We start from the raw sequence: 64,642 nt of genomic DNA, 5'->3' as shown, positions 1-64,642 counted from the left end.
AGGCTGCTTGGAGCTGCGTCTCATGCTCAACCCAGCTGGGAGTTAATCCATAGCCACTCCCACTTTAAAAAATGTTTTTTATTGATTTCAGAGAGAGGGAGAGATAGAATCATTGATTGGCTACCTCCTGTATGCCCCACACTGGGGATCAAGCCAGCAACCTCTGGCATGTGCCCTGACTGGGAACTGAACTGTGACCTCATGGTTCATAGGTCGATGCTCAATCACAGACCCTCAGTGGTCAGGCCACCCCACACCCACTGACCAGAAAAGCCTGACCAGAAAAGCTGGAAGGGGAAATAGAAAAGTGTCTTGCGACAAACAAAAATGGAAGTACAATATACCAAAACTCATGGGTGGCAGCAAAAGCATTTCTAAAAGGGAAGGCCATATTGATAAATGCCTATATTAAGAAGCAAGAAAGATAGCAAATAAACAATCTAACTTTATGCCTCAAGAAACTAGAAAAGAAAGAACCAACTGAGCTCAAAGTTAACAGAAATAAATGAAATAGAGAACAGAAAAACAATAGAAAAGATTAACAAAACTAAGAGTTAGTTCTTTGAAATGATAAAAAGTTTGACAAACCTTTAGCTAGACTACCCAAGGAAAAGAAAGAAGACCCCAATCAACAAAATTATAAATGAAAAAGGAGACATTACTACTGATACCACAGAAATAAAAAGGAATCATAAGAGGCTACTATGAACAATTAACTGCATGTGATCGAACTGGACAACCCAGAAGACATGGAAAAATTATAAAAAATGTGCAACCTACCAAGACTGAATCAGGCAGACAATCTGAACTGACCAATTACTAGTAAGGAAATTTAATCAATAATCGAAAATCTCCCAAAGAAGAAAAGCCTGGGACCATATGACTTCATAGTAAATACTACCAAACATTTAAGAATAATTAATACCAATTCTTCTCAAACTCTTCCAAAAAATCAAAGAGGAGGGAAATCTCCCAAACTAACTTTCCAAGACTAGCATTATCCTGATATCAAAGCCAGAAAAGGACAATACAAGAAAAGAAAACTACAGACCAATATAGCTGATGAATATAGATGCAAAATTCTCAATAAAATACCAGCAAATCAAATTTAGCATTAAATTAAAAGGATCATTCACCACGACCAAGTGGGACTTGTCCTTGTATGCAAGGATGGTTCAGTATGTTAATCTATAAATGTGATACATTACATGAATAGAATGAAAGAAATATGATCAGCTCAACAGATGAAGAAAAAGAATTTGAAAAATTAATCACCTGTTCATGACAAAAAGTTTTAAGAAATTAGGCATAGAAGTAATGTTCTTCAACATAGTAAAGCTCATATATGACAAGCTAACATTATACTCAATAGTGAAAGTTTGAGATTAGGAACAAAACAAGGGTACCTACTCTTACCACTCCTATTTAACATAGCATTGGAAGTCCTAGCCTGAACAACCAGGCAAGTAACAAATAAAAGATACCAGAATTGAAAAGGAAGAAGTAAAATTGTCTCTAAAATCCTAAAGTCTCTATCAAACAAACTGTTAGAACTAATAGAAAAATTGAATGAAGTTACTACATACAAAATTAACACACAAAAATCAGTAGTATTTCTATACATTAACAATAAATTATGTGAAAAATAAAGAAAGAGAATAATCTCATTTACAGTAGCATCCTAAATTTATAGTTAGGAATAAGTTTAGCCAAGGAAATAAAAGATCTCTACACTGAAAACTATGACATTAATAAAAGAATTAAGACACAAATAAATAGAAAGTCACCCAGTGTTCCTGAATTGGAAGAATTAATATTGTTAAAATGTCCATACTACCAAAAGCCATCTATAGATTTAATGCAATCCCTATCAAGATTCCAATGAGTTTTTTACAGAAGCAGAAAAAATAATCCTAAAATTTATATGGGACAAGAGACCCCAAAGAGCCAAAGCAATTCTGAGAAAGAGCAACAAAGTGGGAGGTATCACATTTCAGACTTCAAACTATCTTACAAAGCTATAGTAATCAGAACGCTATGGTACTGGTATAAAAACTGACATAGACCAATGAAACAGAATTGAGAGCCCAGAAATAAACTCATGCATATATGCTCAACTATTATTTGACAAAGGAGACAAAAATACTCAATGGAGAAAGGCAGTTTTTTTATGGTGCTGGGAAAGAGAGGTGGGAAGCTAAAAAACCAACCTAAATTACTTTGCAAAAACAGTATTTGACTGGGTAAAGACAAAAAGAATTGCATATAAATGCAATATTTCATTTAGTATGTGTTTTTCATGGACTTTAAACTGGCAATTCCAACACTTTATGTATATAGTAAAGTTCAATAAGTAAGTAAATACATTTTAGCTAGTGAGAACCAGATTTCTCACTGTTGAACTTACAAGTAAAGAACGGGAGAAGGTTTGAATAAATATTTTGACATCTTAGACATTGGTATAAATTTATTGTTTTTTTTTTAACATATGTATTCAAATAGGTAAATACAGAAACACATTTCCTCTGTGTGTATCCATGGATTTGGTGGTGGTGGTGGTGGTGGTGGTGGTGGTGGTGGTGGGGTGTGTGTGTGTGTGTGTGTGTGTGTGTGTGTGTGTGTGTATAACTAAGCTCTGTTTGCTGAGAAGACCTAGAATCAATGACATCCAGTCATAATGGTTACACCTAGCAACCAGATCTTGGTTCCCCTATGTCACTCTCTAATATAAAGAACCAGGGGTCCTGGAAAAGTGTTTGATTCCAAGACTGAGACACTGAAAATACAAGGTAGCCTGAAGTGTTTTATGGTGCCAGAAAGATATACTAAAAAATAATGTGGGGAAATCATATTGAAAAACAATGGAGCAAGTAGGAAAGTGCTCCCAAAGCTGAAACAATTTGAACAACAATAAAATAATAGTAGTATTAAATTATAATTCAAAGAATAAAATAAAAATATATGCTCTCATAGTAATAAAACAGCTCTTTCTTCCAGAAGAATTCTAATTAATAAATGTTGAAGGAATGAGAATAGAAAATCACCATGAGAAATCACAGTAATAATTGTTGCAGGCAAGAACCATTAATCAGTGCTAAAATTTGTGGGTAATATTTGAGGAGATACAGGATATATCCACAGTTTCAAAGTGTCCCCCAAGATACTAATTACAAAGGGAAAAATAATGCTACACCAGTTCTGTGACATTGCCAAAAATGTACCATCTCCATCTAATCATGAGAAAACATCAGAAAATTCAAGAAATACAAAGCAACTGATCAGTATTCCTCAAAAGTGTTAAGGTCATTATAAACAATGAAAGATGGCAGAACTGTTGTAGATTTAATTTTATAGTGCTTTATATGAAAGTCTTTTATCCACATGGAAATTATTTGTGTTGGCAAATCCACAATCATTGCAGATTTTAACATTTTTCTCAGTAATTGATAGATTTAAAAAAAACTTAGTATGGATTGTTTGCTGGAGCATTTATTATAGTTGCTTTCCAACATCTGCATTATCTCTGAACTGGCATCTATTGATTGCCCTTTTCCTAAGGGATGCAGTAGAGAGTAGAATTATTTTGCAAGTAGAATCAGCAAGTCTTGATGGTTTTGTTTGCATTTCATTAGAAGTGTGTATGGAGTGACGATGGAGAGAATGAGGAATAAGGTAGTAAGAGGCCTGAACAAATTCCAAGGCCTTCAGCACAGATGACTTTTGGTAGCATTTATTGAAATTGGATGTAAAAGAGGCTAGATAGAAAATAATGAATTTGTTTTTCATTTGCAGAGGTTGAGATGCCTATGGGACAACCATAGAGAGGTATCCAATAAGCAGTTGGGCAGTCAAGTCTGAGCTTAGAGAAAGGGGCAGACCCAGAAATACAACTTGTGAATTGTTATTAAGAAGTGGTGTTTATAAGCAATAAAAATCATTTAGAATGGCTGATTAAAGCAACTAGAATGAGAGCAGAAGTATTTTAGAAAGGAGACAGAAATAGGGAACTAATAAACACGAAGAAGAAATAGTTAAAGGCATAGGAGGAAATCCAGAATGTGACAGAAATCTAGGAAGCAGAGAGCTTCAAGAAAGGGAGATGTCCACATGAGCAGGGGCAGTGGAATAGTCCAGGAAGAGAAGGAATGAAAAGGGTATTGGCCACTGGTAACATAAGGCCGGGTTCAGTGTGTTGGTGAAAGTAGAAAACGGTCAATGGATTATAGAATGAAAAGGAAGCAAGGAAGTGGAGTTAATCAGTGGGGACCACTGTTTCTTGAGTGTTGGCTTGGAAGCGAAGGAATGAATGAGGTGTATGGTGAAGAAGAATATGGAAGAAGAGCATATGATTCCTAGACTTTGTCAAAAATACTTTTTCAAGTAATCATTTGTATTTGTTTCATCTTCCAACATGAGAATGGACAGCAAATGTTTTAGCAACTAAAGTCCAAGACACATGAAGCCACAAATAGATCCTTGAGAAGCCCAAAGCCCCAACCCCCAGAACTGCTGCTGGCAAACAGAAATCCCCCATTGATTTTGACCACTGGGGTCATGCAAAAGGAGCCAGAAGTAGCGAAGGCTTTGTAAATTAAAAGCAACCCCCTGAACCTCCCCTTGTGCACACGGCAGGACAGGGGTACAAATTGCTTTCCTGTCTGAGCTCATTGATCAAAAGTGGGCTGCTGCCATGTCCCTGGTGGTCATCACATGCTTAGAACACTAAAAAGACCTCCTACTAAGCAGAGACTTCTTTGTTCCCACCACCTGTTAATAATAGCAACCGCACATCATGCTTAATTTCCCTGGTTTCTTTTTACTGCTGTTCTCAGTGTTGTTTATAATGTGGGTTTAATTAGTTTCCTGACCCTTCTAGGAAGAGGCTGTTTTGATAATACTTTGATTATCAAAAATAGAATTGTAGCAGCACAAGTCCAGATCGGCAAGACCCTGCTTTTCAACTCAGAGAATTCTTTCCTGCCATAATTTTTTCTGGTCTTAGAGAAGCTACAGCATCATTGGGCAATTTCTTTTTATTTGCAGAGAGATCAATTCAGCCTGGAAAAGTAAAACAGAAAATTTCTATTTTCTGTCTCATTCTTTTGTTTTAGCAAAGAGTTTACTCACCTTTTGACTCAGCATGGTAGTAGGTGACACGATGTTCCCAATATGGATTATTGCCCCAAAGCCGAACAATTGTCTATAAAAGAACCAAGAAAGAAAATAATTGAACCTGGGGTCTCAGTTTTACTTGATGATTCCATCAGGGTCACTGTCTTTAGATAGAAAGAATGAACATGATGCTTCTGGTATTGTCTAGCTCTGTGCCACTCAATAGCCTAAAAGGGAGCTAGGGTAAAAAACAAAGAAACACACAAACAAACAAACAGGAGAGATGATAAAACAAAAGAATTTAGCTTTTTAATCTATATAACAGAAATATAATGGGGAAAATGTATGATAACCAACCCTTGCCAAAGTAATACCACGCTAGCTATGAGTTGAATCTGATGACCCCAAAGAAAATCTGAGTAATCATTTAATTTCCATGTATTTAAAATGTGGGATGAATTCCTGTGAACTGAAAAATCATCCTAAATGGAGACAGAAATGTACTGGCAGAACTAGACCATAAGGGTCCTATTTACTTTAAGACTTCATGATGTAGATTTTATGTAAACTTTGAGTTCATAAATGTAGCACTTAAAAATTAACTATATTTTCTACAAATCATAAAAGCATCAAGGCGAATAAAATTGGGGGGCGGGGATGATGACTCTGGGTAAAAGATCTCAGATAATGTAGAGGAGCTCTGCTGTTTATTTTTACCCTAAATCAAGAGAGCTTAGCATTTGATTTTTACTTTGTAATGTACCAATTGATAGAGAGATTTCATCTAAGACATTATTCATTCTCTGCAGATATTTTCTTAGTGCCCAAGTAACCATGTTATCGGTAGCAAGAATTGTTCAGAATGGAAATAGTTGTTTTTGTTTTTATTTCTTAGAGATAAAAGCATTTGGAAATAAAGGGCAGGACATGTTGACTGCTCCTGAATAAAAGCCAATGTTTTGGAAATGACCAATCAAGGGATCTGATTTCGCACCACCATTTATAGATATCTGCAGAGATGCTCATAGGAAAAGATCATCTCCTGAGAATGGACTTCAGTAAATGAAAAACAAGAATAATGGTATAAAACAATGTGTTACTGGGGAAGAGAAGGCGCATGACCAAGGAAACGGGGCAGCTTCCTGTCGTAAACCATCAAAAAATTAAGAGCAATTAGGTTTCAAGACTTTAGCTTAATTCGGACAATTTTCAGATAAAAAATATCCTGAGAAATTAGCTTGGCTTAGTTTAGGAAGTTAATAACTGGTTAGTTGTTGGCCAGTGTCATACATGTAGGGACCACGGAGCTGTGCTAAGAGTCATATAAGCAGTACCTTATTTCATTTATCAATCACACTCTAGACATTGTTCTAACAGGAAGCTTACATTCAAGTAAGGAAGACAAACAATAAAAGGTAAGGGAGTAAAGTATATTCAGATAATTCTAAGTGAGGTGATAAAGAATCATGTGATAAGGAGTAACTTGAGGGAAGAAGTTGATGTCTTGGGGGACGTCTGTGGGCATCGGTGACATTTTGGGCTGAGATCTAAAACAGCCAGCTGGGTAGAGGGCCAGGAGGAAGAGCATTCCAGACAAGGGCCCTGAGTTAGAAAAGAATGTGATGTTTTCCAGCAATGAAAGGAGGAAGACTGCTCTTCCTCAGCATGGCAGTAGGGAATTTGGTTGGGAAGTGGGCGGGGGCCAGGATATGTAGTGTCTAGTGGACCATAGCTAATCTGTATTTTATGCCAAATGCAATGGAAATCCTTTGATGATCTGGTTTATATTTTTTAACAGCCAGTTGTGGCTGCTCTGAGGAGAAGAAAGGGTCACTTTAAACAGTTAGGGGGCTGTTGCAATGTTCCAGTTGTAAAATGGTGGTGGCTGGGAATAGAGCAGTAACAAATACAGAAGAAAAGAAGAGGACAGATTTGAGATAATTTTAGAGGTAGAAGCACAAGGTCCCCCTTCCTTCTTTCGTTCCTGCTTTCCCCTGTCCATCTCAGCAATATCCTTTGCCTCACTATGGCAGTTTATGCTACTTTTTCACATTTTTAATTTAATTTTTTAAAAAGGAGGCAGTAGAGCACAAGGATAAGAGTGGTGCTCTGCTATCTTAGACTATGGGGATGTGGGCAGGTAGCTTGGCCTCTCTGTACTTCAGTTGAATGGAAATGAAAAATAATAGTGCCTGTTTCATGTTATTGTGAAGCTTAAATGGGTTGTTACATGAAGAGCCCTTGGAACAGTAATTAGCAAATGTGGGATCTCAATAATGGTTAATTATGGTTACAATCAGCACAATAAGATGTTCTGTATATGGCTTGTCTATTACCACTCTTTGACAAGTGTAATATTCGCTTATCTCGGATATTCTTAGAGCATCTTGGACAACATGGATTTTCAAATTAAATCAAAGTTATATTTGTATTTCAAAATAATGTGGAAGGCCTACATTGCAGAACACACAAATGTGAGCAGGGATACTTCTTCCATTAAATAATAGGGAATGCAGAGAAAAATGGGTACCTAGGCAGGCCAGTTGGTAGATGTGATGGTGGGAAAATATTCATCTTAAAATAATCTTTCAGCAAACATCTATTAAGTTCTCACTGTGTGCCAGGCATTATATTATGCGCTATTTTGAATTTACTGGTAATAAGGTGCGAGGGGGGCAACATAGAGGTGTGAAGCTGAGATAAGGTGACAGCAAAGATCGCTGGGTGGGAAGGTCAGGAAACTTGGACCCAAGGTGTTGGATGGGTCAACTAGAGGTTAAAACTGCTGCAAGTGATGATGGGAAAGGGATAGACAGGAAGGAAGTGAACCTGAAGCTCAGACTCAAATGTCTATCAAGCCCTCATCAGGAGTGAAGCAACCCCCTGAAAGCCTGTTTCTCAGCCCCAGCTGAATGTTGCACAGCAGGACTGTGGACTCAGCATTGCCAAAGTTTATGTGTGTTTTTCCAGACAAGCCAGACATTTGGATCTATTTTATGTAAATTTTTCTAAGTTTAAATGTTGGCAACTGTTTTAATTTTGCAAAGATACTGGGTATCCCAGACAAAACATATTTTGAGGCCGGAGTTGGCCCACAGACTTCCAGTTTGCTACCACTGAGCTGAAGCCTTCCCTGGGTGGTGGGGAAGGCCTCCATTTGGCCATGTGTGGAGTTGGGAGAAGCAAGAGGGGAAGTAGGATGATAAGTTAGGAAGTGATTGAAATACTTCAAGTTTGAGGGGATGGTGGCTTATACTACTAAGGGGAGCAATGGAGGTGATGAGAAATGGTCAGATTTAGGGAATATTTGAAGGAAGAACTGACATAACTTGCTTATGCATTGGGGTGAGGTGTGGAATAAAAGGAGGAATCAAAGCTGATTCCTAGGTTTTGATCTTAATAATAGTGAGTAGCGGCATTATTCATTGAAATGGGGGAAATTTAGGGAGGAGTGAGTTCTTTTGGGATATACTATGTTTATAGAATGTTATAGGGTTATGCCTAACACAAGAAATACTTGCCTACTTTAGTATATAGAGTATGAAGCCACCCTCCATTAGTATTTCACGTAACTCTAGGGAAGTTAGTTACCTCATTCACAAAGACTTAAGCTTACTCATCACGCCACTGTGGCTTCATCCAGAAGGTCATCCAGAAGGATGTCCAGTCTAATTAGCATATTATGCTTTTATTATAATAGACTAGAGGCCTGGCGCACAAATATTTGTGCACTCGGGGGGTGGGGGGGGGGGGTCCCTCAGCCCGGCCTGTGCCCTCTCACAGTCTGGGACCCCTCGGGAGATAACAACCTGCTGGCTTAGGCCTGCTCCCTGGTGGCAGAGGGCAGGCCCAATCCCTAGGTGTAGCCCCTGGTCGGGCTCAGAGCAGGGCCAATTGGGGAGTTGGGGCGCTGCCCCCTGTCATGCACAGAGCAGGGCGATCGGGAGGTTGTGATGCCACCCTCAGTCACGCTCAGGGTAGGGCCGATTGGGGGGTTGGGGCACCGTCCCCTGTCACACTCAAGGCAGGGTCGATGGGGAGGTTGCGGTGCCACCCCCTGTCACACACAGAGCAGGGCCCGTGGGGTGGGGGGGTTGGTGCGCTGCACCCTGTCACACACAGAGCCGCAGGGCGATCAGGGGGTTGGGGAGCTCACCCCTATCGGGCACAGAGCAGGGATGATCAGGGGGTTGGGGTGCCTTCCCCTGTCACGAACAGAACAGGGCCGATAGGGAGGTTGTGGCCCTGCCCCCTGTCACACACAGAGCCGCAGGGTGATCAGGGGGTTTGGGCGCTGCCCCCTGTCACGCTGATCCTGGCGCCGGGAGGCCCTGCGGCTCCACTGATCCTGGTGCTGGGAGGCATATTACCCTTTTACTATATAGAATAGAGGCCTGGTGCATGGGTGGGGGCTGGCTGGTTTGCCCTGAAGGGTGTCCTGGATCAGGGTGGGGGTCCCCACTGGGGTGCCTGGCCAGCCTGGATGAGGGGATGATGGCTGTTTGCAGCTGGTCACACACCCTTCAGGGTGGGGGTCCCCACTGGGGTGCCTGGCCAGTCTGGGTGAGGGGCTGAGGGCTGTTTTCAGGCTGGGACTGAAGCTCCCAACTGCTCCTTTTTTTCTTTTTTTTATTCTGAGCCAGCTTTAGCTCTGAGGCTCCAGCTCTTAGGCCTCCGCTCCTGAAAGGAGGTATCTGGTTTGTTTTGGTTCTATAATCAAAACTCTGTATCAACTCCAGCTCTGAGATCCCAGCCGGCTGAAAGCTGGTTTCTGGGGTTTTGTTTAGCTTCTATATTTGTTACTATGTTTCTTAAACTGCAAGCTCAGAGGCCGGCAAGGCAGGTGGGGAACGTTGGAGTCCTCCGTCACTGAAGCAAGCAAGCCTCATGTTAGTTTCAAGCTGCATGGCTGCCGGCCGCCATCTTAGCTGGCAGTTAATTTGCATATCACCCTGATTAACCAATGGGAAGGGTAGTGGTCGTACGCCAATTACCATGTTTCTCTTTTATTAGATAGGATTCTACTTAACAATATCTGAACCCTTTCTCTGTACACTACCAACTTCTTGTTGTGCCTGATTAATATGAATTCTGGGCATATTTGAAACCTCTCTAAGTTTGGGTACCCAATAGATTTTTTAAAAATATGTTTTTATTGATTTCAGAGAGGGAGAGAGCGACGATAGAAACATCAATGACAAGAGAGAATCATTGATCAGCTGCCTCCTGTACATCCCACACTGGGGATCAAGCCCGCAACCCAGGCATATGCCCTGTCCAGGAATCAAACTGTGACCTCCTGGTTTGTAGGTCGACACTCAACAACCGAGCCACGCCTGCCGGGCTGCACTAAATTTCAAAATGTATGCACTCGATTATTAGTGTATAGAAATGGCTGGCTGTTTGTTTTCCTCAGTAATTGGCACATTGTTTCCATAGCCTGATGGCAGCTGGCGGTCACCACTCTGCTCAGAAGGTGGACGTTTTCTGTAAACCAAGGACTGCAACTGACCACATCACCTCCCACCCGTACCTCTTAGTTATGGATCAAGTCCCATAGTACAGATTGAGTCAATATGGGACTAGATATTTACTGAGTCCATTGGTTTTTGTTTTTTTAAAAAAATATTTCTCTATAGTAAAGCACTTGTTTGAATTTTCAAAGTAAGGAATTTGTTTCTTAACCCAAAGATCACACACAAAAGTGACTTTGTATCCTAAATCTACTTCTGATTTAGAAAGTACTGCAGTCTTGGACTATTGTTCTAATTGACGAACAACAACAAAAAATTAGTTCCTCAGGCGAATGTGAGAACCCCCCAACAACCATTACTGTAGAAGCCCTTTATTAACTCTTACACAAAGTATCTTTAAAATATAGCAAATGTTGAACAAGTGAGAAACCACAACTTGTTTTTTCAAACCCAAATTGTGAACTGCTCACGTTCTCTAAATTCTGTAATGAAAAGAATAAAATCAGTCGATAGAAAAGTCTCACTTTAACATATTGTTCTATATGCTATTCTTCTTTGTGCTGCCTCCTCTTCAAAGCTACAAGTCCCTGAAATGACTCAAGCAAAGCATACAAGGAACATCACAGGACCCAACCTGACGGGGCATGACTACCCCAGCACACCTGAGGCCAGTCTGTAAAAGGTCCCCTCCCTTTTTGCATCTGCAGTTATTTTCAAACACAAATAATTTAAGTTAAATTGGTCACTTGTGAGTTGAATTCAGCACTGACTCTCATTTTGACTGAACAAGGGGTCATCTTCCAGTGAAATTATATATATATATTTTTTTCTTTATTAAGGTATTACATATGTGTCCTTATCCCCCCCCCCATTGCTCCCTCCCCCCACTCACGCCCTCACCCTCCTAGTGTCTGTGTCCATTGGTTAGGCTTATATGCATGCATACAAGTCCTTTGGTTGATCTCTCCCCCTTACCCCCACCCTCTCCTATCTTCCCTCTGAGGTTTGACGGTCTGATCGATGCTTCTCTGTCTATGAATCTGTTTTTGTTCATCAGTTTATGTTGTTCGTTATATTCCATAAAGGAGTGAGATCATATGATATTTATCTTTCTCTGACTGGCTTATTTTGCTTAGCATAATGCTCTCCAGTTCCATCCATGCTGTTGCAAATGGTAAGAATTCCTTCTTTTTTATCCCAGCGTAGTCTTCCATTGTGTAGATGTACCACCGTTTTTTAATCCACTCATCTGCTGCTGGGCACTTAGGCTGTTTCTTAATCTTAGCTATGGTGAACTGTGCTGCTATGAACATAGGGGTGTATATATTCTTTCTGATTGGTATTTCTAGTTTCTTGGGATATATTCCTAGGAGTGGGATCACTGGGTCAAATGGCAGTTCCATATTTAGTTTTTTAAGGAAACTCCATACTGTTCTCCACAATGGCTGCACCAGTCTGCATTCCCACCAGCAGTGCACACGGGTTCCTTTTTCTCCACATTCTTGCCAGCACTTGTCTTTTGTTGATTTGTTGATGATAGCCATTCTGACAGGTGTGAGATGGTACCCAATAGATTTGATAAGCATTGGTCTTTTCCTGGTCCTTGGATTCTTATTTCCTGTAGACAAGGCTCTCAGAGGTACTGCTTTTATCTGGAGGTTATTTATGTTTTGCTTTGGGAATGAGAGTTATGCACCGTGACCGTAATGCTTTGAGCAGTCAGTGTTCTAAAAAATGAAGAGCTTTTAGAAGATCTGTGGCTATACAAGTGGGAGCTATACATCAGAGACACTGAAGCAGAACAGATGAGACTAAGGCACAGTTAATGTAAATGGGAAGACAGGCTACTCAGGGAATTTCAGGAGCTGGAGGCTAGCACACAGGGCTAAGTAGTGCGTCATTAGACTACGAGGGAACAACAGTGTATCTAAATTAAAGTACTAGATCTGGAGCTTAGAAAAGAAAGATCTCTAATTTTCTGAAGACCTTCCTTGCTGAGAAAGACCTCAGTTTGGGCATGAAAGTAGAGAGAACCAATAAGAAAGTATGATTACATCAAGAGTGGGGCCCAAAGGTGGGGCCTTGTGAATGGAAGGCAGTGAAACAGAAAGTATATGAATGAGTTTGTGTTCAAGCTAATTGAATTATGCAAGGCCTATAGCAAGCCTAACCTCTATGTCATCCATGTCTGCGGGAATACCATTAAAGTCTAGAAAGATTAGAGCAAATGCTCATCAGAGGACTTATGGAAATTTTCACCATGCCCTATACGTTTCTGCAGTTTCTCAGGACACTTACATTCTTATAATGCCCTTTGATTTTAAGTTCTTGCTACTGCGAAAAGAGTAATTCAGTAAAGCAGCCATAAAAGAGCATGGACTCTGGAGTCAGACTACCTAGTTCTAATCTTCACCCACCACTAACTAACTGTGTGTCCTTGGGAAAACTACTTAATTTATCTGTGCCTCCATTTACTTGTTTGAAAAATGAGGTCCTCATAGGATTGTACTGAAGACTAAACACATCAATATATGTAGAATTCTTAAAGCTCTGCCTTCTGCCTGTTATTACTCAGTTTGTGATGCCACCTCACTTGTGCTTGATTTAATGCCTTTTTCTTGTTTTTCACCAAAATCCACTCCCACAAGGTCTCTGAATATGTAACAGGCTTTATAGGAGCAGTACTGCCCAATAGAAACATAGTGTGAACTAGATATATAACTTTAAGTTTATAGTGGACACATTTTTTAAAATGATAAAATTAATTTTAATATATATTTTATTTAACCAATATGTCCAAAATACCAATATAATCAATTGTGATCAATGAGATATAATTGTTAATGATTTCTTTTGCTTCTTAATTATACAAAGTCTTCAAAATCCCAGTGTGTATTTTACACTTAGAGCACATCTCAATTTTTTCAAGTCACATTTCAAGTACTTAATGGCCACCTATAGTTAGTGGCTGCCATATTGGACAATGCAAGTCTAGAGTGTCGGATGAGTTATGTTTAATTGTTAGATAGTTTCATTTCCAGAAGCCTTTTCCCTGAGGAATTTTTAAAGGCCCTGGCATTCAGTAGGACATCTGACTGGTTTCTTTTTCTTCTATTCTCTTCTTTGTTGCCAGGAGCAAAAGAGAAATAAATCAGATGGAAACAAATTCATCCATTGATTACATAGAGCAAGTCAGTCTTCTCTAGGCCTGAGCTCAGATCCCAGTCTCTTCCTGAAATACAGGCAGTTCTTTCACACACACACACACACACACACACTGAGTGGCCAGATTATTATGACCACCACATCAGTACTTCATTGACACTTCCAAAAATACTGAATATTGAAAACTTCCTAAGCAAATACTTTCAAGGTTTTATTATTATTTGCATAACTAATTCACTTCATTGTACTGATCGTGTGGTCATAATAATCTGGCTGGTCATAATAATCTGGCCACTCAGTGTATATATTTATTGATTTCAGAGCGGAAGGGAGAGGGAGAGAGAGAAAGAGAGAGAAATATCAATGATGAGAGAGAACCATTGATTGGCTGCCTCCTGCACGACCCCACTGGGGATCAAGCCCGCAACCTGGGCATGTGTCCCGACCGAGACCTCCTGGTTACACCATTGAGCCACACTGGCCAGGCTACAGACAGATCTTGATTTTCACAGGTCTGTTACTCAAACATGTGCATATCAGAATTGTGTACTCACTTTGTACATTTTTTTGGTAACTGAGCTAGGATACCTATAGTGCTTTAAAGACCAACCTTCTTGTAGTCCCTATGTAGTGAGTGGGTAGGGACAATTATTCTGTTATTTCAGTTATGTATTTATTATTTATGACCTGAGGCTACTGTGTACAGTTTAAAATATCTTGTTCACATGTATTGATTTAATGTTCTTTGTATTGCCTGGGAAGCATTAGAAAAGGGATTCCAGTCCTCCCCAAAAAACAGTTAATTTCTCCACGTTTTAAGAAATGCTACTTTTTTTCTAGGGTGAACATGGCAGAAAGTTGCCCATCTAGTAGTAGGGAGTCCCATTTGGTCTTTAGGCTTGTCCATTTTACCATTCTTCTTATCAAAGGAAACCAGATGGTAGACCTAATTTAAAAATCTCTATTTTTATACTTGAGATAAAATTTTAAATACATCATCAATCAATCAATCAATCAATCAATAAAATTAACAATACACTTTCATGAAGAGTTTTTGTGTTTAATAGGTTACCAGAAGATGAAATCAAAGTAATAGATTCTAGTGATCATATTAAATAGATCCTGATATAGCAATGCTAACTACATTTAAATGTATTTCATATCTAGAGGATTTATTATTGTACCTACTCAGGAAATTCTTGTGGCCAACCTCATTTGTCTCCTTTGCTGAGAGAATTAATGATGGCCAGGAATGTTTTATACCAGTAACTACAATGAATCTAATGCTTTGACACATTTGTAGACCAATGGAAATTTATGGCCTCGGTAATGACCCTGAGAAATTCAAAATACCAATATGCCTTTTGAATTATCAAAAGGAAATTAAATAGTATGCCTTATGTTTTTTTTTATAAGTAAGAGTTTGAGATTTTATAGTTCTTTAAAAATTTCTAATCCATGTATCTAGTCCATATTATTACTCTTTGGAATGAATAGTTGAACAACTACATCATTCCATTCTGTTACCATAATATATAACCAAGTTTATTATGAAAATAAGAAGATTAACAATAAGAGGTTTTCCATACTGTCATTATTATAAACAAAGTAAAATATACTTCAATAAGATTTATTATTGTGGATTTTTGGAGAAAATATTTTTAGGGGAAGCATTATTCTTTTGTTATACTCATTCTCTATCAACTTAGTCTTGTTTTTCTTATACATTCATCTGCGCCTCAAAAATGAAAGAAACCAATTGAGATAAAGAGGATAATGAGGCCCACTGTGCTCTGACATTTTACCTACTTGACATACAAACGGAATCTATAAAATAATACATTTTTCCCCTTTCATTTTCCTTGCTTTTCTGAACTTCACTATGCAAACAAAGCCTAATCAATAGGTAGCTCTCATTTCTCTTCTGGGTGAAGGCCCTCCATTCCCAGCTGCCCAATGGACATTTGCATTTCACATTAAAACCAGCCATGTCTACAGTTACATTTCCATTCTTCCAAATTCACAGTTCAGTGGTAACATTCTCCAGTGGCTCAGTGGTTGAGTGTTGACCCACAAACCAGGAGGTCACAGTTCCATTCTCGGTCAGGTCACATGCCCAGGCTGTGGGATTGATCCCCAGTAGGGGGTGTGCAGAAGGCAGCTGATCAATGATTCTCCCTCATCATTGATGTGATCAAGCCCACAACTCTGGCTTGTGCCCCAACCAGGAATCAAACTGTGACCTACTGGTTTATTGATTGATGCTCAACCACTGAGCCATGCTGGCCGGGCCTGTGCAAATTTCTTTAGCTCTGCAATGGCAATAACAATATTTCTGACTTCACAGGTTTGTTACTGGGCTCCCATAGAAGCTGAATCCTGACTGCGGAAATATGGAGCCTGACAGGGTGACCATGTTACCCAAAAACACATTATTAACTATCAGCACATTATTTTAGCTGATGAAGCATAAAATTAGAAAGGATCAGAAACAGTCTATTATAAAATGAGAATGACTAATATATATTAGACCTCAGGAGGTCCAGAGGCACAAGGAAACTGCATAAGCAGTGGTTCAGGCTCATATGCTTCTATTGCTTTGCTGCCTCTTTCTCAATTTATACCTTTGCCCTGGCAGAGAATTTCTGTGACTAATTCATGGAAGAGGGAAAAAGAATGTGGGCTTGGGCTGATGTATCTGCAATATACTTGCAGCAGGCAGGAGTGGATGTGTTGTACTACATCTTTACTTAAGAGAGGCTCCGAAAGACAGTGGTGAAAGTATATATATCATGCCAATAGGCAGAACTTTAGGTGAGACTGGTTGCTCAGTTGTATGGAAAGAGACAGCCTCAGTCATAGAACTACTCTGATTTGTGGATAGGGGCCAATAGGCTGTCCAGGTGATCAGGCACTTAGAGGCATAACTGGAAACTTTAAGATAAGGAAAGACATGTATATGGACCTTTTTGAAGGGCTTACTCCTCTTTCTGGAATGTTCTTTCCATCATCTTCACAAGACTTCTTATCTTTCAGAAGGACTATGTTTAGAACCCAGGGGGTTCTCTTAAATACCTGTTAGCACTCCCTTATCTAATAATTCTGCTTAATGAAAAATAGCAACAACTCCAAAATGACAAGATCACCAAATAGTTAGATCCTACAGGTCATCCTTTATACAAAAATTCCTTTTGACTGAAGTGCTTGCAGACTGTAAAGAAAACTTGAACTGGGTAGTAGATGAAGGCAACTTAGGCCTCTTTACCCAAAAAAAGTATATATTTTTTTATTGATTTCAGAGAGGAAGGGAGAGGGAGAGGGACAGAGAGAGAGAAAGAGAAAGAATAATCAATGATGAAAAAGAATCATTGATTGGCTACTTCCTGCAGGCCCCTCACTGGGAATCAAGCCTGTAATCAGGATGTGCCCTGACTAGGAATCAAACCATGACCTCTGGGTTCATAGGCCGATGCACAACCACTGAGCTACACTGGCTTGGCGGTAGAAGTTTTTAAACTGAATGAAGGACAAGAGTAGATGAAGAGCAAAAGCAGTGGACTTTGATGAGTGTCATCTACTTGTTCTTCAAAATCCACACCCTACTTCCCCCTAAGAACCTGACCTGTCTAGATTATATCCTTAGCCTGAAAAGTAACTAACATAGTCTAAAACCATTGTTTTATTCACCATATCAAACAAAGTTGCCGCTCTATGAAGATGTCTTTGTTGTCTCAGCTCAAGGACCACAGACCCAGATTAGTTGTGGTGGAGCAGCTGAGGTCCATGTCCACGTCCGTCCAGCAGTAGTGGGTGCATCTAGTGGCAGTGAAGGTCAGGTATTATGATGGTGTCTTAGGGCAGGGCTGGTGAGTAGCTGTGTCTGGTGGTAATGTCCTGGATTCTTCTTCCTGATGCTTAGCCTTCAGAGCTTCCTTGATTCCAGCCTAATTTCCCAACCTGCTCCTCCAGATTTCTATCAATTCTCTGAGCTTCTAAATGTCTTTCAAATTGGATTCATTAAATCCATTTTCAAAAACATTCAGACTGGCAGATACAGTTTATATTCTAGTGGATGGTAGAGCAGTCAATAAACAAATAAGCAAAAGGAATATCAAAATGTGATAATCATATATATATATAATATTGAAACAGGTTTATTGAGAGGTTATTTTATATCAGGTGTTCTGGGAAGAACTCAGTGTAGAGATGACATTTAAGATAAGATGATCTGAACGATAAGAAGGAACCAGCCATGCAAAGAGTATGAGAAAGAACATTCCATAATGAAGAAGCAGCTACTGCAAGGACCCGAAGATGGGGAAAAATCAACATGTTCGAGGGGCCAAAGATAAAGTAATAGGATCAGAGAAACAAGAGACAGTAGGGAGGAAAGAGTTATACAACTTTATAGGCAGGCCATGGTTAGGAGTTATTCTAAGTGTTCTGAAAAACCATTGGAGGCTTTAGTGGGAGAGTGATGTGATGGCATTTACATTTTAAGAACTATCAGTTGGGCTATTGTGGAGAATGGATGAAAGGGGAGAAACAGTGGCGACAAGGAGACTGTGAATTAGGGTCATAGCCTCATGATCTCTACTCAGAAGGTTCAAGGAACAAAGAAGGAAGTTTTTACGGAGGAGTGGGAGGTTAAGAGAACACACAAGGGATATTAAGGCACCCAAAGACTGGCAATAGCTGAAAGCTTCAGGCTTCCCCTAGGCCTGAAGAATAAATGAGAAGAAATTGTGTAAGCAGAGGCCCATGAAAGTCAGAGCTGTGAGAAGGATTTGCTCCACAGAGACTATAGTTAATGAACGACATACCTCATAACAAGGAAGGATGGAGAGAGAAAGAGACACCTTGATTTTTTTCTACTTCCTAATTTCCTGTTGGTGCCTCTCTTCTGCTAGTCTACGTACATACTCACCCCACAAACACAACTTAAACACAAAAATCTGTAATGGAAAATATTCTCTTGTGTGTGCAGGTGGCATATCTGGATGAAACAACTAATTTAGAACTAATAGCTTTTCAATTTTGGTTTCATAGCTTCAATTTAAATTCTCCTGCTGTGCTTTGTAAGGTCTAAATATAGTCAGCATATCTGTTCCATAGCTTCTCAATTATTAAGTGTAGATTTGTCTCCATGAGGCCATGTTACCAGCTGTGGCCCCTGGGCACCCTCGGGAGAGGTATATTTGGTGTACAGGGTACGTGGGAGTGGGAAGAGTCACTAAAGATGTTATGGGGGTGAAGGTCTTATATAACTTGAACTCTTTTGGACCAGAGAGGAGTTCCCCACCCTTTATTTCCTACTGTAAAAAATTTTTTAAAAAAGCATATTTATAATCCAGGTAATGATGTTAATGGCTGTATTGCTTGGCATTCAGTTGTGGGGGAAAATACTCTAGTTATATAGCTAGAATAATTTATGTAGGAAAGTATTTATTCTAGTGTATCAAATAGCTCACAGAATTGTTGGATGGGATCAAGCAACAAATTTCTCAGGAATGAATTCCAAAGCCACATGCAAAATTGGGCCTTTAAAAATACTGCTGCCTTTTCTGTGATCAAGAATTGATTGGTTTCAGCCCAAATCATCACAGTAGGGGACCCTGCAACTAGGAAGTCGTTGTTACTGATACAGAGCTGCCAACACCACACCACCTCTTACAGTCTGTACCTATACCTGTAAAATGGATGCCGAATGTGCATCTCATGAAGATGGTGACGAAAAACCGGGACTTTTTCCAGCATGCCAGTGAAAAAACAAATGTCTCCACAATCTTGGTTGGCAGCAGAATCAAAAGCAACAGCACGCTCTAACCAGTTTGGCTCAGTGGATAGAGCATCGGCCTGCGGACTCAAGGGTCCCAGGTTCGATTCCAGTCAAGGGCATGTACCTTGGTTGCGGGCACATCCCCAGTGGGGAGTGTGCAGGAGGCAGCTGATCGATGTTTCTCTCTCGTCGATGTTTCTAACTCTCTATCCCTCCCCCTTCCTCTCTGTAAAAAATCAATAAAATATATTTAAAAAAAAACAAACAAAAACAGCAAAAGCAGAGGAGGGAAGAAGAGTAGCATGTTTCTCCCTTTCAACTTTTAAACTTTCGGCAAGCTCACCTTATCTCCCAAACTAGATCACCTCCAGGTCTTGGCAGTGACTTCTTCAATACATCACCCAAAGCATAGGCAGCACTGTATTCAATACTGAAAATGTGCTAAGAGCATAAGCATGTGAGATGATATGCAAATTAGCTTGACTGCAGTAATCGTTTCACTATGCATGTATATAAAATCATGTTGTGCACCTTTAATATATGCAATTTTTACTTTAAAATAAAATTTAAAAAATGAACCAAATAAAAATCTTAAAGTTGCTATTAAAAACACACACACACACACACACACACACCAGAAACCAAATAGCTAAATCACCTTCAGAATCCTACATTCAAGTGATTGTGGGAAATATAGATTTTAATTTTCCAGTCTCTGTAGTAAATAAAAGAAGGTGTGCTAGGAGGAGGCTGGAATGATATTGAAAACCAATCCACTATATCCATTACAGCACTTAAATTTCTGGTCTTCTCATTTGGTGCAGAGGTTATACAGGACACAAAATGAACTTACAAAGATGTATTCAGATGGCAATTTAGAGTGTGATGGAGAGGGAAAAGCATGGGACTAGGAAGAAGACCTGGTACTCATTATTTTGTGGCCCAAGGCATCAGTTTGCCCATCTGTTAAAGATCATAAATAATACTTGTATGTGTGTGTATATCTATCTATCTATCTATCTATCTATCTATCTATCTATCTATCTCTATCTCTATCTATCTATCTATCTCTATCTATCTATCTATCTATCTATCTCTATCTCTATCTATCTATCTATCTCTATCTATCTATCTATCTATCTATCTATCTATCTATCTATCTATGTATATATATATATGATTAAATGTAAAGCCTCTGGCATATAGGAAGTGTTTAATAAGCAATTACAGCTACTGTTTTAATGAACAGAGGGACATTTAAGGTTAAAGGATAAGTTCAAAGCCCTGACATTTCCAAATTCTAATGGAATCCTTTGTAATTGAAAAGTCTTTGTATCAGGGCATGCTTTCTTTGGATTCAATGCTCTGATTGCTTGGTGCAAAAATCCAGTTCTCTGCCTCACAGCCATACTCTCTGCAATGTGCCTTTGCGGCTCTTCAAGAGTGGACTCTGCTTCCTCCTTAAATCTGGGCTGGCCTGGTGCCTTGTTTCCACTAACAGAATGTGGCAGCGCGGGTGCTGTGCCAGTCCTCTAGAGGCCTGGAGTGCTGCTCGCTCTCTTGGAACCCTGCCCCACTGCCATCTGCCACGTGAAGGCCAGCCTGCTGGGGCTCGAGAAACTGCCTGGAGCCAAGACCAGCATTTCCAGTTGGAGTCATCTTATCCCAGCCCCCAGTCAGCTCTGCAGCTGATGCATGAATGAGCCTATCTGTGAACTGATGTCACCCAGGTGAATCTCACCTAAATGAGCCACTCCTTAGAGTTTTGAGCTAAATAAATAGATGTCATTTGATATCGCTAAATGTTTGTGTTTTTTTATACAACAAAAAATAACTGATTCAATAGGTAATTATTATTTTGGGGGATTGGGAAGATGATTGTCAAGCGAAGTTGTTGAAGAGGAAAGCCCTTTTCATAGATTTGCACACTCTTCAGTTCCCACCCAAACCAAATTGCGCATTGCTCTGTTCTAATTTTTGCCACTAACACTCTCTCTCTTTCCTTCTGGTTTCCTTGCTACAACTGCCCCATAGACTTCCATTAACTATGTGGGTGCACCCTTGCTGCCTACTTCCCCAGTATTTTGGCTACTTCCGGCTCCTTTGGTAAACACTTGGGTCTAGAGAGAGAACAGAAGGGAAAAGCAATGGCAAAGAGCCAGTCTGAGATTTAAGGCAAGTGCCCTACCCTGGAAAAGAATAGGCCCAAAGACTGGAACAAAATGGGGAATGGAAAATTGTTGCAGTTGCACTAACAGGAAAATTTTATGTGTTTTCTTGGGCATGACAAGCAAAGCACTGAATATAAATTTGAAACTCTCTCCTATTCTGAATCTTCAAAGTGTCATTACTGTCTGTATTAGAAATCACAGATAAGATGGGAAGAAAATGGGCTTGAGCATTTCAGCTCCATCACTTATTGGGGCCTTAGATAACATTATCTCTCTAGATTGGTTGCTTCATCTGTAAAATGGAGATCCTATTACCTTAAAATGCAAATAATAATAGTTTAGGGATAATATTTATCTTTCATGTTTATAGTGAGTAGTCAATGTGACAAAACACACTGGGTCTAGGACGCAATGTGTCAGGCACTTAATGAAATAGTAGGTGCCTTGTTTCCAAGCACATATAGAGTTTTTGTTCTTTAGAAACTCAAAGCTTTTACATATATCATCTCATCTATTTTCACGACCCGCTTTGGAGCTTAGAAAGCTCTGTATCTTGCTCACTGTTGAACTCTAGTGTCTGGTACAAACTAGATGTTTGATAAACATTTATTGACTTGATGAATGAATTAAGAATTGAATAAACAAGTCACCCCAAGTTGTCCAAAGTACTAAGTAGGACGTGAAGCAAAAAACAGTATTGAATTTCAATGATTTTTCCCTCCCACAGAGACAGCAGTTATTTGGTGGCTTGTAAAATGTGCAGATGTTTAAGTGTTCACATTCTTCTACATAAAATGAAAAATGTATTTTAATAAATAAAAATTAATGACATATGCTCTACAAAGGATTTACAAAGGTAAAAATAAGATACCGGACACAATTGTAAGTTGAAAGTTTAATGTCTAATATAAGAGTAATCCACATTGTTATCTTTATCAGTTTCTATTAGAAGGGAATTATGTATTTTGCTATCTTCATAAAGTACACTTGGATAAATATTGTTTTCGGGGCAAGTTGTTCACTGAACAAATATTCCCTAAGTGCCAACCAGACACTGTGCTCGTTGTTGGAGATAGAGAGCTTAGAAACCACGGTTTCTGCCCTGGAGGAGTACACATTCTAGAAAGGGAGATAGACTGGAACCACGCAGATGAAATTTCAGTATTTCAGATATTTCTGCAAGGCTCTCATGCCACTTTGAATGCTTTGCAAATTTGCCTAGGCCTTTTTCTCCATGTCTTGATTACAAGCAACTCTGACTTCATTGATATAATTTCTAGTCCTTGATGGATGCTTTTAAGAAGGAAAAGTTGTTAGAGGTTGGCCTTGCAGTCCTTACTGCTCAGCAGAAGTTGGGCACAGGGAACCATGCACTGGAGAAGAGCGGGAGAGTATTGCATGGGTGGGGCCCAGACCCTGAAAGTTTCTGTGCATGGGCATAGGAATGTTTCATGATTATGAACATTTCATCTTGCTTTTACAAGTTGTAATTCTCTCAGCTGTGAACTCAAATTTACTCATAAACTTGAGTAAACTCAAATTTACTCACAACTTCTGGATTTGCTGTGCCTGTTTATAGCAAAACCAATAGCAATAATTACCATCATTATGTGCTTACTAGAGGCCCGGTGCACGGATTTGTGCACCAGTGGGGTTCCTTGGCCTGGCCTGCAGGGACTGGGCCAAAACCAGCTCTTTGACATCCCCTGGGGTCCTGGACTGTGAGAGGGCACAGGCCAGGCCTAGGGACCCCACCAATGCATGATCGGGGCTGGGGAGGGACCGCAGGAGGGCTGCTCCAGGGCATGTCCAGCTCATCTCGCCCAGTCCGATTGGCCGGACCCCAGCAGCAAGTTAACTTACCGGTCATTGCATCTGCCCCCTGGTGGTCACTGTGCATCACAGCTACCGGTCGAACAGTCCAACGGCCAAACGGTCACTTAGGCTTTTATATATATAGATTATATGCCAGGTATTTAACATACATTATCTTTTTTTTATATATTTTTTATTGATTAAGATATTACATATGTGTCCTTGTCCCCACGTTACCCTCTACCCCCCCCCCCCCCCCCGCTCATGCCCTCACCCCCCCGTTGTCCATGTCCATTGATTAGGCCTATATGCTTGCATATAAGTCCTTTGGTTGATCTTTCCCCCTTACCCCCACCCTCCCCTACCTTCCCTCCAAGTCCTGACAGTCCAATCAATGCCTCTCCGTCTCTGGATCAGTCCTTGTTCATCAGCTTATGTTGTTCATTATATTCCACAAATGAGTGAGATCATGTGGTATTTATCCGCTCTCCAGTTCCATCCATGCTGTGGCAAATGGTAAGAGTTCCTTTTTCTTCTTCCTCTTCTTAAAGAATACCTTTCAGCATTTCATATAATGCTGGTTTGGTGGTGATGAACTCCTTTAGCTTTTTCTTATCCGTGAAGCTCTTTATCTGACCTTCTATTCTGAATGATAGCTTTGCTGGATAAAGTAATCTTGGTTGCAGGTTCTTGCTATTCATCACTTTGAATATTTCTTGCCACTCTCTTCTGGCCTGCATGGTTTCTGTTGAGAAATCAGCTGACAGTCGTATGGGTACTCCCTTGTAGGTAACTGACTGTCTTTCTCTTGCTGCTTTTAAGATTCTCTCTTTATCTTTTGCTCTTGGCATTTTAATTATGATGTGTCTTGGTGTGGTCCTCTTTGGATTCCTTTTGTTTGGGGTTCTCTGCGCTTCCTGGACTTGTAAGTCCATTTCTTTCACCAGGTAGGGGAAGTTTTCTGTCATTATTTCTTCAAAAAGGTTTTCAATATCTTGCCCTCTCTCTCCTTCTGGTACCCCTATAATTCTGATGTTGGTACGCTTGAAGTTGTCCCAGAGGTTCCTTACACTATCTTCATATTTTTGGAATCTCTTTTCTTTTTTCTTTTTCGGTTGGGTATTTTTTGTTTCTTTGTATTTCAAATCTTTGACTTGATTCTTGGGATCCTCTTGTCTGCTGCTCGATCTCTGTAAATTATTCTTTATTTCAGTCAGTGTATGCTTAATTTCTAGTTGGTCCTTTTTCATGTCCTCCATGGTCTCACTATACTTATTGAGGGATTCATTAAATTTATCGGCAGTTTCCATAAAATTCTTGAAAAACCTTATAAACGTGGCCTTGAACTCTATATCCAATCGTTTGCTTTCCTCCATTTCTGCCATTTGTGACCTGTTTCTTTGTCTCCGCATTTTGGCAGCTTCCCTGTGTTGATAGAGTGGCCCTGCGTGCCAGGTGTCCTGTAGGGCCCAGTAGCTCAGCCTCCCCAGTTACCTGGGGTGGACACTCTTGGTGCACTCTTGGTGCCTTGGTTGTTGTAGAATCACTGGGAGGAATTGACCTCCAGGCCAATTGGCTGTGAGAATCAGCTGTGTCTAAAGTGGGAGAACTTCTGTGCTGAAGACACCCTTCTGGGGCAAGACTTGCTTCAGTGGGGCTTTGGTGCTCACTGAGTCTGCTCCCTGAGTGTGTCCTTTATGGATCTGAGGAGTTGCAGTCTGGATGGTCCCCCTCTGACCACTGGGTACAGTGGCTCCTGGATCTAAGGAGGTGCTAATTCAGCCTCTGCCTGAGGCCACACAGCAGGAGCCACGAAGAGGCTCAGCTGTGAAGCAATGCAAGCCGCTGCGGGGCCTTGGGCCTTCTCTTGGAAGTTCCGGGTCTGCCTGGCTGGGCTGCAGTTAGGTACATTCACATGCAAAAGCCTCTGCCGCAGCCTGGGTGGGGCGGGGTCTCAGGGAATCAAAGGGCGGATCAGGGAGCTATGGCTGATTCTCTGCCCGGAGTCTCGGGTCTCAGTGACCCGCTAATTGCTGCACACACCTCTGAGGGAAAGCCGCCTTCAAGTTCGCCCGCTGCCGGACAGACCAGCCTCTCCCCGTATGAGTCCTGGGTCCCCAGAGACTTCCCGGAACTGGAGTTCAGAGCAGTCGGGAGCTTGTGATTCAAAAAGACAGCCGCGTCCTCAGGTGCCACCCCCTTTACTCTCGCACGCGTGCGCGCCGTACCTCTGCACTTGTACCTCTGCACTTCACCTCTGCAGCTCCTCTGGCTCTCAGCGTGCTTTTCTTTCCTTCTAGTTGTAGAATTTACACTCAGCCAGCCTTTCTGTTGTTCTGGATGATGTTTGCTCTGTCCTTTGTGGTAATTTTCAATTGTTGTGAGAGGCGACAATTTCCCGGTGTTTACCTATGCCGCCATCTTAGTTTCTATTAACATACATTATCTTAAGTCTTTCACAAAGCCTATTAAGAGATACTTTTTAAGTTAAGAAATGAGGCAGAGAGAAGTTAAGTCATTTGTTCCCAGTTAGTACAGTTAGAAAGTAGCAGAAGACAGAACTCATGTTCTTAAATCATGTTTCTCATGGATATCTGCTAAATAGGTTTTGAAAACCTAAGTACCTTCTTGTACATTTTTAGGTCTATTTTTAACTTAGTACTTAATTTTAAAATAAAGGTAATTCTTAAGAACAGTTTTATGTTTACAGAAAAATTATGAAGATAGTACAGAAAGTTCCCATATGCCTGCACCCAGTTTCTCTTATGATTAACATCTTGTCATTATTATGGTACATTTTAAAATTAATGAACCAATATTGATGTATTATTAGGAACTAAAGTCCAGACATTAGTCAGATTTCCTTAATTTTTACTTAATGGCTTTTTCTGATTTGGGATCCTATTCTGGATACCACATCACATTTATTCATCATATCTCCTCTTGACTGTGGCAGTTTCTCAGACTTCTCTTTTTTTGATGACCTTGACTTTTTTGTGAAGTACTGGTCAGGTGTTTTGTAGGAGGCCCCTCAACAGTGCATGTCCATTGCAATGATTAGACTGGGAGTAATTCATGTTTAATCATTATTATTAGTTAATTTTTAATTATTAATTTAAAGAAATGCAAAAGATATAACCAAAACATTTAAATATTTATATTTTAAACAAAACAAAAATATTTATATTTTAAAATGCTCTTTTAAATGTAGCCAATAAAAATCTAAATACTCTAGCAATTTCATAGCCATTGCTATTCATTTTAAAAATACAAGAAGGAGCTTTTGTTTTCAATTATAAGAAATACAACATCATTTCCTTCTTGAGCTCTAAATTTTATTCTATTTCCCCTATAGAATTTTATCTTAAGAAGACATTTTTATGCTTAAAATTCTTTTATTGATCCCCATCATACTTTAAAAAACTATCTTTATAAATCTAAATTAAAATGTTTTGTTATATTAAAATGTATGTTGTGGATCATATTATTATTGGATTATGAATATGTAATTGGATCAAAATAACACACACATAATTTTTGGTGACTACTTAACAAAAACAATTTAATTAAATACTTATGATATGTATTATACTTTTTCCTTCAGTTTTTTTGTTTATGCTTTCCCCAATTAGTTAATTTAACCCTAAATGAATATTATTTATTGTTTGAGTGGTATAGGGAGAGTTCACATAAATAAGTAGATGAGAATAAAATGGATTTTGTTAGAGTGATTTCCCTAATTCTTTGAATACTTTCTGAACTGCATGCCAAACATTTCAAAGTGGTCTAGCACCAAAAAAATCACTTTAATTTATCTATTAGCTGAATATTCTATTAAGTCTGTCTGTGATATTGTTGAGAGCAAAGAATTGAAAATCATCTTACTTGCAAAGGATTGCTAGCCAGTTGTTGGAGTCATTCATTTTCTCAGTTTATGGGAACACTACCAAAAATGCCTTACAATACTTTATTATACCTGTTATTTTTGCACATAGAGGTCAATAGTTCAACCCAATAAATGCAGAAAGAACTGTGGCTTGAAATAATAATTATACATTGCCAATATGTATAATAGTTTGATAAAATACTTATCTTCCATAATCCATATGCTTTAAACATATTTTTGTCAAGACCTTTGGATTGATTAATAATGTTAACAATAAAAAAATTTAAATTAAAAAAAAAGACCTTGGGGATTTAGGTTTAGTTCATTGAAAACTTCCACTCTGTAACCAAATTGCAAAGTCACCTCTCATTGACAAGCCAATCAACCAAATCAAATCCACTCATTGTTAGAAAAAGCTTGCCATTATTTTCTATTCAAATACATGGTTTAATATATATACTTCAAAAACTATTACAAAAAGCACTGAAAAACAAATGATGGAATGCATCTTGTAAGGTAGATCACCAAAAGAAGTCAAGTCTTATTTAAAATGATGTAGGATCTAATATAATGTATCAATTTTTATAAATCATAAAACAAAATGTACATATGTTACTATTTTTGATAGATTTTATTTTTTAGAGAAGTTTTGGGTTCCCATCAACATTGAGAGGAAGGTACAAAGATTTCTCATATATCCCTCACGAGAGTGGTACATTTGTTATAGTTGATGAACCTATATTGACATCACCTAAAGGCCATAGTTTATATTTGGGTTTACTCCTGGTGTGTATGTACTAACAGTTTGAACAAATATATAACAACATGTATGCACTATTATAATATCATACATCACTACCCGAAAAATCCTCTGTGCCTATTCATCCCTTCCTCCCCACTAGCCACTGGCAACCATTGATATGTTTACTATCTCCATAGTTTTGCTTTTTCCAAATGTCATGTTGTTGAATTCATAGTGTATAGTCTTTTCAGATTGGCTTCCTTCACTTAATAATATGCATTTACATTTCATTTGTAGTTTCCTGAAAGATTTTTATCACAAATGGGTGCTGGATTTTGTCAAATGCTTCTTTTGCATCTGTTAATATGATCAGGTGACTTTTCTTCTTTAGCTTGTTTAATGTGATGGATTATATTAATTGATTTTTGAATGTTGAACAGCCTTTGATACAAGGAAGAAATTTCATTTGCTCATGTTGTAAAAGTCTTTTTATAGATCGATTGACTTGATTTGCTAATATTTTATTGAGGATTTTTGCATTTATGTTCACGAGGGATACTGGTCTACTCTTTTCTTGTGATGTCTTTATCTGGTTTTGGCAACAGGGTAATACTGGCCTCATAGAATGGGTTAAGAATTATTCCCTCTGTTTCTATCTCCTGAAAGATAATTGGTATAATGTTTTCTTAAATATTTGACAGAATTCATTAGTGAGTCCATCTGGGCTTGGCACTTTCTGTTTTGGAAGTTTTTGAACTATTGATTCAATTAATTTAATATATATATATATATAGGCTTATTCAAATTGTTTATTTCTTTTTGTGTGAGTTTGGTAGATTGTATTTTTCATGGAATTGGTCCATTTCATCAAGGTTATCAAACCTGTGGGCATAGAGTTGTTCACAGTACTTCTTTATTATCCTTTTAATGTCCATTTAATCAGCAGTGATGTCCCCTCTTTCATTTCCCATATTAGTAAATTATGTCCTCAATCTCTCTTTTGCTTAGTTAGCCTGGCTAGAGGTTTATTTATTTTATTGATCTTTTCAACGATCCAGCTTTTGGTTTTGTTGATTTTCTCTATTTCTTGTTTTCAATTGCATTAATTTCTACTCTGATATTTATTTTCTTCTGCTTACTTTTGATTTAATTTGCTCTTCTTTTGCTGGTTTCTTAAGATGATTGATTTTGGACTTTTTTCCCCTAATATATGAACTCGATGCTATAAATTTCTTCTAAGCATTGCTTTTGCTGTAGCTCACAAATTTTCCTAAGCCATGTTTTCATTTTAACTTAGCTCAAAATATTTTCAATTTGTCTTGAGAGTTCTCTGGCACATGTATTATTTAGAAGTGTTTAATATCCATGTGTTTTAGAGTTTTTCAGTTATCTTTCTATTACTGATTTTTAATTTAATTCCATTGTGGTCTGAAAGCAAGCATTATGTGATTCCTATTCTTTTAAATTTGTTAAGGTGTGCTTCATGGCTTTACATGTGGTCCATCTTGGTCAATGTTCCATGTGAGCTTGAGAAAAGTGTGTAGTCTGCCGTTGTTGGATGAAGTAGTGTATATAGGTCCATTATATCCAGTTGATTGATGTTGTTGAGTTAAACTATGTCCTCACTGATTTTCTGTCTGCTGGACCTGTCAATTTCTGATAGAGTGATGTTGAAATGTCCAGCACATAATAGCAGATTCATCTGTTTCTTCTTTCAGGTCTATCAGTTTTGCCTCAGGTATTTTTCACTCTGTTAGGAGCACATGGTTAGGAGTGTTATGTATTCTTGGAGAACTGACTCCTTTATTATTATGTAATGCCCTTCTTTATTCCTGATAACTTTCCTTGCTTTGAAGTCTGTTCTGTTGGAAAAGAATATAGCTACTCCTGCTTTCTTTTTATTAGTGTTAGCATGGTATGCCTTTCTTTATTCATTTACATTTAACCTATATCTGCCTTTATATTTAAAGTGGGTTTTGCAGACAACATATAGTTTGGTCTTGTTTTCTTTAATTTACTCTGACAATCTGTGTCTTTGGATTGGTGCATTTAGACCAGAGACATTCAAATTAATTATTAATATATTTGATTAATATCTACCATATTTGTTACTGTTTTCTATTTGTTGACCTTGTTCTTTCCCCCTTGATTTTGTATTCCACTCTTTTCTGTCCCCCCCCCGCTTTTTTTTGGGGGGGGTTATCAAGCATTTCAAATGATTCTTATTTTTATTAGCACATTAGTTATACTTTAAACATAATTTTAATGGTTACCCTAGAGCAGTGATGGCGAACCTTTTGAGCTCAGCGTGTCAGCATTTTGAAAAACCCTAACTTAACTCTGGTGCTGTGTCACATATAGAAATTTTTTGATATTTGCAACCATAGTAAAACAAAGACTTATATTTTTGATATTTATTGTATATATTTAAATGCCATTTAACAAAGAAAAATCAACCAAAAAAATGAGTTCGCGTGTCACCTCTGACACGTGTGTCAAAGGTTCGCCATCACTGCCCTAGAGTTTGCAATATACACTTACAACTAACCGAGGACAATTTTTCAAAATATATTTCTTTATTGATTTCAGAGAGGAAGGGAGAGGAGAGAGAGATAGAAACATCAATGATGAGAGAGAATCATTGATCGGCTGCCTCCTGCACACCCCTTACTGCGGATTGAGCCCACAACCCAGGCATGTGCCCTTGGCCGGATCGAACCTGGGACCATTCAGTCCACAGATATTTTCCTCTCTGGCTTCTTGCAGATTTTTTTTTTCTTTTCTTTGATTTTCTGCAATTTGAATATTATATGCCTAGATGTAATTTTTCGGGGTAGTTTCCTGCTTGGTCTTCTCTGAGCTTCCTGACTTTGTGCCTTGATGTCTGACATTAATTTGGAAAAATCCTCAGTCATTCAAATATTTCTTCTTCTGATACTCTGATGCATATGTTACAGCTTTTATAGTTGTCCCACAGTTCTTTTTATCTTTGGTGTTGTAGATAAGCTGCCAGGCGGTGTGGGAGAATTATCAGTTGGGCACTCAGAGGAGTCAGAAGAGGAGCCTATTTAACGCTCTAGTGTGGTGACTCAGGGAAATCAACCTCCAAAGCCTGAGTGATGAGTATGGAGGAAGCCTTCCTTTTATCCCTTTTAGTTTCTTTGTCCCCCAAATATGGATCAGGTTTCTGGACTTTTTGCAGGCTTTGCAGCCCCCCATGGGTTGGGATGGGGGAAGTGAGATTACACCCAAAGGCTTGCCTGGCTGGTGCCAGTGTTGTATATGGTTCATGGTTTATGGCCTCTGTAAAATGGGAGTATTCCGGAAAACAGGTTCTGCATGGCAGGACAGGCATCACAGATAAGAATGGAGTTAATTATCTGCTAGCAAGAGTGTGTGTCAGAATATAGGTTATTGGCACAGGTTCAGATCGCTAGCCCCCCAAATGTCTTATTTTCCCCTTCACTAGTATTTCTTTTTTCCTTTGGTTCTTTCTTAGGATTTTTGTCACTCTTCTTACATTGTGCATCTGTTTTTGTGTGCTGCCTACTTCATTCAATAGAGCCCTTGACATATTAATCTTAGTTTTGTTTTTTTTTTTACATTTCCTCTGTGATAATTTCAACATCCTTGCCAGGTCTGATTCTGGTGCTTACTCTGTGTTTTCAAATTGTGGGTGTTCTCGATTTTGTTTTTGCTATTTGATATGCTTTGTAATTTTTTCTTAAATAGCTGGAAATGATGTAAATAGGCTTTTAGAAATGTGGCAGTAGGTGTTGGGTAAAGTTATCTAGTCCTGTGATTATTTCTCTGTCTTTTAGTGAGCCTAGGCCTCTGGAATGTGAACTTCACAAATGCTTTTCATTCCATTCTCACCCCCTTAGGCAAAACAGAATGGGGAGAGCTGGCTGGGTTGGGTATTCCCTTTTCCCCAGGTCAGTTAGGCTCTAACAAAGCCCCAGCAAGTTAGGATCTGGTTAAATAGCTTGTTCTGAGAGCAGATATTGTGAGAAAAAAAACAGTGTTCTAGCAGATTTCAAATGGTTTACTTTTCTCTCCCCCTGCCAGAATCATGAGGGGATTTTTCTCTAACCTTTACTGTGAGTCCCTGGTCAAGCTCTCACTGGTAAAATTCACCAAAGTGTGGGAGACCTCTCTACAATTGGATTCCCCTGGAGATTTTAACTCTTAGACCTGTCTACTCTAAGCCTCCAGAAATTTGTCAATTATAGTTCTGGTTTTCCTGCTCTGGCACTGCTTCCCCTGGAGGTTTCAGCTAATGTGTTTCTGCTCTGGTAATTGTGATTCTCTGTGTTCACTTGTCAGTCTCTCCCATTTTGGAGGCAGTAGTTTGCCCTGTGACCTCGCTCCTCTTCCAGATCTAAGAAGAGTTATTGATTTTTCAGTTTGTTCAGCTTTTCCTTGTTGTTAGCAAGGAGTAGTGCTTTCCAAGCTCCCTGCATGGGGAACTAGAAATTGGAAGCTATGTGTTATTTTTTATTACTTCATTTGTATTAATGCAGCGGTTCTCAACCTTCTGGCCCTTTAAATACAGTTCCTCATGTTGTGACCCAACCATAAAATTATTTTTGTTGCTACTTCATAACTGTAATGTTGCTACTGTTATGAATCTAATGTAAATATCTGATATGCAGGATGGTCTTAGGCGACCCCTGTGAAAGGGTCGTTCGACCGCCAAAGGGGTCGCAACCCACAGGTTGAGAACTGCTGTATTAATGCAATGTGATAGTTGAAATAAGTAGTTGTGAGTATAATAAATAAAACATAGTGTGTTTTTCCTAAATGGATTTTTAAACACATATTGAACTCTAGTATCAGTTTTGGGAAAGTGTTAAATAAAGAATCATATTTAAATATTCAGAACCTGTTAATTTTTTGATATGATGATATTTTTGTATATACTTTATGAAAGAAAAAAGTTTTTTGCTTAATTTATATGGCAACTAGCATATAATTGTATATTATGTAATATGGGATAGAAAAATATTAACCACTTTATAAGATGAACTAACATATAATTAGAATAAGTATTTTGCAGTCTGATTTGATAAACTACACTTTAATGATCTTATTGAATAATGTACATAAATCTAAAAGAAATCATAAAATCTTTCTTTATTCATGGATGTACTTTTCTTATAACTAGAAAAAAATGAATAGTCTTGGAAATATTCTAGTTACTCTTAAAAGACTCAGCATCACCAAGCTGTACGGCTTTGGTACAAAGGTACTTTTCTTTTACAAATATTATGAATATCTGAAAAACGTGTTCATTTTGTAAAAGCAATTTTTAGCTTTTAGTGTGTCTTAACAATGCTCTTTTCACTTTGTTCTCAGATTTTCTCTCAGGGAGCAATGCATTCTTTGAAAAAAAGTCTGGGGAAGGGGAGAGGTAAAGACCGACTGCTCTATAATATATATAATTTTGGAACATTTTTACAAGGGCCAACATACGACCGTATTTCTGATGTCATATATTTCAGTTTTATCAGAAATATGTGTAAGACAAAGGAAGCTAGGAGACAGAATCTTGATTCATCAACAAAGGTGACTTTCCCAAGTACACTATTTTAATTGTCTTTTGCTGGTGTCCTAGATGTGTTTGTACCCTAGGATAATGACATAGTTAGATTCGGAATGAGTCATGGGGATAGCTTTCTTATGTAAAATGGAAGAAGGCCTTCTGGAAGGGGGAAGTGGGGAAGAGAATGTACCTGATGATAGGAAAGAGTACCCTGTGAAAGCTGAGGATCTGAAAGTGGATTCCCTTACAATTATGCAAGAGGAAGACCACATGTTACACCTGTCCTGTTCCAATCCCAGCATTGTTTCTGCCACAGAAATGTTGTCTTGACACTAGTGACCCGGTGCAAGGATTCATGCACATTGAAAGGAAATTAATTAGAAGGTGGATGGCAGGGCGGGGCTGGGCGAGATGGGCTGGACATGCCCTGGAGCCAACCTCCCGTGGTCCCTCCCCAGTGTCTGCGGAGTGAGCAGGGTCCCTCCAACATGTGGGGTCCCTTGGCCTGACCTGTGGGGATCAGGCCGAAAAAGGCTCCCTGAGATCCTCTGAGGGGTCCTGGAGTGTGAGAGGTTACTCTGCAAAGTTGCTGTCATACAGGGTGTGGAACGCAAATCCAAGTGTGCAGTAAACCAGATTTGGGACCGGCAGTGCCCCAGCAACAACATAACCCACAGCCAAAGATGGAATCATGTGGTCCCACAAGGAATCGGGCTCCCTCCTCTCTGGTTTCGGGGTGTGTCACCCAAGAACCATCACTGTCAAGTCACTGCAGCTCTGCAGCTCCTGCATTGAGCGTCTGCCCCCTGGTGGTCAGTGCGCATCATAGAGACCAGTCAGATGGTCAGACACTGAGCATATTAACTTTATATATATAGATTGCTTTCTCAGTATTTAATTCCAATCCTACTCTATAGTCTGCTTTGTATATTTTATCTTCATCTTTGAAAAACAGGAGCTAATGAAAAGAGCTAATTCTAGTTATAGCTTTCCTCAACGTTCAGGGCCTCTAGCAACGTTGTTATTCTTTCTAGTTGTACAACACCCTGGTCCTTCAAGGGCACCATAGTAGCAATAGGAAATTTCAAAATAAGCAAATCAGAAAGTTAAGATAATGACTTCAGAGTGAGTACATTTTCTTTTTTAAAAAATCATAAATACGTACACATAATGGGAACATCATAAAATATAGTAAGAAGATAAATACTGTCACCCAGATATAACTGCTTTGAATAAATAAAAGCATATCTTTATATTTATCTATCCCTAATTATTTATCTTAATAAATCTATGTTTGAATTTATATAATGCTGTTATATACTTTCAAACTGTTTTGAAATTTAAGTTTTAACTCTCCAGCACATTAAGAACACCTTTCCATATTAAAAATCACATCTCCAAACAATGCTCCATTTGTTGGTTAAATCACAATTTAAGCAATCAATTCAGTGTAGTTGGATGTGTAAATTATTTTCAGTTCTTCGCAACTCCAACACTATGTGATTCACACTGTTATAGCTAAACTAAATCTTTTCATACTCCCATATTACTTCCTTGGAATTTATTCCTAGGAGAGATAATACTGTGTCAATCTTTAAGTCTTTTGTATAGATTCTGTTAATGGTACTCCCACAAGGAACATATGGGAGTCTCCTTGGAAGATTATGTGCTTCATTTGAGGAAAGTTAATACATCAGCTTTGGTAAGGAAAGTGTGTTACAAGTACACTGTGTAAATTGCATAATGATTCATGTAAAGATAAATAATCTTTTTTCTAGGTGGAAAATTATAGGGGCCTTTGGTTTTCTTAGTGGTCTCTTCATGGCTCCTGTATTTAAAGGTTTTATAAATAGAGCTTCAAATATCTACTGACTTGTGGCAAACCAGTCAAGATAATTATTCTGCTAACCATGAAAGCATGTCCTGCTCTCAGCATCCAGAGAGTCCGAAGCTTTGATTAGCTGCCCAAGCTGCAGAGTTCTGAGGTTTGGCTGATTTTCTTGTTTAAAAAAATGTGCTAACTTGAATGTCAGGAAGTAGCAGAGGCAGATTTAGAAAGGCAAACTGTTAACACCACTTAAAGGAAAGTCTGGCTTTGCATTCATCATTTAATATCATTATGGGGTCAAAGCACCAGTGTTCCCAGTGAGTTCAATAACTGGTTATTGCCTGAAAAAATTCCTAGCTCTGATGGTGATAGAAATAGGACATTGAGCAAGGCCGTGATACTCTTTTTCCTAAAAAGTCATTATACGCTCCCACATTAAAGTCATTAAATGATGACTTGAATTGCTGTTAATACAGAAGTTATTTTCTTCCACAGCTATAAGTACATGAAAGAGGTGCTATCAAACAATATGGATTGGTGAGACATTGTCTAGTGATAGAATAAGCCCAGGGAGAATATGTGTCATAGAAGAAATATAACTGGACTTGAGTTACTCATTTTTCATCCATTTAACAAGTATTGATTATTTACTATATGCCAGAACTTGAACTAGGTGCTTAAATGCAATGGTGAGCAACATGGATATAACATTATCCTCCCAGGGCTTGAAGTTAGGGAGAAAATGGACATTAAAAAGTGAAGATGTTTTTAGCTCCAACATGTAAAGTAGTTGGAAGTCTTCACTCCCATCATTACAACAAAAGACGTTGAACAAAATAAACATCACTGGCTTGTCCTGGATTCACGAGAGAAATGAGGTCACGGGGCTAGGTGTAATGCCGAAACAGGTGAATTTGGAGATTCCAAGCTGAGATCTGTTTACCTGAAACTGAAGTTAAACCAGTCCGAACATTTAAATGCTGATTCTGATAAATCTTAATGCACGGAAATCTTAACGAAATCACTTAGGAGGTCAACAGACCCAGGATGGAATATACACTTTAACTGTTTTATAACTGGATGAAACAACCTGACTGAAGGGATTGGCGGGAACATGCTGACCTAAGAAGCACTGGAAATGAATGGAATCTGTAAAAATGGAGGCAAAAGGAACTGTACGTAGCACTGTAGTCGAGTGGATAAAGTTGTTTCCCACAGGGGCATGAGCTAATAAATCTGATAGCAGGATACACGTCTATTGGAATTGAACAATTAGGTGAGTGCATAGCAGATGGTGGGATCCGGGTTTCTCACTGCTAGAGGGGAGGTTATAGATACTCGGGGACAAGAGACTAGAATGATCCAGGTGTTAATGGATCAGAGTGAGAGATATCAATATGAATTCATGTTTAGTTTAACACAGCTACAGATGACTGTCTATGTTTATATACAGATGTGCTAGTGTACACACTTTTCATATTCTGTCAGTTGATAGGGCCTAGTAGTGATGGTATCCCCCAGCAATAAGCATCCTTGGCACTCAGACCTTGGTTTCCAATATGATTTTCCAATAAAAGGATCTAGGATTCCTTGGATAAATGGCTGATTCCAGGACTGAGGCAGGAAATACACATGATAATCCTGGAACATCATGTAGTGCCAGAAATAAGAAAGTGCCAAAAGCAAAACTCAAAACAAAAGCAACCCTTGTCTACCTGCCCTGTCAACACACACATTGAAAAAATCATTGGTTTTAAAAAATATATATATTTTTTTATTGATTTCAGAGAGGAAGGGAGAGGGACCGATAGAAACACTAAAGATGAGAGAGGATCATTGATGGGCTGCCTCTTGCACGTCCCCTACTGGGGTCAAGCCCTCAACCCGGGCATGCGTCCTGACCACTGGGAATGGAACCGTGACCTCCTGGTTCATAGGTCAGTGCTCAACCACTGAGCCACCCTGGCAGGGCCAGACACTTCTTTTTCCTCCTCTTCCTTGGAAGGAGCATGTTTTTGGATGTGAAGGGAATAACAACAGGACCTTCAGAACTGCTTGTAAATCTTTTTACGTACAGCAGTTAAATGGCTCATAGTCAGCAATGGAGGGGTGCAAAAGTAAAACTTTATTCCTCATCTCTGCTTGGTGGTAAAAAAACATCTTTTTTGCCAGTTGAGGAAGCTCCGTCATTTCCACTTAGAGTGCAGACTCTGTGGTCCCCATCCTCCCCTTATCGCCTTGGGTGGCATCTGGGATTAGAGCCTGTTTACCATGAGAATTCCATGTTCTGACATTGCTCTCCTGTCCTGACGGGTGCCTGGCCCCAGCAGGTCCTGGGGGTTAGCTTCTGCTCCTGCTGCCTTAGCGGACAGTGTCATTTCCACCACAACCTTCCCTTTTCTGGGAGGCATGCTCTGTATTCGCCTTATGTCAGCCCTGAGCTTTCTTTTGGGCAACTGTTAATTTCTTTGCCTCTGTTAGATGCTTTGCCACGTGGCTTAAGATCTGGAGGAAACTTGGGGGATATATCAGGCCCACTTTCTCTCTCTACCTGTCCTGCACCTATTGCTCCTCCACTCTCTGGTGTTGCCTTCATGCAGGGCTTCTCTCAGAGGTTTGCAGTCTCTTTGGACTAAACCCTGGGGAGGAAGCTCTATTCCCCTTGCCTACTCTCCCTCTAAACTCATCTGCCACCTGGGATTAGAATGGGGTAGAGAAGTGTGTGGCAGAGACTTGGGTGTTCTCACATCTATTGCTTTGCTTGTCTTTTTGAGTTCTTGCCAAATTTCCTCTTCCCCAATAGCCCATAAAACTCATCTGGGTGTTAAGAAATCTGTCCTTGTGCCATCACATGTTCTTCCTGATCAGTGGTTTGAGTTTTCCAGGCTTTGCTTTTCATCAATAAAGCTGAGCTTTTAGAATTCCCCCAAGTCCACCAGAAACTTCCCAGAGAAAAACCAAGCCACACATGAACGATTTTCTCATTCAAATGCCCTGGCCACTGCTTTCAAGACTATTTTGCAACCCACTACCCCACCCTCCAAATTTGACATTTTTTGTTACTGGATTGCTTTATATTCACTTTTCTAAAGCAACAAACCTCAGATTTATGGTCTATGTTTTTGATTTGTTTTAAATAATTTGACATTGAAAAATAACATATAGAACAGTGCAAAAAATAAAAGCTTATTTTAACTTATCAAATTACTACAAAGTGAACACCAGTGATAATGCCACCACCCACATTAAGAAATGGAACATTCTAGCATGCTAGGAACTCTTCAGCCCCCTTCCAGATATACTCCAACTTCAAAGATAATCACTGATCTATTTTTGTTGTTGTTAAGCCTCACCCAAGGGTACTTTCCCATTGATTTTTAGAGAGAGTGAAAGAGAGGGGTAGAGACACAGAGAGAGAGAGAAACATCCATATGAGTGAGACACATTGATTGGTTACCTCTCTCATGCACCGTGTGCACCCAGAACTGGCCTGGGGACTAAGCTTGCAACTGAGATATATACTATTGGACAGAATCTAACCTGGGACCCTTCAGTCTTTGGGCCAACGCTCTATCCACTGAGCCAAACCAGCTCGGGTTGATCTAACTCTTAATACTATAGATTAATATGCTTGCTTTTGAATTTTATAGAAATGATTTTATGGAGGATACACCAGTTGTATCTGACTTGTTCGGCTCATTTATTACACTTGTGAGAATCACTGCTATTGTAAATAGCAGCAGTTTGCTCATTTTCATTGCTTTATATTCTGTTGTATAAATATTCCACGATATATCCATTCCATTGTTGATAGCTATTTAGGCTGTTTCCAGTTTTGGACTATTGCACACAGTACTTCCAAAACCACACTTGTCAATTTGATTTGGCACACATGGTATGTGTTTCTGTTGGGCGAATCCTTTAAGGTGACAGTCTTCACCTTTTAATTGGAGTGCTTAGTCTAGAGATACATTAGTATTATTACTTTAAAAGCTTTTGCTCTTGTCTTCTTGCTTTTTCCTAATGCCTTCTCTCTACTCTATAGAGTACTTTCTCTAAAAATCAAACCACAATGCTTTCACTTATATTTTTAAAACCACTTCAATTGTGTCCTGTTCATCTGGGAACGAGTTACAAATTCCTTCCTTGGCCCGCAGGGCCTTCTGTGACTTGGCTTCTGCTTCAAACCTTGTTCACTTCCCCTAAATGTGCTTGTTCACGAACTGTTTCCTCTGTTATGCCTCTGGTTTTCGGTCACTCCCCGCTCATGTCCCTCCCCAGCCCTCCCCATGATTTTATCTGGCTAACTCCTACTTATTTCTCAAGTCCCACCTTGTCATTTCTGAGATAAAACTGAAGGTTGAATTATCAAATTCAGAGCATACAGGCAATTTCAAGACTCAACATGGAAAAGTCTGAGCCCATCAACAGTTATCCAACCAAGTCTGTTCTCCCCAGATGAGGGCTATACTGGGACATGTGAGGTTCTAAATGATGCTTGAACAATATGCACGATGGGAGCCATTTGAGTTGTGGAACATCTCCTTCCTATACCCCATTAATCACACAGCTCACATGACATTTTCTAGTGAGCTATGAATTCCAAGTTTGGTTATAATAAGCAGACTAGATAGACTGTAGTTAGACCATGTCAGAGAAAGGAATCCCCCACACCCCAAAAATACCATTAGGTCTCATGTGGTATCTCTTCCTAGGCAGCCCACAGAGGAAGCAGGTAAACTTCTTTTCCTTCCAACTTCCTAATGTGAGCATTCTTGACCCTCTAAATCTGAACAGGTGTCTCTATTAATGCTTTCATGATTTCTTGTGTTTTTCCTATCCAAGTGGCTTCTGATGTGTTATGCCTGTTAGTTACTTGTTGCCTGTAGCTTCCTCAATACTGTGAATGCCCTGAAAATGGGATTACATATATATTTTATTTACTATTGTATGTTTGATGCTTAATACCATTCCTGGGACATAGTAAGAACTCAACAACATTTCATAAATTATTAAATTGTTTAAGTATATTTGCTCCTTAAATATAAGGTCATTTGTTTACTCAATATGACATTATTGGTTGTTTGCTTGTTTGAATAAGTTTATATATAGTTAACTTTGATAAATGATTCCAATATAGCAGGAAATCAAGCTTCCTGGGTTTTTTGTACAAACCTTGTCATAATAATTAGATTTTTTATAGTCTCATCAAATATAAGACTCAATATGTCATTGGCCTTTTTAGAGATATATTATTTGTTCCAAGACATATTTTTGTTGACTTTCTCTGTTTCATTGTTCTCTCTCTCTCTCTCTCTCGTCATTTTCTCATTCTTCTCCATTTCTTTCCTATTTTTCATCTACATCTATTTGCGATTTACATTTTATTGTCTTCTTTAAAATCCATTCCCTTGCCCTGGCCTGCTTTGCTCAGTGGTTAGAGCATTGGTCTGCGCACTGAAAGGTTGCGGGTTCCATTCAGGTCAAGGGCACATACCTGGGTTTCAGGCTCGCTCCCCGGCCCTGGTTGGGGTGCCTGCTGGAGGCAACCAGTCAATGTTTCTCTCTCTCTCTCTCTTTCTCTCTCCCTCCCTCCCTTTCTCCTTTCCACTCTGAAAAGCAATGGAAAAAAAATCCTCAGGTGAGGATTAACCAAAAAAAAAAATTAAAATCCCATTCTCTCTCTCTAGTTTTTGTCATCGCTTAGAGATAGTTTTAAAAATTAAATTCCTCTGGCATTTGAAATTCAGATAGAAATAGCAAGCTTCTTGTTTAATTGGTAATTTCGTTCTAAATTTGCTCCGCAAAGGCTGACCTGCAGTTTACCTGTGAGGGTGACTGATTATAAGACTGATAAGAGTGAAAAGATTTGGGCTCTGGCTGTTTCTCAATTAAGCCAAAAATCTTAGTAAAAAGGGATATATTGATTAATTTATCTGGACTCAAACAATACCTCACATGAATGCAATTCATAACATTAAGTTGATGTGACAGCTGTTTTCTTAAACTGAAGCCATTCATGGAGAGAATATGGTTCTGACTGCTATTACACGAGTCCTTTTAATCTGACCTGGGTATGCTTTCTTGTGCATGGAACGGTTCAGTGGAGCAGGTCTTTTTACTCTAGCATGTTTATTAGCATCATGGGCCCTTCAGGGTGAGTTGGGAGAGAAAGCTCTATTTTAAACTGCTTTGTGGAAGGGCATTTGTCTCAAAGAAAAGAAATACTGCCTTTTTGTCAGTAGCAAATCCTTTTTCTACAGTCACTTGGGAAAGCAGCCTTAAAGATGCTACACCAAGCATGTCAAACTCGCGGCCCACGGGCTGCATGCCTCCTTTATTTGGCCCATGTTAGCCTTTGAGTTTGACATGCTTGTGCTACACTGTGATGTGTGTGTGTGTGTGTGTGTGTGTGTGTGTGTGTGTGTGTATGTGTGTGTGTGAAATAGAAGACTAAGCACTATTCTTGGCTCTGCTGGTCATTCTTGTCCTGTCTTTGGTATCCAAGTGCTGGAGTGGGGTTGATCAAGTACAGAAAGAGCTGCTCTGTCCTTCCTTGACAATAGCCACAGTGAAGACCCTTCCATTGTCCACCTAGTCAGCAGTGGGAGGGCCAATCAGTTGTATTGCAGTGTAAATTAAGAATGCAACAGGACTAAAATTCTTCTGGTAATAATTTCCTTTCTTTATTGTTTGCTACATACTGTACTAGGAACCTGTATATAAAAAGATGGATATGACTTGGCTTCTACCATCAAGACACATAGTTTAGGGAGAAAACCAGGCATTTAAACCAACATATTATAATACATAATAAGTGTAAAAAGGATATGTTTTGTAATTATAGAAAGAGCATACAGGAAGAAGTTATTAATTCTCTATACAGGAAGGCTTTGGTCTGAGGTTATTTATAAACTGGTTCTTAAGAATAAATAGGAGTTGTACAAATAAACAAAGGGAAGATATGGGGTGGGAGGAAGGAGTTAAACCTGGGATTTTGGTCACAATTAAAACCATAGAATGAAGACTTCTACTTCTGGTAGTATTGATCACGGACGTGGAGAAACACAGACATGGAAGATGGTGCTGCCCTGGAGAGAAAAGATCTTATCCCTAATCCAGGGTTTTATACATCAACTAGCAGCCTGGTGCACAGATTCATGCACCCTGAACGGAAATTAATTAGAAGGTGGCTGGAGGGGCGGGACTGACCGAGACGGGCTGGACACACCCTGGAGCCAAACTCCCATGGTCCCTCCCCTGCTGGCTGCACCTGGGGCAGCACCAGGGCTCAACGGGTGCCTGCAGAATGAGCAGGGTCCCTCCAGCAGGTGGAGTCCCTCAGCCTGGCCTGCAGGGGTCTGGCCGAAACTGGCAGTGCGACATCCCCTGAGAGGTTGCTCAGCAGCTCCTGCATTGAGTGTCTGCCCCTGGTGGTCAGTGCGCATCATACCTACTGGCTGGTCAGCTGGTGGGCCGGTCTCTTAGCCTTTTATATATATAGAATATATATAGATAACCACTGGGAGGAAAGACTAAGTGTGGGGATGTGACTCTATCTTAGACTATACTCCCAGATTGAAAAATGCTGAGAAGGGCAGAAGACTAATTCTAGAGATTATCTTTATATGCAAATCTCTGCAAAAAAGCAGGACTGAATCTGTGTGTGGATAATCAACATAAAATGATAAAGCTCTGTGACTGATTATGTGTGTATATCTAAGTTTCTGTCTTATGTGATAGTCAATATTTTTTGCAATTATATTGGCAAGTATAAAAACTAGGAAAACATGAGAGATACAACTAGTGAAGGATAGCAGTTGGAAAGGTGAGCTAAAACTAACCTAATAATTCTAGTCCCCATCACTGTCAGGAGCTTGGTTAGTAATGAATTTGTACTTCCCAATGCCACAGCCTTTAGCTAGAAATGAAAGTCCTTCCTAACACTGAGATAAATGGTAGTCCCCAGGATAACTCTCTGAAGCTGTCCAAGCAAACCCTTTGAAGAAATTTCCATAAAATGCTAATGATGACTGCAAAAATGAGTTATTTAGAACACACAGAAGAACATAAATAAAAATAAGAAAAATGTTGTCAAAATTTATAGAAAATAGCTGTAGAAGTAAGGCATTACAAGAGAGACAAGGAGCCCTGGCCGGTTTTTGCAAAGTGGCTAGAGTATTGGCCTGCAGACCAAAGGGTCTTGGGTTCGATTCCTGTCAAGGGTACATAGCTCTGTTGCAGGTTCCACCCCTGGCCCTCGTCACAACCAATTGATGTGTGTGTTTATCTCTCTCTCCTCCCTTTCACTATGTCTGAAAATCAATGGGAAAAATATCCTTAAGTGAGGATAAAAGAGAGAGAGAAAGAGAAAGAGAGAAAGAGAGAGAAAGAGAGAGAGAGAGAGAGAGAGAGAGAGAATATATCTTTGAAGGATTTTCATATTGCAGTTGAGTATATGAGTTTTTCAATTAATTTTTGAAAGAAAGGTATTCATTAATTTGTGTTTGCATTTATTCACTTAATAAACATTAAAAGCCAAGTATGTGCCAGATAACTGTGTCAAAAATGACTAGAACTCACTGTCTGTCTGCACTTTTGGAATTCATGGTCTAAGGTAAGGCCTTCATGCAACAGATGATTGATTGCAGGACCCTGAGATAATGGCTCTAATATAATACAGCGGTGACAGGTACCAGCCTGGGATGGAGAGTGGGGAGGAAAGCATATTACCTTTTTATTTGAGAGAGCTGTATGAACCGAGCTCCCTCTCAGCAAATATGGTTAAGTGTGTACTACAAAATGATGAAATAGAGCCTCCCTCAAAAGCCTCCCTGGAGACTAAATTAAGTGTATTGATCCCTGAGATGAGCATCTGTTTTTTCTTATAATTTTCCTTTTATTTTTAGAGTGGGTGCCCCAAGTCGGTGAACAAATCTATTTAAGATTCCTGAGTCAAGGCTAAGCACTATCTTCTCCCCTAGTCACAGCATGTCCTTACACACTCTGTCTGTCTCATCTACCCCAGAGAGAATTTTCAGGGGGGAAGCTAGAGAAGATAAAGGTTTGGGGGCTTCTGAACCCCTTCCTGAGCTTTATAAGTGAAATTTTATACGAGTCACATTCACATCTATGTATATTCCAGCCAGTGTAAATGCAATACAACATCCAAATCCTATATAATAAAAGGCTAATATGCAAATTGACCAAACAGTGGAACAACCAGTAGGGGGAGCACCTCTCAGCCAGAAGCCCTGAGCCAGGCTCACAGGTGGCGAGCACAACAGTGGTGGCGAGAGCCTCTCCTGCGTCTGCAGCAGTCAGACATCCCCCCAAGGGCTCCAGGACTGTGAGAGGGCACAGGCCAGGTTGAAGGACCCCCCCCCCCCACCACCACCACTATACACGAATTGTGTGCGCTGGGCCTCTAATAAAAATATAAAAATTAAAACAATAAACAAAGGCATATCCAGGTGTATCAAGGGAAGAAATTAACTGTCTTGAGTTTTGGACATGAATCTGTTTCCATTCATAGTACCTCCCTTTTTGTTTAGGACTGAGTTGACACAGAGAATTATAAAGAAATAACTACTTTCTCAAGGAGCTTCAGGAAGGGTGGGATCCAGAATTGCATAGCCAGGGGCTCAGTCCAGGCAGGGCTACTAGCTTCTCCCTGGGAAATCCAGGCACAATTTCTAATACAGCAAAGCTTTATTTTGTGCATCTGAAAAATGGGGATGTAATTGAAATTTTTCCTTCATAATGTTATTGTGAGAATTACATGTTACTTGCAAACAGCTTGATTGTGATGCTAGTGAAGATGAAGAGCCACTCAAGCTATAGGAATGGGCCTAGCCAGGGGTGCTGCTCGGACCAATAGCTGTTTTCAGTATATTAGCATCTTCTGGGACAGGGCCGGCTGCCGGGTATGTGACTTGTGCTTCGCTCAAAGAAAGGCTTTGCACTTGGTTAATGCTCTGCTGTTGCCATCCTGACCTTTTTAATTTTTAAACAAGAAGAGTCTTATATTTTCATTTAGAAATGGGCCCTGCAAATTATGTAGCTGGTCCTGCCTGGGGAGCAGTTAAAATTCCCAGTGCCTGCGCTCCTCTCCACAGAATTTAAATCAGAATCTCCGGGGCTGGGATCAGAGATTCTTCTTATTTTTCAAAGTCTTCTCTGTAGCAAAGTTGAGAACCAGGGCCTTGGTATCTGGTTGATTCCTGGCAGTCCAGGGGACTTTTTTGTTGTTGTTGGTATCAGGGGTCTATACAACCTTGGAGGAGAAAACGTTTTTAGATATGAATTTCCATCGTAAGGAACTTAAGTCATAAGGGAACTAACATATATTCTCTAAGTTTGAATCATGTCTAGTATTAGGCTGCACACTTTGGAATGCCTACCAGTATGACTCCTTGTTGGAGTCTGAATGTTACTGGACAGGGACAGGTGGGAGCGGGTCTGCTTCAGGCTAGCCTATTGTATGTGGGTTCTTGACTTTGTGTAGGAAAGATTTCCCAGATGGGTTTGAGAGTACATTTATTAAAGTGGGGACAGTGAAACAAAGGAGGGAATCAGGGTAGAAGCAGCAGCAGGAGAGAGCCTAGGTGGTGTTGGCTTTGGCTCCCTAGGAACATTATAGGAAAGAAGCGAGCCAGGGAGGGGCTGTTGTTGGCTCACTGGGATGTGAGGGTCACAGTGACAGAAGTCACTGCTTTGGATCACTGGGAAGACAGAGAAAGGGGGGCCTTGGAGACAGGCTTAGGGGGTGAGCCCGGGTTGAGCTGTCTTTGCCCACTGATCCCCTGGTTGCACATTCATGCCCAGGAAGGGGTATGGGTGTGATCGAGAAGGAGCCAGTGTTGAGTCTTTATCCTGAGGGCTTTTTATCTTTTTGTTTTTCTATTTTTTTTTTGCGGGAGAGAATCTTAGGGGAAGGTTTCAGTAGAATATTCATCAACTTGCCAGGTGTATTTTTAATATGCTGATGCATCAAAATGAGCATATAGGGGAGTTTTGGATTATTCTTTAGTCTTAAGTTTGGCTTAAATGACTTTATCCCTCCTTGGGTTTAGCTGGCATGAACAGCATTAATGGGGTCTTTGTTCTCTATTTTCCCAGGTCAGGGTGATTTAGGCTGTGCATTCTCTGGTTAGGGAGGAGAGGCATAAACCCTTTGCTCTCAAGTGTCCTTGGTTGGGGAAGATAAGATCTTGCAATTCACAACATGGCTGCAAGCTTCCCAAACTGTTTGGCCTTGTTTAAGTTTCTTGTCTTGCTTCGCTTGTCCAGGAATTTTCCTAGTTTCTTACTATCCTGCCCCAAGACCATAGGAAATACTCTTTAATCTGGAAAACGGGGCTTAAAATAAGACCAGCTTCATATGGTGTGAGAATTAAATGAGCTAATTCATATTAACTGCCTAGTAGAAAGCCTGGCACGTAATGTGTTTAATAAATGTGAGCTATTCTTCATGTTATGATTCCTACAGGTTGCTTTGGTTTGATTTGGAATGGGATTCTTTGGTGACCTAAAAGATTCCTGTCATGAGAACACAAGATACTTGTTTCAAAGTCCATTTTTAGCTTTTCTTTAGAGTATAGACGTATAGGAAGCATATAGTCAGAGGAGGAAGTATAATGGCTGATACCAGCCACATCAGAGCACAGAAGCAAGCAGTGAATAATTTACTCATCCTGCCAAGCTGTCAAATTATTGAAGAGTTTCCCAAAACAGCATCTGACCGGTTTTTCAGACCCTCCTCTTTTAAAGAAGACTTGGCTAAATGGAAAAGAAAAAATGTCCTTAGTCCTTATGCTCTGTTTATACCGTCTGTCACGCCAGCAACATCTCTCCATCATCAATGGATGTACTTAGATTTGTTCTTTAATCTTTATTGATCATTTTTGTTTATTCTGATGTCTTTCATTTTTTTTCTAGGAATATGACAGAATGGATGCTACAATTTACTTTGTTCAGAGCTTCAAATACTGCTATGTTGCAGCCAGATAGGTTTTAAGCCATAGAGGAGGATGAGGACAAAAGGAAATATCCATATTTTAGGGCGTCAACAAGCCACAGACAGACAAGCTTAATTCTGCAGTTTGAAATTTTAATTTTCTATTCTCCTCCATTTGAGAGACGGCATGGCATTTTGCTAGTACCACTGAGGGGCGGGGGAGTTGTAAATGACTTTTTGGTGGAGAATTACGAAGAACTGTGTAAATATTAATTTAATTAGAATTCAGCATGAAGGCTAAAAGCCAGAAATTATATATCTGCCTGATACCTGGCTGACATGTTTACTTGGCACGCACGGCCTCACCTGGCAGCACTTCGGGATCACTTGGTGAACCTCAACAAATCACACTGACCAGCCAACCTGGAATCCCTGGGGACTGAGTCTGGCGCATCATTTTTCCCCTTTAAAACAGGCTTTATTTTATTGAGAGCAGTTTCAGGTTCGCAGCAAAATTGAGCAGAAGTCCAGAGAGTTCCCATATACCCCTTGCTCCAATACATGCACTGTCTCCCCCATAGTCAGCATCCTGCACCAGAGTGGTCCATCTGTCACAACTGATGAACCGACATTGACACATCATTACCACTAAAAGTCTGTAGTTTACACAGCAGTACACTCTTGGTGTTGTACATTCCATGATTTGGACAAATGTACAACAAATGTTTTTCATTTTCACTGCCCTAAAGGTCCTCCATATTCAGCCCATCTCCCTATTAGCACTTGGCATTCACTGATCTTTCTACTGTCTCCATAGATTTGCCTTTTGCAAATGTCATGTAGTGGAACTCACATGGTATGTAGGCGTTTCAGATTGGCCTCTTTCATTTAGTGATATGTATTTAAGATTGTTTCATATCTTTTCCTGGCTTGGTAGCTCTTTTATTTTTAGTGCTGAATAATATTTAATTGTCTGGAATTACAACAGTTTATTGGTCCATTCACCTATTGAAGGACCATTTTGATTGTTTCCAAGTTTTGGAAATTATAAATAAAGGTGTCATAAAAAAATCTATGTATGGGGTTTTTGTTGGATGTAAGTTTTCTTTTTAATATACATTTTTATTGATTTCAGAGAGGAAGGGAGAAGGAGAGATAGAAACGTCAATGATGAGATAGATTGGGGACCGAGCCTGCAACCGGGGCATGTGCCCTTGACCGAAATCGAACCCGGGACCCTTCAGTCCACAGGTTGACGCTCGATCCACTGAGCCAAACTGGCTAGGGCTGGATGTAAGTTTTTAACTTATTTGGGTAAATACCAAGGAACACAATTGCTAGATCATATGGAAGTATGTTTAGTTTTCAAAGAAACTGCCTGACTGTGTTGCAAAGTCCCATTTTGCATTCCCACCAGCAACGAGTGAGTTTCTGTTTCTCAACAAGCTCACCAGCACCTGGTGTTACCAGTGTTCTTGATTTTGGCCATTCTAATAGGTGTGTAACAGTATCTCATTGCTGTTTTAATTTGCATTTTCTTGATGACATATGACATGGAACATCTTTTCATGTGTTTATTTGCCATCTGCATATCTGTTCTGGTGAGGTATCTGTTCAGGTCTTCTGCTTATTTTTTAATCAGGTTGTTCATTTTGTTGTTGTTGAGTTTTAAGAGTTTTTTTTTTATTTTAGATAACAACCCTTTACCAGATATGTCTTTTGCAAATGTTTTCTCTCAGTCTGTAGCTTGTCTTCTCATTCTTTTGATGGGGCAACAAATTAAAAGAATAAATTTCCCCAGGTGATTCTAACATGAAGCAGCATTGAGAAGATGGGCCCCTGCTAGAAATAAGATGGATTCTTGTAGAACTCACACGTGTGGCATGCTTTAAGGTCCTGAGAAAGTGCTAAAGCAGTTTAAAAAGAGACTATGTTTGATTCCGGTTGAACTGTACTAGTATCTGTAAGCAAACAATAATGTTGATGTTTAGTTAAAAAAGTACATACAAACATACATTTGACCATGTAGGTACAAGTAAACCCTTTGTCAGTAGAACTTTCTCATTCTACCAGGTAAAAGCAACTTCAAGGCTTCTAGCTCTGTGACCCTGAGCCAATGCAATGCAAAAACAGTGTGGCTTCTTTTCCTCAGTGATGTCACGAGTAGGCTTTCTTCACTTAGCTCTAAGTTTGAGTTCCCCTTGCACACCTCAGTTAGACCTGAGCTCCCCTGAGAAGCAGCCACCTTAGCCTTTCTTCATTCCCCAGCCAAACATGGAGAGTCTTTCTTCATTATTGTCTGTGCAAGGCAACCCACTGCTGCCTGCAGATTCCCAAGGGATGTGATATTGCCACCACAGACATGAATATCTATTTCTGAAAGAGACTTCTGCCTTGAATCCTGACCTTTAGAGAGCTGCCAGCACAATTTAGAAGGAATTGCCAAGGGCTCCTTTACAATAATGCCTAAAAGTTCACATCAGTCTGGACTCTGCCTATTTCTTCTGGGTATGCCACCTGGTTCCTGTTAGATTCTGAAACAAAACAGCCTTCTAACCTACGAAGACAGCTCTTCCAGGCCAACTCAATGTCAGGTGTGACTCCATAAAGGGAGAGTAGGAAGGGGAAAGGACAGAGGAAGAAAGCATTTAATTATTCAATAATGATGTAGGGTGAGCTTCCCAATAAAAAATCATCTGGATTAACCCTGTGATGCTTAGTTATATAAGTCAGATCACGTCACCCCTCTTCTCAGAAATTGCCAGTGGTTTCCCTGGTCCACAGGGCTCTATGGGGTCTGCACCTATTTGGCTCTGCATCACAGTCTCTTGCTGCTCACTGATCTTCTATTGTATTGGCCTCCTAGCTGCTTCTGGGACACACTGAGCACCTCAATTTTAATGACTACTTCCTGGTCTGCAAGTCTCTTTCCCCAGATTTCAGCATGGCCCTCTCTCTCTTTCTGATGGGAGAGAAAAGCTGACCCTCCCTATTTAGAACACCTTCCCTACTCACCTCTCCCACCCTCTCTCCCCTCACCCTGCTTTATATTTCTTCACAGCACTTATATACTCCTAGCACACCATAGAGTCCTTGGTTTATTGTCTGCCTTCTCCTACTAGAATGCAACCTGCAGTAACAGAGGCTTTGTCTTGGCCATGGCTGCATTTCCAGTGCCTGGATCATTGATTATCAAACCTACACTGGTATCAAATAAAATTTCAGAAGGTGTAGAGCTATCTTTCAAATGATACCTCTTGGCAGAGGTCTCTCTCTAGAATGCTAAGAACAGCTGTTTGACATTCCACTTGAATATCTCAGTCTGTTAATAGATTATAAGCCAGAGTAGGGCAGGGACTCTATCTATTGTTTTGTTCACCAATTTCTCCTTAGCACCCATATCTATAGCCAATGTTCAATAAATATCTTCTCCCACTTCACAATCATAAACCTGGGAGTCAATCTTGACTTTTCCCTATTCTTCATCTTGTGCATCGAATCATATATCAATTCTTGTGGATTGTATTTCAAGTATATCTATGAAATATATACATCTCTCTCTTATCCTATGGCCATTACGCCAGTCTAGGCTTTGCATATCCATAGTATTCTTAGTTAACACAATTTCTGATACAAAATATCAAAGATTATGTATTCTGGAAATAGAACCAGGGAACCTATACAGAGATGCCCCTAATGTAGACAGTCTTTACATTTTTAACATTGGGAACTTTATGGGATAGGGTTTATTTTTTTAAATATATTTTATTGATTTTTTACAGAGAGGAAGTGAGAGGGATAGAGAGTTAGAAACATCAATGAGAGAGAAATATCAATCAGCTGCCTCCTGCACATTTCCTACTGGGGTTTTGCCTGCAACCAAGGTACATGCCCTTGACAGGAATAGAACCTGGGACCTTTCAGTCCCCAGGCCGATGCTGTATCCACTGAGCCAAACCGGTTAGGATAGGGTTTACTTATTTTAATGTATGCCACAGGTTGAGATTATTTTGGAATAGGGGGTTCAGATAGATATTTTATGAACACTGCCTCAGAAGATAAATGTTTAGAAATGACCCACGGATATACTGCACATGAATAATGACAGAATGCAGCAAACCATTCTGACCTTTTAGCATATTGACAAAATTGGGAAAAGTTGGGAAAAACACACCCCTAAAACTCTCCTCATTAAAATGTGTGTTGAATTTTCTGATGCTCAGCAAGAGAGAGCAAAGAAGCTGACTTCCCAAAAGGCTTTCCCTAACTTTCAAATAATGAGTCGTTTAGAAGGAACATCTGTTGCATATAGAAATGGACTAGTGTGAGCAAAAACATTCACTGGAAAATAAGTTTGAATCTATATCACAGGCAGTTTCACAAATAGTTTCTAAGACTAAAATAAAAAGAGATTAGATTCAGTTCTCACGGTTACCAAACCACAGGTCTGTTTGCATCATACCGAATGTGTTGTTTTTGTTCTATTATGAGCTCTTATCTTTAAAATTCTCCAAGAGAGAAACAATTAAAATGAAATTCTGAATGTCATTCTCATCTGATTACATGCCACCCAAAATTCTGTTCTCTAAAGTCAGCATGCACCTGTATTTGTTTTTCTGAACTGTAGTTATGTTGACAATTACAAGACCATCTTTTTAAAATAGATTCTCAGTGGCATTATTATGTGATAGAAAGGTAGTAAGCTTTGCAGTCAGGCCTAATTTGGATCCTGTCTGCCACTGATAAGCTGTGAGAATAAGGAGTTATGTCTCTTCAATTGAATGGGGTTGCTTCATGCATAACATGGGAAATATATATACCTCGTAGATTTGCTGTAAAGAATATATGGGTATTTGATGCAATTATTACAGAGTAGTTCTAAATGTTTTTCCTTCCATCATCACAAACTCCAGGTCAACTCTAACACAGCCTCCTCAAAAATACCATGGGAGGCAGGACAAGGACAGAAAGTGTTATTGATGAAAATGCATTTTCCAGTGGTCCTCAGACCCCGTGGGTAGCCACTGTCAAATTTTGTTTTCTGATGAATGGTGTTTCAGAGGGGATCTAGTGTACTTGATAATCAGATTAGAGGGAAAAAGTTTATTGACCTTGTGCTTGACATTTTATTGTTCCTGAAAATACCAAATAATTAAGGGTTAATATGCCAGTTATTTACTGACTGACTTATATGATTCAGGTATTTTTATACAATAGTTCATTTAAACCTCAAGACAGCCAGATTTAGTTTGTATTTTTAGCATCCTTAATTTAACAGAGAGGAGCCCTGGGATGAGGAGTTGTGCTGACTGAAAGTAAGTGGCAGATTCAGTGTTCCGATTCTAAGCACTTTTCATGTCACTACTCCATCTTCCCAAATCCTATCTTTTTTGAGATGTGTTAGTGTTTGGATGCTACAGGGTAATTTAACACACCATAATCAGTATATTTATATTATGATTTAAGTAATTTGCTTTCCTTTGCTCCCTTCTATTTTCATTTCTAACACCCACATATTGTCTTTTATTACTTTAAAAATTTGATTCCAACTTCATGTCTAAATAACCCAAGCTCATACTTCTAATTTGTAGTCCCCCTTCTGTCCCTGTCCCCTATCTCCCTACTTCTCTTCTCCTTTCCTTCCTTTGGTCATGGCAGATAATTAACTATTATATATGCATGTACAACTATGTATGTATAGAAATGTATCGAAGAATTCCAGATGTCCAGTCAAAAATAATGCAAAGACAAATATAGCCTCCTCAGTTTACCTGCTACTAGCACTGGGCCATGTATCATTGATCTTGTAAAATATGTACATGCATCTCTGAACTACAGCAGCCTGGACACTCGCTTCTTCCATGTCTTCTCCATGGTTGGGGCATGTCTGTCCAGGCCAAGAGTCTAAAGCCTGTCTAATGTTAGATGCCTACCCTCTACCAGTAAATGAAATAATATCTAATAAGTCCACTGGCAGCTCTTTATTCCTTTTCCTTCTGCATAAGCAGATTTTATCTAATTTTCTTTTATTTGGGAACATTTCACTAGCCATTGAGCTAAAGTCTTTGGGGACTATTTATGACATATAACATGAAGAGCTAGAAAATATTAAATCACTAAAGAAAGGGACAAAGGTGGAGAGAATTGAGAATGGAAAAGAATGAAGGGTCAACACATATACAAAGTTAACTGTAATGAAATAAAATGAATTCCAGTGAAAATGGATTCCCATGGATATATGTGTTCTGGGTCTGGACTAAGTTTTTTAGGAAAAAAGGAAAATAATAGTGCTTTTAAATGATAAACAGTTAAAGGAATATTTGTATAAAACTTTAAGAAACGAAGATATTAGTTAAGAGGAATTTTCTCTTGCTCTTTTCCATGAGAATATCTGCCTAAAGTGCTTTTACTTGGCTTACTGATCCCTAGGCTCTGTGTTTGGTTAGAAATCTCTCATGCACATAAATATCACCTGTGGGATAATTTCTTGAGGTTATGCAAGGTGAACAACCACATCTGAGCTTCTTTATGCTGCTGCTGCTGTCCTAAAAGTATATGTAATCTGAAGGCATGCTACAAAAGTACATCCCTACAAGAGTACACTAAAAAATATACTAAAGGTTAGTGAAGTATGACGTTCTAGTTGGTAGTATCAACGTATCCTAAAAATGATGGAGGTCATCTATGTTACTGGAGTAAAATCCTCAAGCACCATGACATATATACAATAGTGATATGTCCTGTATTCCTTACTTTCTTTTTAAAAAATCTTTATTGTTGAAAGTATTACATATGTCCCCATTTTCTCCCATTGACCCTCTCCAGCCAGCCCCCCAACCCTGTCCTAGTCTTTCACCACTCTATTGTCTGTCCATGGGTTATGCATATATTCATACAAGTTCTTTGGTTGATTACCTCCCACCCACTCACCCACCATCCCCCGCCTTCCCTCTGAGATTCTGAACTCTGTTCCATGTTTCCGTTTATTTTGTTCATTAGATTCAACATGAGTGAGATCATGTGATACTTGTCTTTCTCTGACTGGCTTATTTTGCTAAGCATAATATTCTCCAGGTCCCTCCATGCTGTTTCAAAGGATAAGAGATCCTTCTTTTTTACTGCTGCATAGTATTCCATGATGTAACCACCACAGCTTTTTATCCACTCATCTACTGCTGGGCACTTGGGCTGTTTCCAGTGTCCTGTATTTCAAAAACAGCCCTTGTTCTCATATCTTCTGCTACCATATCAAATATAATGTACATGCTATGGCACATGTCTCAAATTTTGAAATAGGAAATAATATTAAAGCATACATGGATAAAACAACAAATAAAACAAACCAGAGGGTGTGGGGGGGTAGGGATCAGAAAGGCTGGAAATAATAAGATGACAAAAATATACCAGGAAAATATGAAAGTAAAAGAGAGTGTGGCAGTATTAATAGAGAAAACATACATTTCTATGAATCACTATAATGTATCTTTTATGGGATGAAAGTATTAAGTGAGACAGAGATATTGCATATTTCAGAGGACAAAAAAGATTTTTATATCAAACAAGTAGATATGGCCTATATATATCTAAATGCATAGCTATGAAATGTGTAAGGCAAAAATATTAGAAATATAAGAATAAATACATGTTTTTCAGAAATTAATTGATAAAAAATAAAAAAGGAGAGAGCAGATTTAAATAATATAATTATCAACTCATATAGAGACTTCTGAACTGAGAATATACAGCCATTTCTACATACATGGGTAGAGAAAGTCTCACTAAGAAAAGATACTACATATTATTAGTCCACTAAACATAAAAATTGTTTTTACAATGGATGTAACAAGGACTATTTTATTTGATCATAATGCAATCAAACTAAAAATTGAAAATGTGTAGCAAAAAATCTAACCATTTAGAAATTTTTTCTTTCTAAATAAATTTTGGGTTGAAAAGAAAATCAAGAGAAATTAAAATTTATATTATATGCAAGCACAAATGAGAACATGATTTGATCATAATCTCGATATCAAAACCATGTAAAAACAGGGCTCTCACTGCTTATGTGATCTGACACCTGTAACACAGCAATAACCACCTAATAAAGACCCCCCTCAAAAAACCAGGTAAGTACAACACATAGGCCTATTATATATACACCCAAAGCCTGCTAGACCAACTCCAATGATACAATTCTGTGTTTATTTGAAGATGTTATATTGCAAAGGCAAAATATAATAACAAAAATGTTAGTTGTCTAGATTCAGATTCAGCATATAAAATTGGTATCATTTGCTATACATCCAGAACAATCACTTTAAGAAGTCAATGGGAAAAATCCCATTTATAGTAACAACCAAAATAAAATTCTTAGAAAAAGATAAGTACTCAAATCCTATCTGAAGAAAACTGTGCTACTTTAGTGAAAGGGAAAAAGGGAGATTTGTATAAATGGAAAAGCATACCATATTTCAGCATGGAAAGATTCAGAATTGTAAAAGTTCACAAACAAATTCAAAATTTGATTAATTTTAAATTAAACTCACAATAAAAGTTTTCAAGGAATTTGATGTCTGGATTTTAAAATTTTCTGTAGGAGAACATGAATAGGAAATATAGTAAGAGGAAAATACCATCCTCAAATTTCAAAATAAGCCATAAAACTAAGGTAATTAAAATAAAGTGGCATTGGGGCCAGAAATACATAAACAGATTAAATAAGATGAAGAATACAGAATCTATCTTGTATATATGTATATGTTCACCCTGTATATATACATCCATCTATATATATGGCTATATATATAGTATATATTAAATACAGAACCTATCTGTGTATATGTAAAGTTTTAAATATTATGGTATCAACCCTAAGAAATTGTCCCCCAAACAACCGTGGGCAAGTTGTCTGATTTCTGAAGGCTATTGTCAGAGGACCTCACTCACCTAAGAATGAGAATGTACGACCAAGAATATGAACAATGCATATGATACATGGGTACTTCCAATCACTGAGGAAATTGCAAGTTATTTAATCAATGTGTTACAATTGACTTTCTGCTGAAAAAAATATTAACTCTCATTTCTCTCACCATATTCTATATAGGTGAAAAACGCAGAAATAAAAATTGTACTAGAGAAAAACAGGGAAATATTCTTACTGCCTTAACATGGGTAAGGTTTTCCTAAGCAAGGCAGAAAACAGACATTATAAAGGGAAAGATTAAGAAGTTTTGCAATTAAAGAATTTGAAGCTTTTGTACAATAAAAGATAGCATAAAGCACAAATGACCAAAAGGGAGGAAAGACAAATGACCCAATAAGAGGAAATATTTGCTACAAATACAACAAAGAATAAATATTCAAAATATACAAAGAATTCCTATAAAGCAGTAAGAAAACTCAATCAATGAGAAATAAATGGACAATAATAATGAAAAATCAACTTATAGAGAAAAAGGGACAGAGAGAGGGAGAGAGGGAGAGGGAGAGAGAGAGAGAGAGAATACTCAGTTTTATTAGTAATAGGACATTGCAATTTAATGTGATTTTTTTTTGACCATCAGTTTAGGAAAACCTTAAAAGTTGGGGTGTAAGTATAGAGAAACAATTACTTTCACATATTGCTGATTGGAGTTTGAATGTGTACAATCTTTTTGGAGGTCAGTTGAGCAGTATATATTGGCAATTATAATGCCCTTTGAGTAATTCTGTTTTTAGTCATATATCCTATATGATTGCTGGGAAATATGTATAAAAACATCTTCATGATTATGTTCATTGAAGCATTTTTTTGTGATGGTAAAATGCTGAAACAACCCAGCTGTCACTGACAGGTGAATGCAATTAGATCATGGTACAGCCAGACGGTGGAATAGTATGCAGTTGATCAGTGTTCACCAACTTGAATAATCTATGGATCTTCTCTAAAGGGATTCAAAAAAACCCCACTAATTCCCAAGACATATCTTTAAGTACAGACTTTAAAGATATAAAATTACCTTAAATGGAAAAGATCAGGTTACAGAGTTCCATGTTTAATATAATATTTTTAAGAAAACAAGCAAACAAGCAAGCCATATATTTGTTCTCTTTCTCCCTTTGAGTGCATAGAAAAGACTAAAAATACATATCAAATTGTTATTAGTAGTTTAGATTGAGAGAAAGTAACATTAAGCAGTACTTTTTAAAATTCTATATGACTCTGCCATGTTTTATTTATGTTTCAATAAGATTGTTTTCTGTAGTTATTCAATTTTTTAAAATAAAATAATTTCAGGAAAAAAAACTCTATTACTTTAGGATTTATTTTTAATCTTAAAAAAATTTACCCTGGAGAGGATTTATGAAATGTATGAAGCAGATCAAGCCATACTTAATCCAAATATATGAATATAAAATGAATTTTTCATTAGTGACCTCTGAAACCAAGTAGTTTATATGCATGAGAAAGTAAAAGATTCTTCATTAGCTTTTTGACATGTTATTTGTCACTCTAGCTTGCTATAAAATATTGTTTTCTGCCTATTCTATGTAATGCTGCGGACAAAAATGTTCAGCATTCATTTTGTCACATATGAAAATAGCCCCATGAGAAAATTTAATACTATGAGCCAAGGCGCCTCAAAATTTCCTACAGTTTGGGGCTCAGGAACAAAACAGAGGGGAAGACGAGAAAGGTTAAAGTCCATGCAAGTCATCTTTTGTTCCAAAATAAAATATATAAATTCCTAACTTGGAGGGCAGGAACTAACATTCCCCATTTTATAGCTGAAACAAATTTAGAGGACTTCCGTGAATGAAAAATCTGAATAGCTTATCCTGCCTGACAAGTGGCATATTAATTCATAGTTTCTTATTGGTGATAAGACTTACCCAAGAAGCAGGAATCAGGGGAAGGAGTGAAATGTGTTGAAGAAGGGTGCTTGTACTGATCTGAAAAAAAATTAAGGTCAGATTAGGTGAGTAACAATTCACATAGTAAGAATTAGGTTATATTGAGAATTTGAGCTGTCAACATGTTATGAGGGGAGAGGGCCCAAAGATCTGCCTGCCCAAAGAGGTATCTTCTTCCATCCTTTTGGAAGGGCCTCTTGAAGTTGCTTGTATTGTCATTTTCTCCAAAGAGCTCTAGCAAGTAAATTAATGGCTCATTGGATGGCATGATATTTTAATCTCCTTTATAAAATAACAATTTATTTTGATATTGGTGTCAGTATCTGGTGCTCTACCTGCTATAGCCTGGTCAAGGATTTCCTTGTGAAGTGGGTAAAGTAGGTTCAAGTAAATTAACATTCATAATCTACAGTTGGGTAATGACTAAGTGGCAGAATAAAGATTCAAACCTGTGCCTTTAGAATCTCAATCCTGTTCTTTATTGACCCTTACACCATTTATTTATTCCTTTCCTGAAATCATATGAACAACTTTTTTTGCCCATTAATATTCGTTGACATTCTCATACTTGTTCATAGTTTGTAATTTTGCCATAAAATTCCCTTTTCCTGAAAATGTATCTTTCAACTCTTTTTCTCTCTCTCAAGATTTTACCTATTTTAAGGACCTTTCTTACTTGGACCTGTGCAGTTCAAACCCACATTGTTCTAGGGCCAACTGCACTTGCACACTGATGACAGAAATATTTAAAAATTGTTAAAAACTTGCTTTCCAAAGTAGCTCAAAATGTAGAGAGACTCCTGCAATTTTCTAAGTGTGTGAGCTACTCCCAGGTGATTCTTGGTCCCTAGCTCCTCTCTTTTCTAAACCTATTTCCTCAGAAAAATTATCTCCCCAAATAATTACATAGGCCAGGATTGCTGGCTAGCTACCTGACATTCATTGCCCCTTCATTCTTCCCACCAAAACCCTGATTTTGCTCAGGTATCCATCCCTGAACCACATTTTCTACACAAATAAGAAGAAACATACACAACTGCTGGTACCAAGGATGGAACATAATCAGCCTAAAGAAATCAGCTCCTGGCTTTCCCTTGGCAACTGTTACTGAGGCAGAAGTGGCTTCTGACTTTAGCTGGCTCAGTCAGACTTATATTCCATTCTTGGGCAGTAATTTCTCTCTCTCCCCATCTGGATGTGAACAAGAGACTATCCCGCTGCTACAGGTGCTGCTGGCAGCCACCTTGTGACCAAAATGAAAAGGATCCTTAGGATAAAGAAAACACTCTATAGCCAGCAGAGGAGAAAAATAGAAAAATCTGGGTTCCTGATATCCTGTCTTGAACCATTAAGTCAAATCACCCTGTGGTTGACTGCTGTATTTCTTATTATGCGAAATAATAAAAAGTTCCTTATTTCCTGATGAGTCATGGCTTCTGTTACTGCAGTCAAAACCATACCAACTAATATATTATGGGAACAGCTAATTATGAAGACGGAGAACATAAAATTCTGTGTTGTACTTTAAACAAAACTTAAAGTTAACCTGACTCATTTAGCGCTTTGCGTAATTGTTATCGCACCACATAACTAGGTATAAATTATAGGCAATGAACACAAATGACTAATTTTCCAGGGAGATGGTGAGAGAAATGAAAAGCATACCTCGTGCAGAATTGTGGAGAGAAATCTTGTATGCTGCTTCCGAGAAAGGAGCTACTCATAAACTTGTGGTCGATACTCAGCTCCCAACTGGAAAAAGCCAGGAGGCACTGTCCTGGGCACGTTTCACCCAGCTGGAACCCAGCAGTCATCAGGCAGTAGACATGGAATCCGCAGCACCGTTCTGTTGGCGCAGGTGCTGGAGCCAGCGAGTTCTGAACTGCAAGAGCCGATGGAGTACCTGTCTTTCTCACTCTGCTTCATCCAAGTTCCACACCTGGATTCCCAGAATTCCTCAAACTAGTTCTTCGCTTGTCCTTCTTTCCCAATCACGCTCCAAGGGGCTGGTTCCAGAGAAATTTCCGCAATCAGCCACAGGCCATGTCAGGATCAGTCCTTCCACACAACTCCTAGGCTCTGTTTGTGAAGGCTAAATTAAAGGCCTCGCTAGCTACACTCTTCATCAAGGGAAATTTATTTCAGGTGCCCTGCTGCTGCTCCTTGCCAGTGCAACCTGATGGGAACAATCCCAGAAAGCCCCATCAGATCTCCCTAAGTTCTCATCTCAGGTGAGGGGCATCAGGGCTGTGATTCCCAGAAGCCCTCTGGGTCCTTATGTGACTCTTCTGAGATCATGACCTGATCAGGTTACAGAAAGTTTTGTTTCACACAAACCTCAGAATTTTGACTTTCCTGCACTGAGACAAACAAGGAGTTTTCTTGGGTGATCTTCACTGGATAAAAAATGTTAAAAATGCACATAAAAATGACACCCAAATTATACACATGTATATATGTGCATGTGCAATCAGATCATTACACAAATGCTATATCATTTTCATGGTCCCATGGAATTCCATCTATAAGACTGTTATAATTTCCTTAAGCTTCCAATATTGATTTTTCAGATTGTTTCAATTTTTTATCTCATAAATATTTCAACAAATAAATAAATATTGCAATAAATACCAGATACAAAAGTTAAAATGTTCCTGTAACTTTTTAAAAATTTAATTCAGCCTTAACCGGTTTGGCTCTGTGGATAGAGTGTCGACCTGCGGACTGAAGGGCCCCGGGTTCGATTCCGGTCAAAGGCATGTACCTTGGTTGCAGGCACATCCCCTATAGGGAGTGTGCAGGAGGCAGCTGGTCGATGTTTCTCTCTCATCAATGTTTCTAACTCTCTATCCCTATCTCTTCCTCTCTGTAAAAATCAATAAAAATATATTTAAAAAAATTTAATTCAATTTATTGGTTTAGCACTGGTTAATACCATTAGGTAAGTTCAAGGTGTACAATTCTGTAATCCATCATTGGTATATTGTCTTGTGTGCTCTCCACTCAGAATTTAGTCTTTCTGTCACCATATATTTGACCCCTTTTAAAGGCCTTTCAAACTGACAGACTGACCTCATGGAAATCCAGGATCATTGTGAAATCGTTTGGGGACTGCCTCCCCCACCAGCTTCCTCAGTCTTGAGTGTCTCCTCACTGTTTTCCCTAAGGTGACCCTTGAGCAAGGCCTTGCTCCGTTTCTGCCAACGAGGCCCCGGAGTGCTTCTGAGAATCTAACCCGATGCCACTCGGCTTTCCTCCTCAGCCTCTCTTAGCATCGACAGTTTGTACCAGCCCTGCTATTGGGCAAAGCATAAAAGGGTGAACACACGATGGTTTTAGTGTTCAGAGTAAGATGGGAGTTACGGGAAGGACGAAGAATTGTTCTGGGGCCAGGTAGTTGAAAACTTAGGGAAAATCCACTGTCAGAGCACAGTTCCCACACTTTCCCCAGGTGCCTTTGAGCCATGACATCCTACTTCATTTCCTCTTTCTGACCCAGATTAATGTTTCAGGGACTGCACATGAGCTGCAGGTTTCATTTATTTTTGGAACCCGGGTCCTCTACTGCATCAGGTTCTCTTGGTAATGAAGAGGCCATGTTGCTCATTTATTCAGTCATTCATATTCATAGGCCAGCATAAAGACAATTTTCTTAATTATGGTACTGGATGCTGTGATGCGTCTCCCAATTTTCTGTGTGTGGTTTCATCTGTGAACCAGGCACTCTGCTTGAATTCAGCACTTTTAATTGCTGAAGAATTTTCTCCAGGAGAGGTAATATGCAAAGAGGGAAATCGATGTCCAGGATTCCATTTAATGTGTGATGATTTGACTCTGGTCTCCTTGAGTTCAGGGGGCCTGGCTGAGCTGCTGCTGCTTTTTAATTTGCTTGTGCACACCAACATGAAGCTTCTGGTTTGCATTCTTCATTTGCTAATGACCGTTCTGTTTTGTATTTACCTGCAGGTGAAGATTTAGACCTCACTCTCTCCTGAGGACGGTGAAAGGAGGGAATGGGTAATTGGATGGTCTCTGAAACATGGAGAGGGAAATGCTACAGACTTTCACCATAAAAGCCATTTTGTGTGCCCATCAGTTGACAGCCAGAGATTGTGGGGAAAGTGGAGTGTAGGGAGACTCAGTGGTCTCCCCCTACATGCTCTGGGAAAATTCAGCAAGGCTAGGTTGGTGGAGCTGAATGCTTTGTGACCTCAGGCCAGTCTGTGGGATTTCAAAAGAACAGCTTGAAAAAGAATCAATACCACTGAATACATTTGCTTTTAGCATTTTTATTTATTTATTTATTTTTGCACAGGATGGTGTAGAGAAAAAAAATGCCATTTTTTAAATTTATTATTTTAAATTTTATTTTTCAATTACAGATAAGGACATTAGCTGAGAAAGGAAAGGTGGAGAATCAGCTAACCATGTTCTCTCCTCCTAAGGCTTAATGACTGGCCTTAAGAATGGCAGAAGTCGAATTCAATTCCATACTTTTCTGATCCAGAAAGAACTGGGCTTTGGCAAAATATTGATTTAGAAGTAATATGTAGCCACCTTTGGGAGGATCACAGTCAAATTCCAAAAAGACATATTTAGGGATTCAAGAATACTTCCAAATACTAACTGAGAAGTGAGATGAATAAAGACAGACAGAGGGAGAAAGCTTGGCTTTGGCTAAAATCCCAGCAGTAGAAACTGCCAGACACTGTAAATTAAAGCCAGCACTTGGACTTGTCCCTGCCTGTAGACAAATCTCCATTGTGAAGCACCTCCAGAGCGATGGACTCCACTTAACTTAATGCCCGTGTGGCTTTAGCTGGCACCAGTGGAAACTTCAAGATTTATTCTCTCACTGCGTACGGCAGGTACACAGTCAAAAAGGCTTCCACGGTCAACTCAAACGGACTGCTTGTTACTGATGGATGAAGGGCGCTTGGAAGGTAGGGAAGAAGTATGGTCTTGCTTTCTTCTCACAGGCTGGTTGTTATTTCAGTTGTGTGATTGCTCTCCACTTCAGAGCCTGGCTGGGGAGAACCAGGCCAGTCATTTTATATTAACAGAAAATTTCATGGAATATGAGCCTTCTCGGCATTACATGCGATGTGTCTCTATGGTACCCACAGTGGGAGTTCACTGGAGAGCAGCACTTTCACTCCAGCTATAATTATGGAAGAGTGTGGTGTAGGTGGGGAAGGACATTCAGAAGTCAAATGATAAATTGGCAAGTTGTTTCTATGGCTACCAAACATTTGTGATCCTGGATATAAATCCTGCAACAACAAAAAAATGTTTACCCATGATCTTTATCATCAATGACAGCGATAACTCAATATTATATTTCAGGTATTAATTCAAAAGTTTTTATTGAGCACATAACATGAGCCAAGCACTAGGTTCTGAGAGCACAAAGGGGAGCAAAATAGACATAAATCCTGGACCTCACAATAAGCTTTCTGATTACTACATAGAATTCAGAAGAATACTAGTTCATTATGGATTTAGGTGGGTAATAATATGAATAGTAAAAGTTGATAATTATATTTGAGCAACACAATAAAGTAGTATTTGATCATAACCCAAAGTATAAAATAAATGTTCACAGTCCATACTGATATAAATGAAAGATTGAACAAAGAAGTTGGAAAAAAATATACAAATCTCCCATGAAAAAGAATTTCAAATAAATTATGCAGATATTCTACCCTCAAGGAAGTGGAAGTAATCCACTTAAGTGTGAGGTGTGCATAGTGACTTCCTTCTAAAGAATACAATATGGAAAAGAGATTTAAAAAGAAGACAGTTTCAAAACCTGACAAAACCTGTATCAGCCAGGAGATCAAGGTCAACACGACCATGGCTCAGCTATGTTGATAGTAAGTTCAATAGCAACCCCTTATCCATGATTTCACTTTCCACAGTTTCAATTATCTGTAGTCAACCTCAGTCCAAAAATACTAAATGAAAACTGTCTAAAATAAATAATCTGTAGGTCTTAAATTACATGTTGTTCTGAATAGCATGATGAAATCTCGTGCTGTCCCACTCTGTCTCGTCAGGAACGTGAATCATCTCTTTATCTGGCATATCCACACTGTCTATGCTACATGCCCAATCATCACTTAATAAGAGTCTTGTTTATCAGATCAACTATCACGGTATTGTATTTCTTGTGTTCAAGTAACCTTCATTTTAGTTAATAATGTCCCCAAAGTGGCAACGCAGATATGCCAAAGAAAAGCCATAAAGTGGTTCCTTTAAGTGAAAAGG

The 64,642-nt window shown here is 39.0% G+C and overlaps 1 long non-coding RNA gene across 1 annotated transcript; it reads right to left on the bottom strand.

Annotated features, from left to right (window-relative positions):
- Nucleotides 1-5,127: 5,127 nt before the first annotated feature.
- On the bottom strand, nt 5,128-60,297 carry LOC118670520. Its single transcript, XR_004972362.1, has 3 exons — nt 60,038-60,297; nt 58,352-58,411; nt 5,128-5,200 (listed from the first exon to the last, which is right to left on the bottom strand). It is a non-coding gene; the product is annotated as an uncharacterized LOC118670520 (long non-coding RNA).
- Nucleotides 60,298-64,642: the final 4,345 nt, after the last annotated feature.

The sequence above is a fragment of the Myotis myotis genome, unplaced genomic scaffold (assembly GCF_014108235.1).
Source record: "Myotis myotis isolate mMyoMyo1 unplaced genomic scaffold, mMyoMyo1.p scaffold_m19_p_16, whole genome shotgun sequence".
Classification (NCBI taxonomy): domain Eukaryota; kingdom Metazoa; phylum Chordata; class Mammalia; order Chiroptera; family Vespertilionidae; genus Myotis; species Myotis myotis.
This window is presented reverse-complemented; position numbering and strand designations above follow the sequence as displayed.